The sequence below is a fragment of the Trachurus trachurus genome, assembly GCF_905171665.1.
Source record: "Trachurus trachurus genome assembly, chromosome: 14".
Taxonomy (NCBI): Eukaryota; Metazoa; Chordata; class Actinopteri; order Carangiformes; family Carangidae; genus Trachurus; species Trachurus trachurus.
In genome coordinates this window covers 9,505,850-9,577,938 of record NC_139903.1, presented here as the reverse complement: position 1 = coordinate 9,577,938, position 72,089 = coordinate 9,505,850, and the positions used below count along the sequence as shown (strand labels likewise).

The 72,089-nt window shown below is 42.0% G+C and overlaps 4 protein-coding genes across 4 annotated transcripts; 2 read left to right on the top strand and 2 right to left on the bottom strand.

Moving 5' to 3' along the window:
- Positions 1 to 10,092: 10,092 nt before the first annotated feature.
- Positions 10,093 to 20,616, top strand: pitx1 (paired-like homeodomain 1; the record flags this gene model as incomplete). The annotated part of the gene is made up of 4 exons (XM_083986616.1): positions 10,093 to 10,141; positions 15,177 to 15,356; positions 16,573 to 16,775; positions 20,068 to 20,616. Exons 1-4 carry the CDS (start codon positions 10,096 to 10,098, stop codon positions 20,614 to 20,616), a joined length of 978 nt encoding a protein of 325 aa, XP_083842742.1. The 5' UTR covers positions 10,093 to 10,095.
- Positions 20,617 to 35,044: 14,428 nt separating this feature from the next.
- Positions 35,045 to 50,840, bottom strand: LOC310997021 (pterin-4-alpha-carbinolamine dehydratase 2). The gene is made up of 4 exons (XM_083986590.1): positions 50,632 to 50,840; positions 49,001 to 49,132; positions 36,691 to 36,771; positions 35,045 to 35,265 (listed from the first exon to the last, which is right to left on the bottom strand). The coding sequence occupies exons 1-4, from the start codon at positions 50,758 to 50,760 to the stop codon at positions 35,170 to 35,172; spliced, it is 438 nt and encodes a 145-aa protein (XP_083842716.1). The 5' UTR covers positions 50,761 to 50,840; the 3' UTR covers positions 35,045 to 35,169.
- A 966-nt stretch (positions 50,841 to 51,806) lies between these two features.
- Positions 51,807 to 57,394, bottom strand: txndc15 (thioredoxin domain containing 15). Its single transcript, XM_083987440.1, has 6 exons — positions 57,160 to 57,394; positions 55,589 to 55,911; positions 54,104 to 54,250; positions 53,764 to 53,927; positions 52,621 to 52,751; positions 51,807 to 52,148 (listed from the first exon to the last, which is right to left on the bottom strand). Exons 1-6 carry the CDS (start codon positions 57,257 to 57,259, stop codon positions 51,952 to 51,954), a joined length of 1,062 nt encoding a protein of 353 aa, XP_083843566.1. The 5' UTR covers positions 57,260 to 57,394; the 3' UTR covers positions 51,807 to 51,951.
- Positions 57,395 to 58,031: 637 nt separating this feature from the next.
- On the top strand, positions 58,032 to 63,791 carry LOC310997342 (E3 ubiquitin/ISG15 ligase TRIM25-like; the record flags this gene model as incomplete). The annotated part of the gene is made up of 3 exons (XM_083987017.1): positions 58,032 to 59,478; positions 60,929 to 61,369; positions 62,502 to 63,791. Exons 1-3 carry the CDS (start codon positions 58,078 to 58,080, stop codon positions 63,789 to 63,791), a joined length of 3,132 nt encoding a protein of 1,043 aa, XP_083843143.1. The 5' UTR covers positions 58,032 to 58,077.
- Positions 63,792 to 72,089: the final 8,298 nt, after the last annotated feature.

Below are 72,089 nucleotides of genomic sequence, written 5' to 3'. Positions count from 1 at the left end.
TTGGAAATTTTGTCTTGGGCTAACCACCCCTATTAAAAACAATTGTCAAAAGCCATGAAACAACAACAAATACACAATAAGGAAATGAATATCGCTCCATCTGTGGTCCAGGTTAAGCAGGATCACAGTTATTCACTCTGACTGCCACCACAAACACCTGAGGAAACCGGTAGCACAATAATTCAGAGAAGCACAAATCAGCATAAAGCCTGTGGTCGGTAAAGCCGCGTCAGTGAATGACCCCGAACCTGCAGCGGTGCATGTGCACGAGTGCGTGTGTGCTCGTGTGCTTTTGAGGACATACAGCTGTAGAGCGTATAACTATGTGTATGTGTGTCCGTGCACTGCACCGCACACAGGGGAGTGTGTTTATAACTGTTTACACTCCCCGGGTTCAAGCCTTTGGCTCGGCCTGGTTCCACTGAGCAGGCAGGTACACACCGACAGGCGGGGAGGGAGGCCGCAGTACGTGGCAGCTTCTTAATCATCTCTCCCTGCTTTTTGTTTCTCCTCTGACAGTCCTTCGCTCTTGTGTGACGGCCCACGCCGCCGCCCCGGCCTGCTTACCTTTTCAGGGCTCCTGAAGCGAGACTACTAATGCACTTGCTGGTCTCCCCGCCGCCCCACCGGCCCGCCCTGAGCTCCAACGTCCCATGACAGCGCAGGACGCTCACTTTGTCTACCGTGTTTGTCCAAAAATTGTTTCAATATGTATTTTTGGGAACGGTAATGTTTGCATAATAAATCTTTGTGTCAGGGGAATACAAAGAGAGCTATAGGTCGAAACCTGGGCGGGTCTGATTGGACACACTCACACTCTCTCTCTCTCTCTCTCTCTCTCCTGCATTTACTCTCCACTCTACTTTCCATTCTCTCTCTCTCTCTCTCTCTGCCAGGTTGTTTTTCCAGCCTGCTGTCAGTAGGTTTATATAGACATGTATCAGGCAGAGTGCAGAGACCTTCCTCTCAGGTCTCAGTAGGTCATTTCACAAGCCTAAAGGTGCTGGTAGCAACACACAATACACTATCAGCATTTTGTTGTCATACACACCTCAAACCTGATCCAGGACCTGTGAATGTAACATTCGCGGTGGTCGGCCATTTGCCAAAAAAGTCCAATTACCAAGCAATGTGCTGACTCAGCTTCAAGTTCCTGGCCCTGGTGCCAAAAACAACTCATCTTAAAAATCACTCCTCATGTACAACTTCATTATATTTAAACAGATATCTTATTATGGGAACTCAGGGAGCGCGGGCCAAGAGGATTTTTTTTAAACAGATATTCTGGTGAGGTTGAGTCAAGAGACAAGGACGGGAGGGAAAGTAACACAAAATGGAAAATTGGACACGCTCCTTTTTTCTCTTAGCCCCCAAAAATGAGGAAGTGAAGCAGCAACAATTGACACAGACAGGAGAAACAGACAAAGTACCAGACTGTCACTGGCAGCGAAAGGTCACAGTGACCTCCAGCACCAGAGTAAATATAACTCAATTCTACTGAAATGAGCTCAAATAAATGTTCAGGACACTGAGCTTTAGTTTTTTCTCAAAAATCGTCTCTTGTCTATTGCTATGTTTTCAAACTGCAGCTCATTTGCACTGAGCATCAATGTCCACAACAAGATTGATTGAAAAACATCTGCATGAAGCAGAAATCCAAACTAAATGACAAACACACTTGTATAACTCTTTTCATCTGTAAAATCACATTAAATTTAGATTATTTATTTTTTTTAAAGCCAAGTTTCATGTGTTTAATCCAAAAAAAACTGCACAATAAGGTTTACAATTCATGTTCACTTATTGGCTCTGTGCAGCATCTCTACTAGTCCAACAAAAAAGAGTCCGGCATTTGTACCTTAATGACACAGCTCCAGAGTCCTAGTGCTGGTTAAATCAATGACTTGTAACCTGTTCCAGGGAGAATGGAGGCTCTCTGCCTTCCACCTAGCGTCTCTTGGCTGAAAACCAACCCTGTAAGATCAGAGCCTCCGACCCGGTGTCCCAGCTCTCGTCTCTGCGGCACCGCCACACAAACGTAACGCGCCCCGTAACCCGTAATCTCTTGTTTATGACAGATAAGACAACACAAATATACACATGGTAACATGGTAGATGATAAATAACGTTATCCACAGCTCCATGGATTGATTTCTCGCTGGCTTCATTGAAAACAAATTGCACATGGAGGAGAGGAGGGTTAGCAACACAGAGGAGGAGAGACCAGCTTTAACTTTCTACCTATATAGCAAAAACACACAATTATGAAAATGACAAAGTACTCTTTTAAAGTTAAAAGAAGGCTCATGGTTAAAGAAGAAAGAACAATGATAAGAGAAACAACAATATCGCACTATACGTCAGCCTTTAATCCTTCTAGACGACAGGTGTTTGCAAAGCAACAAATCATAGGAAGCATGAAAATTTGTCACAACCAATGTCGTCCACTTTGTGAAGTCAGTGGACGAATTACATCCCAGTGGATTAAAATCAGATAGAATTAATAATTTTCCAGTCATGCATAAACTCAGTGATGAACCTAGAGTTACCAGCTGAATCTGTACTGCAGCTTCCCTCATCTTCACAGTGACTTTCAACTATTCATTTCATCGTCCTCAGCTTCACTGCTTTGATTCACTCCCACTGCTCTTACAGGGTGATGCTTTTTTTTTTTTTGGCTTGAGCATGCAGCTGTTTTCAGTGAAAGAGCTCTACAACAGTACACCCACCCGCTCAGCACCAAACAGCAGACACACACACAGTCAGAGACCAGCTGTTGAACACGGCGCAGCACTTAGCGGCTAAAAAGTCAGATGGTTCCCTCAGGGGTTTTGTAGCGACCAAAAGCAGAGGATAAATATTAGTCTAAGATCTGAAGTCAGACTTTCTAATGATTGATAATGTAATTATTACTGAACGTGTAAATTACAAACTGTCTTGCAAATTCATGACAGGGTCAAATGTCACTGTGGTTTTTGCTGCCTCCAAGTGTCCTAGGATCAAATATTACAGGTTTAATCCGCCAAAAAAGATCATCAGCTGTTCTCTGTGGTGAAGTCACTCTTCTATTGTTTTGGTTTCATTGCTCACAGATCCGTTAAATGCCATCGCTTCACGAGAACCCGAGCAGCCAAACTCCTCCTGTAATCAGAGCAGCCACATGACCTGGAGGTTTTTATTGTCCCTCGCTGGTGACAGCAGCAGACGAGGGGGGGAAGAAGGGGGCGGACAGTTTCTCCTTCGATGAGCCAGAGGCTGGATTGAAATCTTGAGGGGGGGGGGGGGGGGGGGGGGGGGGGGGGGGGGGGGTAGTGATCTTAGTGGGACCACGCAGGGCAACGCTATCCCAAACACAGCAGAGTGCTATAAGCCTCCGCCATAAATCTCCAAGCTCGCCGAGCCACAGCCAAGCTTGTTCAGCGCTGTGTGCCGCTTCCAGAGGCCAGAATCCAGATGTTGGAGAGAGACAGTAAATAAAACAATCTATCAAAACTGAAGAAGGAGGGGGGGGGGGGGAGAAAAGAAGATTTTTTTGTGCAACTGATATTGGGGAGGGAAAAAAAAGAAGAGGAGAAAGAAGAGGAAGAAGAGAAACTACCTGTTTTAAGTGATCGTCAGTGAGCGAGGCTGTGTGGGATATGCAGCACTAACCAGACACACATCATGTCTAATACTCTCTCAGTGCGTGAAATCAGCACTTTAATCCTATTTGGGACAACACAGATCTTATAGCTCCATTCACTCGATGTAGCTCAAGGTGTTTCTGAATACAAAACAGGCCTGTTCCCCTGGATTAGTTTTTATCATTTGTAGATGCAGGTGGATTGAAGGGATAAACAGATATGGAAACCTCATTGTGGAATAAGTATCCGTGGCTTAAAACCTTATCGTGTTGAGCATAGCGATGGTTTATTGTTTGAGACCTTTGCCCCTGGATGTGAACCCCACACACACACACACACACACACACACGGCCTGGGACTGAGGGACACTGAGGGACTTGTTTGGATCCTGTGTCGCTGCTGCGGTTGTTGTGTCTTTCTCAGCTTTCACATGACTCAATAAACTAAACACGACTCGAGACACCAACAAAACAATTTGATATTTAAGATCTTTGAGGTTCCCTGTTCCCCAAAAAAGAAATAAAATAGAGTCCCCCTCAAGCTGCCAAAATGAACTCCTGTAGAAGTAACTTGTTGAAGGAACTCAAGTCCCAGGAAGTGGAAATCTGACACGTCTGCACAGTGTAAAAAACAAAAAAACCTTTAGCTAATTCATGCTTTGGCCTTAGAACTGGTCTCAGATGAACGTGGCGGCTCCGTGTGCAGGTTTAAAGACGTCACGTTACAGGACCGGAGGATTTCTGGGTGTTGTTGAGGGTCAAACAGTTTTTCAAGCAGTTATACCTGCTGCCGCCATTTGGAGACGCCAGCGTGCACATCAGCCCCGCTGCAGCTTTTTGGTTTTCACTGCAAAGAATTCATACGTACAGTATATAACACTCCTGTAATGAAGAATCTCAGGCCCAATGCAGCTTTTAGTTTTCTGATTTGTCTTTTATCTATTTTTTTAAAATCTCAAACACAACAGTAGAGTAGATTACTTAGGTAGCAGCCGATATGTACATTGCAATTTAAAACTATGTGGGTAAAAACATGAATTTATGGTAATATACTGTAGATTTAAATATAAACTGATGCATAGTCTTTTCCTGACTGACATATTTAGGACCTTGTTGAACTTGTTTTTTTATAGACGAGGACACTAACAAGTCGTTAGTGTAGAAGAAATGGGCAGAAGATATTTTAAAGACTTTCGGTAAATATTTAACTTGAAGCGCACAAACATGTCGTTAGGTGACTGTAAACTTCAGCTCAGGATGTGTGCGCTTCATTATCACAGCATCAAGGAGTTTCTACAGATTTATTAAGTGATGTTTTTAACGTTGCGGCTCAGTTTAATTGGTACAGTTTAAAGTTGGTATAAAGTTCAACAGTGTTGAACCTCCAACGTCAGGATCTCTGCAGGATTTATCAAAAATCCTGCAAATAGGGAAAATGTCTTGTTAAAACCCAAAATCAAAGACAATAACATTTATATTTATTACTCATTGGATTTTTTTTTTTTACTTATTAAGCCCAAGGAAGTGATGTAAAAGACATTCAGCTCCAGAGTGTGGTGGTAGCCTACTAGGCTGTTTAAAAGGAAATATGACTTGAGCCGGCTTTAAGGTTTACGCTCAGATGAAAAACTGGAAGCTGGACGTCCGACTCTCATCAGCACTTGAAGCCAAAGCGGCCGGTCGAGTTTGGATAAAGTGGGATAAAAAAAAAAATGAAAAAAAAGGGGGATGATGCCTCCTCTTGAAATGATGATCTATGCACCAGACCTGTTTACGTTGGTAATCTCTGAGCCCTGCGTAATCAAAACATCACTAATTTCACTGCTGATTGGAATCTGTGACATCTGCGCTCTCAGCACACTTCAAGGGGGGACTGCTTCAAAGAGAGAGAGAGAGAGAAAAAAAGACAACTGGAAGCATCCATTCTTCATAATAGCACCAGTGATGAGAGGGTGACTTCATCCTGGTCCGCTCACATGTTTTGAAGTGGATAGACATCCAGAGCAGTGGAAACTTCATGTAGTAAATATCACTGCATGACTTGCTGTAAGTCTAAACAGGCTGTTGTGTGTCTGTGTGTGTGTGTGTGTGTGTTGTGTGTGTCTGTCTGGGCGTCTGTGCATGCAGGGTGTTTGTCTTGCTGACATGCAGGCGGTCTCTCTGCGGCTCTGCTCCGAGTTTGAGAAACGACTGCAACGTTACAAAAAGGCTTTTCCATCCTGTCGAGCTGCCCAGCGTCAAGCTCACAAAACCCTCCTGATTGATTCTACAGAGTCTGGACGACACACGGTTCAAAAGCACTTCTCTGCTCTTCGCTCAGCGGAAACAGGCCTTACATTACTAAACGCTGCCAGCTCTGCTTTATTATGATTGTCCTGCGCTGTTGTTAGCTCGCTGGGCTGCAGGAGTGAAGAGACAGAGCAGGAAAAGTGGTTCTCTCTCTTTCCCCTATAACATGTACACGACTTCCACATGCAGCCCTCCTCCTGTCCTGACAGGGTGTGGAGCTCCTTTCCATCGGCCCGTCTTATTGTTATTATTTAGGAATAACTATTTATGCTGCAGAGGTGACCATCAGACAGGCCCTGGCCACAGACACACGCCTCCTCCACCTTCTCACACACTCACACACACACACTGCAAACGGGCTAAATAATCCCTCCATCTATTTGCACAGGAGAGATGAGGCCATGGCCTCACCTTCAGGGTACTACTTAACTCCTCGAGTCACTCGTTGAGTAATCACAGCATTCTCCTACCTGCCTGCCTACTGCCTAATTATAGTGTGTGTGTGTGTGTAAGACTCATTATTTAGCAATGCAGGCCCCACAGGTAGACAATTGCACAGGCTGATTCTGCCCATTATTACCATTTTGTGGATACAGTTGCATGCTAACGAGCTGCAGGGGTCAGTTTGGTCAAATGGAGCCACAAGCTCCAATCAGACTGGAGACCAGTTTGTTTAAAAAGCACGTTTGGACCTGGAGCTGCAGATGGACCAACATTAATATGTATTTATATGAACATTATACTAATTAAAATTGTTAATGTTAAGCTAAAGGCGGAACAAGTGATTTATAAGATCATTGTTTTTATGTTTTGGCACATTTTAGGAGAGGTAGGCTCCATTCTGAGTTCATTTAATGTCATAACAGTTGTGAGTGTAAACACCTGGGAGGAAAAATAAATAAATAAATAAAGCTTCAAAACTCTCCTGAATTTTTCTGCACGTGCAGATTAAGACCTGAGCATCACACCGCTGCATCTCACCTGTAACATGCAGGACAACTGTTGATGCTACAGTGATACAGCAGGAACCTCAGAATAACAGAAAGAAGGGAGAGAAAAAAAAAGGCTGACGTGAGGATAGGTGAGGGAGCCGAGAGGCACCATGGGAAGGACGGTCTGGTCTGATCTGGTCTGGTCTGTCCGTGTCCTGGAGGGAGGCCCGCGTGCAGCTCCCCTATAATCCCCCCTCAGCTATCCCCCTCTCAGAGCCGGGGCTTTGCTCGGTGCTGCAGCTCTTGGCCGAGTTAAAAAGGAAAAGCGTGTAAAGTGGGACAGATCTCACACTTTCTCCCGCGGCTCAGGCCAAAAGAAGGAGCCTGAAAACCCAAAGATGTGGAGCTGGACGCGTCACCAACATGGGACGAGCTGCTGCAGTTTGATCTGCTGGACGTTTCAAAATCCAGAAAGTTTTTTTGTGTCGAACTTTTATCGCGTAAAGAACGTGCACGAAAAAATAAAATAAAAACAAAAATATTAAAACTCTTTTTTTTAAATAATCCTATTCTAATTCTGTGTATTTTATTCTCTCCTCCATGGTCTGACTGCAGCTGAGCGCAGAGCTGCTCACTCCATCTCACTGTCTAAATCTACTTTAATCTCTCTTCGGCTTCTTGTGACCTGCGACGTTTCTTTTCCTCTTTTAGGCCTTTTTGTGTGTGAACGCATCAGCGCCGCGGCGCCTGCAGCTCTGAGTGGACTCATCCGTTTATTTGCTTTAGTTAAAGATTTTATAAAAGTGTTTTGTTGCGGTGGTTCTTATCGTTTTGTCTTTTATCTTTTTACTTGCAGCTGTTTGCTGAGCCGCGCGCAGTACAGACACACAAAGGCCTCAGTGTTTCCACATCAGCATCTTTTCTTTCAACAGAAGATTTTTGTACGGATTTGATTTTTTTTTTAAGAAGGAATAATAACACTAATAATAATAATGATAATATCACAGAGAGTCTGTACAGTCCAGGATTTAAGCCACGGCGCAAATTCAATATTGGCACAATGAAGCGCTTTTGATTGGCTGAACAAAACAAGCGCTTCAACCTGTGCGTAAATATTAGGACATGAACAATTAACTGTTTAAATAATCATCTGTGAACAGGAGCTGGGTCTTTAACACTTTGGCACTTTGTTTGTCCAGTCAGTTAATTTCTACAAGACAAACATCATTAAACTATCTGGAGGTGAATGTTACCTATTTATTAAACAACTGATATCACGTATAGGCTCGTGTGAAATATTGTGATTTCACAACTTCGACAGAAATACACAAAAAAATCCCGCTTGATGAAATTCATTTTTTTATTGTTGTTCGCAAACAATACATTTATAGATTTTAAAAACTGTGTTTAATCAGTCGCCGATGAGAAAGATGTTTTATTTTTCACCTCCAAGACAAACTGAGTTAATGCGCATCATAAAAAATCTTAACCAGCAACTGATTTTCTTCACAGCAGCTGCACTTCACACACACAAATATATTACCATTAGCTACCATTATTATTATCATCATCATTATTATTACTACTACTACTGTTATTATTATCACTATCATTGTTATTTCATTATCGTTATTATTAGTATCATTATTATTATTATTATTATTATTATTATTATTATTATTATTATTATTATTATAATGTATGTATTATACCCTGCATGTTGATTCGATGGGCCTGGTACTGGTGAGGATGATAATAAAATGTGTAGTTGAGGAAGAGGATGTATTATGGAGGATGAAGATGAGGATGACGTCAGGTGAGGATGATTATCATCAATGAAACAACGAGCAATTAAAATATGTGTGTGTATGATGAAGAAATGGTTGAGGATGAAGAGGAGACATGAAGGTGCAGGAGGATGAAGAGGATGACAACTGAGGGGTGGGGGGTTGGAGGGGGCTGCGGTGTCGTGACGTCACCGCGAGGCGTGCTGCAGAGCTCTGGCAAAGAAAACCAAGGCAGCGCCGCGGAGACGCGACCAAAGCGCTGATTACCGCGGACGCAGCCGACGCACAGAGTGGATTTAACTGAACACCTGCATGGGGAAACACTGAGGCTTTTTTTTCTTTCTCTTTGACTGTCTGCCTCTGCTGGGAACCGACTGGTGAGTAAAAAAAATAAACCAAAACACACACACACACACACACACACACACACACACACACAGTGGGAGTCGGGCAGGTTGGCCACCGGCGGCCACCGGGCTGTCGGCCGGTGTCACGCTAGGGGATGTTGCAGATAACGAGTCACGCGTGAGCCCCTGTTTGGCAGAGGACATCACATGTTGAAGCCGTTAAACTGCGCGTGTGTATCGGGTGATGTGTGTGTGAGAGAGGCCGAGGTGACCACAGAGAGGAGATCTGACATCTTTTGTAAATAAAGAAATATATAGATCAGGAGCTGAAACAGAGTCAGCGCCGTCCACAGTGTGTGAGCATCTGTGTGAGTCTCAGCGGACCGGTGCCTTGCATCAACCACATAAATAAATATAGATGGAGGGTAGCCTATAGAAGCGCGAGCGAGCGTGTGCGCGCACTGAAGATTTACTGAGGACATAAAAACAGCAAAGGGATTCCTGTAGATAAGAAAGGCCAGGTCAGTGTGTGTGTGTGTGTGTGTGTGTGTGTGTAGTGTCTTGTTAAAGGGAATGTCTGGGATGTTGGGTTATGGGTGCTGGGTTTAAAGGATGGGGGTGGGGTGGGGGGGCACTGAGGCCCCCAAAACATGAAGATCTGAAAAGAGAATAAATACCAAGTGAAGGATGTTCGGTTCAGACTCGATGTAGAGTTGAGATTATTTTATTATGATGATATAATCTCATTAAAACTTCGCTGCCTTGGACTTCTCATTTTATAGTGCCCTGGTATGATGATAATATAATAATTTAGTGTTATATTAGATTTTTTTTATCGCTATTCATTTTGTCAATTTCTATAAAATAAACATGTTTGATAATAAAAGTGAAGTCTCTTCTGTTCTGTGGCCACAGGGTTTTGAAACTAAAACTTTAATTTATTCAGTGGTTTAAAGGGAAAAAACGGAAGAAGAGAACAATACACTATTTGGTTAAAGAGAGGAACAGAAATTATATAAAGATTTGACACTTTAATAAATGTGATATGAAGGATTTTTCATTTTATTTCATTTACTTTCCTGATGAAACTTTTCTCTTCTGTTTTTCAGGCAACTGGAATGGAAATGAATCTGTCGAAGAATGTGATTTCTTGTGGGGACCCAGGTATGACCTGTCCTCTGCTCTGACCTCTTGACCTCTGAGTTTGATTATTGTTCGCTACAAAACTAAAGAATCTATAATGGAAAATCAAAAAAAAAAAGAAGAAAATGCTGCAGCCTTTGTCAGAGCCTTTTCGTGCGTAAATGTCACGGATGTGCGTGTCCGGACATCTGCTTTTAGACCTGTACAGCCACAGTGTGTGTGTGTGTGTGTGTGTGTGTGTGTGTGTGTGTTTGATATTGTGTTGTACGGATGATGCGCGGGGCGTTTGCAATATGCTGATGTGCGGAAATATCATTAATGAGACAGCACGAGGAAAACAAATTAAAAATGGGACTGATAGGACGTATTCAGAAAAATAAAAGAAAAAAGTTTGACATTAACTTCAGTAATCTGCTTTATTCTAATGAGGATGAAGATGATAATTTAGTGGCTATATTTTGATAAATAGATTATCAAACAGCTCCATTCGTCCAATATATTTGTAAGGATTTTTTAAGATCATAAAAATAATAATAATATTAATAATTTGAGAGCCCGGATGTGACCACAGCGCAAAAAGGACACACACGAGCCTCTGCTGGAAAATGTCCTGTGGTTTTTAAAAAGGCACAGAATCAGATGAAGATATTTAAACTCCAGTATCTTCCAGGAAATTGTGGTTTATTATGAGCGCAGCTTCATTTTAAAGGTCAGATTATGTCTGAGGGAGGTTGGAGTTTCTGAGTCGGTGGAAACTCGGGCAAGAAAATTTTTGTTTTTTTTCTTAATTATTAAAACTGCGGTGGATTCTGTGTCAAAATGTAAAGTATTGATTTTCAGTGGTATTTTGGGGGATCAAGGCTGATTTCGTGTCTATTTCTGACATTGAGGGTATAATTCCACCTCGGGTTAAGTTATCAGCCTGTGTTATTCTCTGAGCAGCAGCAGGCCTCCTAGAGGAGTGGATCTATCTGAAGGTTGTTTAATGTGCACCTATACAACCCCCCCCACACACACACCCTCCAAAACCACCACCCTCCCTCCGCCAGGTTGTTTGCTGGTTGTCAGGCTGCAGGTCAAACAGGCCTTGGACCGAGCAGAGAAACCATCACCAAGGCAATAATCAGCTCTGTCCTTCTCCAGTTACCCCCCCGGGTCCAGTTACACCTCCTCCACCTCCACCTCCACCGCCCTCCTCCTGCCTTTCAGTCCGCTCGCCAGCTTTAATTTTCTACGCTTTGTTTTTTGGCCCCGTGCTCCGCTCCTCACTTTGCTCGCCTAACAGTTAAGAGCGAAAAACACACACACACACAAATACATGCCTCGGTGTGTGTGTGTTTGGTGTGTGATTAACGGCGCTCGTTGAGTTTATTTTCACTTCTTGGAGGAAAAATATGAGTGTTTGCATTTGCCACTGGCCTTTAACCTGTCCTGCCGGATGGAAAGGCTTTTTAACTCATCCATCACACGCAAGTGCCCTCCAGAGCAGAGGAGGAGCGGGACTCGGGCAGGGATGCAGGATGGAGGAGGCTGGCTGGGTGTATTTTAAGAGTATACTGTCCTCCCCCCTCTCCCCCTCTGTTTCACCCCCCACCACTCCTCCTCAACCACCGGCTGCTCTCTCACTCCGCCATCTATCAGCCTGTTATATCTGCGGCGGGACAGAGGAAGGTAGAGTCACAGGAACTCCTCCATGGAAAATCTCCATGTGCTGTAAATCCTATAATATTCCTGTAGGGACTTAAAGGGTCAGTGGGTTTTACTGTGATCTTATTGTGACTCGATTTTTTTAAAATCTTAATATTAGGTGATCCCTTTGTTACAGGTCTGAGCTTCTGTTTTCTTTTCTTTTTTAGCTGCTGCACTATTAAAAAAAAACAATAAAAACACGTCATTTTTGCGCGCACTTCTCTTAATGGACTCGGTTCACCCATTAACTAACACTCACCCAACAATTCAGCCTTGGCAGAGCTGCATAGTAAATAGCACCTGCTGACACTACGAGGTGACCAGGTCGTCCAGGTCACTTAATTACCACACTCATCATCTGCGTACTTCCGTGTTTGGAGGTCACGCGCTGCAGCTCAATTTGTCTCCTCGCGCCAAACAGCCCCCCTAAACGCAGCAATTTTACGCACTTGGCTACAGCGTTTATTAGAAAAGTCAGTGCGCAGACACAGAGGAATCGGACGGAGGGTTTCTGCCCATGGGCATCCCTGGAGGTTATATGTGAGACTAAATGAGGGTCGACCTCGTCTGAGACACAACAGGCCACATGTCGGAGCAGGAATCTGATGTTTAAGAAAAAAAACAACCAACAACTAATATTAGTGGAAAGGTTAATCTTTTCCTTTAACTTCCAGCTCAGTAATGTGTAGAAATCTAATCCAGGCTCCGTGTATGAGCTCGTCTGTGCGTAGAGAGAGAGAGGCTGAACAAATGGGAAAAGGCAAATGCTTGTTGAGAGCTTACACAATTGTCTTTTGAAAGAAAAAAAAAGGGCCTTCGGGGGAGTTTTCCGGTCCGACGGGGATCTCATGTCATACAAAAGGCCGAAAATACTCGAGACTGGCGCCGGTGACAGTCCGAGTGTCAGACGCGGTATGAGGCTATAGCTCCGGCCTGAACGGCGACGAGTCAGAGAGGGTCAGATGGGTTTTTTCTATAGCGACTGATCAAACCTGAAGAAATATACACGAGTGGGTGTTATTTATGTTTTCCAGGTAATTTTCTGCCCCTTCCAGGAGCAGAGACACAGAGAGGAGTCTGTGCTGCTGTGGAGCAGTTCAACTTGTGTCAATTCACCTGAATAACTGAGGTTTCAACATTTTATATATCTGAGCCGTTTTATCTCAGTCACTTTCTAATTTTATCGACAAATAGCCATTTTTTTTACTTTTCTTTTAATTAAGAGTCATAATTTTGAGGAAAAGAAAAATGTGTTCATGTTAAATAGACTTTAAAAATACGCATGTATGGACTGCTCCCATATATTACAGGATAAATGAGCTAAAGAAAACAAAAAAAATATCACCGTTTTGTTCTCTGAAATAAATGTTAACCCAATTTGATTTTCCAAAATGCACCGGGTCGACGTTAAACCTTAAAGGGATAGTTCAGCTTTTTTGAAGTGGGGTTGTACGAGTTACAAATGCCCATTAAATACATTAGATGCCGTAGAAAGGTCTCTGCTCCCCCCCCACTGAGAGACACTGGCGCATCGCGCTGCACCAAGACACAGGCAGTAAACTGTTGTAAATGACGGATGATTAATTAGCAGAGACCTGTCTACTGAATCTATTCTAGTGTACTTCATGGGCATTTGTACCTCGTACAACCCCACTTCAAAAAAGCTGAATTATCCCTTTAAAGCATGTTCCTGTTGTACTGTAAGGCCTCATCTGACGCTGTCCTGGCCTCCAACCTCTTTACATCACCACGTTTCTCTTTCCAGCAGGCGCCGCTGCGTTTTGTCATCCAACACACAGATTTGTGGAGAATCTGCATCTCCAGTTCCATGATATTAGTGAAACTTTGACTTTCAGATTCACCTGTGACTCTTGCTCTGTCTTTATGGTGTCTTTATCCAGATCGTCCCCACGATTTAGATTAGGATTTAGGCCCCACAGTCTCCACTTTGGTAAAAAATCAATGGGCCTATAAAATCGTAACACTGCAGCCAAACCACCACTGACTCTCATTCATGCGTCAGGCCGATGTGTCAGCGTCAGTAGCCACATTCAGGTTATCTGTAATTAGATCATATTACCGAGCCATCCGTCATAATGTGCTTTGTGCTGCTGCTGCTGCTGCTGCTGCTGCGATGTTGGAATCCAGCTGTGCAGCCAGAGCGCGGCGAGGGGGCAGGAAAGTGGAGTTTGGGACGAGTTTTCCTAAAGTTTGGATATAAAGCAGCGGCTGTTTGGGGGGAAAATGTAGCTGCTGGTGTCAACAGCTGATTATTCACTGACGTGTTTGGTTGGAGACAGTCTGCTGTTGGCTCTGCTGCGCGAAAACACGGCCCAGGTATGAGAGAGAGGGAGAGAGACCCCTTGACGCGCGTGGATGTGGTGCTGGAGTGGCACTCGTCAGTTTACAGTGTCCTGCACAAAGACACAACAACATTATTCAAATGTCCACGCACTTTTCACACTGAGGGAAATGTTTACTCAGGCAGCTGCAGCGCGCGTCCGAGATACTATACATTGTGTGTGTGAGAGTGTGTGTGTATAAGCGCACCCAGCTGCGTTGCGCTAAACACATTCAAACATGTCTTGTATGAATAACAGGCCCATTTTACTCTGCAGTGCGCGCTCCCGACAACTGAAAGGAGGCGAGTGAACGCTGCAAAAAGTGTCCGCGTTCACCAGAGACAAACTTTAACACCTCGACTGTGTGTGTGTTTCTCATTCTCCTCTGCTCAGATCGATCTCTCTGTTGTAACGCGGTTAAAGACTCCGACTGATGCGCAGGCGACAGAAATCAAACGTCTTGTTAATTCATGGGACTTTTTCTTTCTTTTTTTTTTTGTATTTGCTGTAGCTTGACGTCAGACTAAATATCTGGGTTGGGTGGAGAGTTTTTTTTTTTTTTGCAGCGGGTGGGTGGGACCTGTTCGTTTTTGGGGAGGTTAAACCCAGCAGATGGGTGGGTCCGCTGTGTGGGTTGGAGAGCACGGAGCTTCCTCTCGATCACAGCGGGCTGAAGCTTTCCCCTGCAGCGGGTAGAAGGAGAGCGCACTGGGCCGTCACTGCTGCAACGAGAGGAGGGAGAGGGGGGCTAAGCGCGCGCGTGTGTGTTCGTGTATGTGTGTGTGTTAGTGTGTGTCTGTGCTGGGTTCTTCTTTTTTTCCCCCACCAAAGTCTTTTTTTTTGTGGACGACCAAAAAAAAACCTTGTCGTGGAGCGTCTCCCTGCATGCTTCATCCTCCCATGTCGCGGTGTGTGTCTGGCAGCGGGTGGACTTTTTCTTGTAGCGTAGCAGTTGAGGAGGAGGAAAGCTGTGTGCACCCCAGGATTCACCCCGTTTCCTCTGTGTACGCATCCTTCTATTCAAGGTGGGATGAATTTGGACAGAATCGCAGAGGCAGTGAGAGCAGCGCCGCCGCAGCCGCCGCAGCCGCCGCCGCCGCCGCCCCGCGACGTGGCCCCCGCGTTTCATTTACCGAGAACTTCAAACAGCAGTCGAGAAACTTTAGAGAACTCAAGCAGCGAGTCTTCAGACACAGAGCTGGCAGGTACAGCAGTCAAGAGTGCTGCTTTCAGCAACTCGTTTCCTTCTTCTGAGTGCAATCACACACTGTTTTGTTGGTCTCCTACAGCGGTGGAGCTTGTTCCTGCAGACTTGACGCCGCTAAAGCACAAAAGAGGAGACGATATTGCAGTATTAACTTGTTTGCCTTAGTGTTTGCTCATCCTCTCTGCAATGACGATTTATTTCCGTGTCATGCACATGAACAGAATCTATCCCAATACATGTCCTGTTAATCCTAATTTGGTATTTTTCCGCGCGTAAATACAATAAAATGTGGCAGATTGTTCAGGTTTTTTTTGTGCAGTTACACCCCGTTTTTTTGTTATTGCGCTGGCTGAGCCAAATATTTGGCAGGATCCCGAAGTCTGTCAGGGAAAAATGTGCAGAAAGCCTGGCCTGCTGTCAGTAAATGCATTAAAACCAACAAACTATAAATATTGGGTCCATCCACCAATCTAAACTGAAAGCCAGAAGGTCCGTATTAACAGTTCTCGGAAAAAAGCTTTTTGTTCTTTAGCTTTGCCACATTTTTAGAAAAAAAACAAAAGACGCTTTCTTCCCTCTCTTGGTCCACATGAGGAAGAAATAGCAAATAACGAGTCAACTTGATTTATTCATAATTTCCTTAGTTACAGTTTGGGGCGGAGGTTAAAAACAGCACTGTGGGTTGTAGCTTTAATTTGCTTTTTTGTATTTGGCAAAACATCCAAAGAGTGTATTTCTTTCTTTTCTTTTTTTGTGATTAACCTTTGCACGTGCTGACCCTTCAGTTTAATGGGGCAATCTTGTTGGGGCGCGAATACAAGATAGCAGCTGGGAGATAAGGGTGGGCAGAGCTCGTCGTAAAGAAACACATATTGACTGAAGGCAGATCTAAGTGTGTTTGAAAGAATCGATGCAAAACGCAGACATGTTAGTAAATATTTGGCTTCAAGCTGTCACTTCGGGCTTATTTTTTATGTACAACAATGTAAACAATTTATTTATAGCTTTGGCTTTGCTTATTTCTTGCTCACAGGCCTTTTTCAGTCGTTGACCTTTGCACGCTGCTGCACTTTCTCCCAGTCTGAGTCATTTAACCTTAAATGTGCAAATATTAACTCGTTGAATGCAAAATATTAGGCTACTTCTTGTTTAAATGTCAATTCAAATTATAGCTGTAGCGTGCAGTAATTCCACCGACTTTAATTGATCCACAGAAAAGGAGAGGAGTGCCGAGCACAGGAGCGATGACGGGAACGCGGACGATCCCAAAAAGAAGAAGCAGCGGCGGCAGCGGACTCACTTCACCAGCCAGCAGCTGCAGGAGCTGGAGGCCACTTTCCAGAGGAACCGCTACCCGGACATGAGCACCAGGGAGGAGATCGCCGTGTGGACGAACCTGACGGAGGCCAGAGTCCGGGTAAGAGACCAGCAGGCAGATCGCCGAGCGAGCGTGCGTAAAGCGTGCGTAATGCATGCGTAAAGACGATTTCACAAATAAACAGGAGCATTCTTGGGGTGGTTTCTTTTCAATTCTCAAGTAATTACCTGAAAAAATTTCATAGACACTTGAAACCAAATAAATAATGAAATGTTACGCCGACAAAAAATAATTAGAAGATAAACAGAATTAAAGTCAAGAATGACGCATCCAAAACACCTAATTATCAGACTTACACAGCGTGTCGAATTCAATGATAACTTTTTGCTACCACTAAAATATTTTATTGTTTAATTTACCATTGATTTGCCTAAACTGAGCTCATTTAAAAAATCTCCAGTGAGGATTTTAACACAGACTTCCTCTCCCAGCTCCCCTGTGTGATCAGTGACACAACATCCACTGTGGCTTTGAAGTCTGCTTTATAAACTGAGCTGGAACTGAATGAAAGAGTAAGAATCCAGTAAATTCCTGCAGCTCTGTCCGGTAGAAACCAGCCCAGACACACTCTGACCAAAAGACAGATATTTCCAAAAGCTGTTTGTTAACTGATCTTAACTTCTTGCAGTCATCCCTGACTGTCAGCTGCTGCGCATCCAGAACGTTAAATCCTCCATTACTAAACCAAACGCTTAAATCTCAACTCCGCGCGCGACTGTGACGCAACCAGGAGTAAAACTACAACGACACGCTTTTGTTAAAAAACACACTTCAATATTTCATGTTGGAGATTATTTTTTTGTTTTTTTTTTAGCAGAAATGCAGGCTGCCTCAAGCTGCAAGAGACACGTGGTCTTTTCATTGCCAGTGGAGCCAATAGGGGATTTTTGTTTTTGGTGACATCATCACCTTATTTCTCCCAGTGGAGGAGAGCGTGCATGTCGCCAGATCTACCTGTGGCTGTGCAGTGAAGAGGAAACTGTGTGTGATTGTATTTGTTCAGGAGAGGGGGCGGCGGGGGTGTAGTTACAACATTTACAGATTGAAAAATAAAACATGTTTGAACAATATCTTATTTCAGATTAGTAATCAGAGGATAAACCTGGATTCTTATTATAAGAAATAGAAAATGCAACTGAGAGCAGAAGCGCCTAAAGCAAATACAGACAACAACACACAGGATATTTATACGCTCAGGTGACGATTATGTTCTTTTCTCCCTAAAAAAAGAAAGTTAAAAAAATTCGTGGATGCTTGAAACACAAAACAATTGCACTTGGTTTTCATTTACAGCAACTGGCGCCTGTCGGCTGTGGCTGAGCGAAAAACCCACCGTTTCAAATTGCACAAAAATGCAACACAGCTATTTAAAGTGCAGAGGGGGGAAGAGAAAAGTGAAAAGTCTCGGAAGGAGTTTAGAGAGAGTTTTCTTTTCGTGAGCCAAGAGGGGGCGAGTTTCAAACAGAGCAGCTTTTTTAATTTTGGCGGAGCAGAAGGAAAACATTGTAAAGAGCGCGAGACGAGGCGCAGAGTGAATATTTCATATTCATATCGGAGCATTTAATGAGATGTTTTGACGTTTTTAAGTGTTTGGACTCGGTCTGTTCAGGTCGTCGGTGTTTAATGGAGCCTGACAGATAACACATTCAGACAGAGTTATGTGTTTGTGGTGCTCAGGTTGAATGTTGATGCGATGAGGTTTTTTTTACTTGTTAATATAAAACCCGACGGTGTTTTAGTGTCTCTCTCCCTCCTCCCTCTCGGCCCAGGAGCTGCAGCCTCACTCTGCCCCTGTTTCCTCCGCAGCTCTCTGTCTGTCACATCGCTCATGTCTTTTGTGGACAATTTGTCCGCAGCACCCTGTTCCCTGCGCGGCTATAAATAGCCCCGGCGGGGCCCGGCTGATGATACCACTTGTAAACTGTTTCTACTATATGAATTAAAAATGACTCGCAGAGTGCCAGCTAACGGAGCTTTTGTCAGGTTTCGATAAGAGCTGAGGAAATCCAGAGGCGCGCTACAGCACCGTGCACGGCGCGTGTTTGACTCATGGTGTAAACCTGTTGCTTTTATTTTAGGACGTCTGACCCAGATATTAATATACATATATATATATATATAAATATATACACACACACTAACGTTGTCAGACATTCATCTGCAGCACAGGAATAAATGTAAATAAATAAATAAAAAAGATTAAATAATAATTCAACTCTGCTCTGTCTCAGGTCTAAACACATGTATGTTGCTGTGTCATTTTAACACAAAGTTCGTGTTATTCATTCACATTTTGTCTCTGCATAATTTTAATTTCAATCATATTTAAATTAGTAGATATTTAGTAAAAAATCATGCAAAATATTTTTTATCCATGATGATTCTGGTGAAATGTAATTTACATGTTACAGAGCTCATCCAACACTTCGTGTAAACATGACTATTAACAAATAAATGCAGATTTTAAAACAAAACAAATCCGAATTTACACGATATTATTATGGACTGTAAAGCCTTTTACATCGATGCTGTAGCCGGTGTAAATGAAGGGTTTTTATTGGCTGAATCAGACTGTACAGTGTTGGGCTGAGGTGCAGCAGACGCTTCTTTTATTTTTAAATCAGGATTCTGTTTCAAGTAAAAGACAAACAAATGTGGAGAAAAGAGAAGTTGTAACAGCTCGCTGCAACAAATCCACGGGAAATAAATAAATACATAAATAAATATCTACCTATCGGGTACAGTCCTGTATTTGTGGTGCCTGGGTGAAAAGTTTGTATTTTCTTTTATGAAGATAATTTGAATAACTGTCTGTGCCCTTTTTTTCCCTTCTGTGTTTACAAAGTGGTGTAAACACGTCTGAGAACATTCATGAAATAAAGTTGTATTAAATGTCCTGTCAGTCCGGTTCAACCTGCATCTTAAACTTCTAGGTTTTAACTTAATGTCTTTGTCTCTTAAATTATTTTAAATAAAGATCGGATATTTAAAGAAAGAAAGGCTCCATGCAAACGAATTATAATATGATCTTTAAATGTATTTAGGTGCGTGCAAGTGTCTCTAAAAAACACTCTCTGAAGACAGCAGCAGAAAATGTGAGAACATTAAATGGATTTAATCCAAGTCAGGCTGTAGTTCAGATTTAACCATGAAGAGAACCGGAGAAATGAGCAGGTCCTCGGGTTCAAGTGGATGATAAAACCTAATAAAAAGTAAATACCGGGTCTAAGAGGGGAATTTATATATATACTATTATACTATATTGTACTTTATAATCTCCGGTGAAGTGCACGTGCTGTTGCCGCGGCTCTAACCTGTGCGTCTCCTCCAGGTCTGGTTCAAGAACCGTCGCGCCAAGTGGAGGAAGCGGGAGCGGAACCAGCAGATGGACCTGTGCAAGAACAGCTACCTGCCGCAGTTCAGCGGCCTGATGCAGCCCTACGACGACATGTACCCGGCCTACACCTACAACAACTGGACCAACAAGGGCCTCACCCCGGCGCCGCTCTCCACCAAGAACTTCACCTTCTTCAACTCCATGAGCCCGCTCACCTCGCAGTCCATGTTCTCGGCGCCCAACTCCATCTCCTCCATGACCATGGCCTCCGGGATGGGCCACTCCGCCGTGCCGGGCATGCCCACCCCGGGCCTCAACAACATCAGCAACCTGAACGGGATCGGCACGTCCGGCATCAACTCGGCCATGTCGTCGTCCGCGTGTCCGTACGGCCCCCCCGGCTCCCCGTACAGCGTCTACCGGGACACGTGCAACTCCAGCCTGGCCACCCTCAGACTCAAATCCAAGCAGCACCCGACGTTTGGATACAGCGGGCTGCAGAGCCCCGGCTCCAGCCTGAACGCCTGTCAGTACAACAGCTGACGGGCCGGAGAGCAGGAAGAGGCCGAGTCGTTATAAATAAGAAATAAAATCTATATGTGATGGACGGACACGGTGTCGGAGCGGAGCGGAGAGGCGACCTGCGGATGGAGAGGAAAAATCACAGACAACTAAACTGGATTAGTTGCAATCATTTTTCATTTTTAAAAAAAGAGAGAGAGAGAAAGAAAAGAAAGAAAGAAAACATGGATTATGCGGGTTTTATGTGTTTACCGATGAACTTGCACAGCAATTGAAATGTCCAGGTTTTGTTTTTTTTAAATGAAGACGTGTTACATTGCTGCATTGTACATATATAAATGTAAATATATACAGGCCTGACGTATGAAAACAGACGATGGGATCTTTTTCTTTTTTCTTTGTTTTTGCGCTTGCTTTGCTGTTGAAGACTTTGGCTTGGCTTTTTTTTGAGGGGGGTTCCTCGACCAAAATAAGGATTTGCAAGAAGAAGAAGAAGAAAAAAAACAAGATTAAAGTGTTGAGCCTGCACGCGCCCAGACTCAATGAGGAAAAAAAAAAAAAGAAAACCTCACCTATCATGTATATATTTTATACCGCTTCTGTGTGCTTTCTATTTACCGTCTATGCAGGGAGCCACGTGACGCCGCCTCTCCCGTTCAGTGACTTTACCTTTACGTGTTTTGTTTTTGTTTTGTTTTGTTTCCATTTTCTTTGCTGAAACAGAAAAAAACCCGCATGTTTAACTTGAGTGCAACGTTGTTTTGTACGATAATGTAAGACTTTGCAGAAGTACTAAGTTCATTAGCCTAAAAACTGTATCCAAACAAAAAAAAGAAAAGAAAAGGTGAATCCAAGTCCTCATGTGTTTATGGTAACATGTTTGTTTGAATAAACTCCAGGAAAAGAGAGGTTTATTTCAACCAAGTGTGTTTTAGACGAGTCTGTCTGTTCATTTCCACCAAAAAAAAAGAGAGGAGCGACAAGAAACAAACTTGGCACAAAGATTAGTTCAGAATAATGAAGGTTTTTCAGGATTATCCAGCACTGATCTGGACTTTTATCACCAGATTCTCTTGAATGAATTTAAAGCTTATTCCTGCATTATTATTGTTTTGAAATAAATCCACCTCGGTTTGATCCACATCGTGCAAAACTTCCAGACCTTAATATGTAAATTTCCAGGACTTAACCGGACTCATTGTCTGATTAAACTCTCTCTTAATGTTACAGGCTGTTTGTTATTAGGTGAGTTTGACCAAAAGCGGGTCAGGAAATAGTCCCTCTGTTGTGTTTTTTTTATTAATGAGTTATTATTGATTTTTCTCGGTCTCTGCGCCTCTCAGCTCGCCACAAACACAAACACACACACAACCGGTGGAGTCCTGCGCCCGCGCCTCAGTGGGACCACCACCACCTATACCCAACATGTGCTGTGCGTGGTTCGGTGCGTCTCCACCACGGACGATCAACAGCCAATAATAATCTGCATATTTTAGTTTTTTTTTTTTTAAGGCGCCAAATAAACATGTTGAATCTACAACCTGGATCTCAAGCGCCTCGGCACCGGAGCCTATCTCTTGTTCTGACACCTGCAGAAATCCCCATATCTATATTACTGACCATTAGACTGATATTAGCGCTGCACAAGCGGAGCAGCGATGATTGTGGTGTTTTCACTGATAGTGAAGGAGGCGTCACACCGGTCACAGCCTGGCACTTTGTAATAATAAGCCAGCCCCTGTGATTACTAATAACACAGCCCGGGGTAGCTGCAGGAAGGATCACGTGATTTATTCTGTTAGTTATAACGAGTCAGCAGTTCTCCACAGACTCTGCCCTGTTCTTTATTATAATGGTTTAATTCTAACTTTTTAACTTTTATTTATCTGCATCCCCAACTATTCAGAATTTAATTTATCTTCATATTTTTGGATTTGATCTCCTGGATTTCTTTTTTTTACACTAACCTGCATGGAGTCAGTCAGTCTGTGGATCATCATGGTGACACTTTGTGAAGCTCGTTATTCCCCTGCTTCGACTCCACTGACATTTGATCTTGTTACAGAGCTTCTGTGGGACTTAATGGTGAACTCACTGTAGTGACAATAATAATTTACCGTAACAGGTGGTTTGTCTGATACCAAGAGGGGATTTTACCAGTTTCCTCCCTTACTTAAAAATAATTATGATTTTAGTTGTTTTTTTAAAACATTTAAAATATATTTTTTTAACCTTACAGTGTTTGTTTTTTGTCATCGTTTTCCTTAATGATAACCCTTCAGTATTGTACCTTGACTTGTAGTTTGTCTGTGATGTGGTAAATTGATCTCCTATAATAACTTTAATATTCCTACAGTATTTTTACCCTCTGAGTATTTTTATTTGATCATTTAGGAGCTTTTTCACAACCGTCCTCCTGAAGTCTAAACTATTCTACACTTTATAATATTTTTGCTTTTGTCTGTGATACTGAAAGTGAGTTTATTTGAATAATGTTTCCTCTTGAGTCAGTGTGTGAAGCCCAGAAAGCAATTTATTTACTCTTACATTATGGTGCTTCTTCATCTGTATCTCAATCTGATTATATTAAAAAAAAATTGAGGAGATTTTTTTTAATAGCTACATTTCCAAAAAATAGCCCTGCAATATTCCTAGAATATTTCACTTTACAGCCAGATAAACTCACTTTTCGGGAACTTTGTGCTTTTTGAATGGGTTCATTTCCCACGGATCTGTCGGTGGCATTTAGAAATGTTTGAGTTTATGGACTCAGATGTCTTTTGGTGAATTAAGCTCTTTGATATCTGACCTGAAATATCTACAGTGAGGCTCACATTTAAAAGTAGCTACTATAATATTACGATAATATTTATCTTTCATTCAAATTCAAAGCGAGTTTACACAGACAGCTGCGTCTTTGTGATTTTAAAACTTTATGACAATAAGATAAAAAAGTTTTTTTTACAGTGAGCGCAGCTCTTTGTGTCACAGGTTACTGAAGCTCTTTTGTCGTTCAGCTTCATCATTCATAACAAGTCACAACAGTAACATCAGCAGCGCGCGCGGCTTCAAATTCTTTCCTTGGGCGCGCCCACGTGCACGGCGGAGGAAGAAAGTTTACTCAGGGCGGCGGGCATGCGCACTGGCTCCGCGCTTTGATTTGACGGAGGAGAACAAAGTCACTCGTGGCTCATATATATGATTCCCAACAAAAACACAGCGCGCCCACGCCGCCGTAAAAGTTACCCATAATTCTCGTTTGCTGTGAGAAGTGATAGGCTTAAATAAGACCGCGCGACTATACGTGAACGCGCAAGAACCTGGAGGGCAAAGTTCAAAACAGCGAGAGCTTTATAGCCTGTAAATATTTGAACTGGAGTTTCTCGGGAAAGGAATTCCCCACTTCCACTGCATTATTAGAGACACTATAGAATAGAATAGAAAATAGAATAGATCTGACAGCTGTGTGTGTTTTTCTTATCAAATTGGATTTGGAAATAAATAAAGTGATGGACTAATTAATAATCTGCAGATTAAATATGAAAACTGCTGCAGCCAGGTGGACACAGAGACACTCACTTCTAATAATGACAAAAACAAATTTGAATAGAATATCAGAAGGAGGAAAGAGATGCTGAACATCACATCATCATAATCTGACTGTGATCCTTCTATAATCTCATCCTGGGGAGACTGGATTATTGATGATGCTGCTTGCATATGCAAAAACTCCACCAGGGCAAAAGTGTAAAACTCTCAGACCTGTTGCATATTATTTCCTAATGCTGTGGCCACTTTTATCAAAATCAAGTTGTTCAAGAAGTTGTATTATCTTCATTTACATCCAGCCCACATGGTGTCTGTTCATTCAACATCTGACTGTAAAAACAACCTCAGGCCTGTGATGCTGCATGGTCTCCAGGTCTGTTTGTCTAATAATGAATCTATGGGAGCGTCTGCAGGCGCCATAGCAACACATACAGTATCTTTGCATTGAGGTTGTGCTGTACAGCGAGCTACTGACTGAAATTGAATAAAGAAACCAGTACAACTTGCTTCATGGTTACAAAGAAAGGCGGCTGCATCATCGTCCTTTTCAAAAAAGTTAAACCCAAACTTGGTTATGGTGACATGCGATCACATATTTCTCAATAACATAATAGGAGGATAGGGAGAAGCCATTGTACCAATGTCACGACACTTCCAACTGACTGGGATCGGATCCGGTCTCTAAACTCCGCCCATCCCATGTCTCCTAATTAACAAAACAAGCTCTACTAAACCGAGGCCCCCATTCCCTCCTCCTCCTCCTCAGCTGCGACTACAATGCTGCTCAGCTTCTGTTCGCTTTCTGCTGCTGCTCTGCACGCTGCCAGGTCCCTGGAGCAGCTTATCTGATCCTGAAACCTGGGCTACAGCTGCTGCATCCTATAAACACACCGAGTCCCTGTTTACATCCAAACCTGCAGTTTATCCAGAAGCACCGACGAGACCGTGCAATATAACAATACTGACCCTGTAGCTAATCAAACAATAGCATGCAGCAGGGGTCTATTAGGACAACATGGCGGCGGACAGTGATGTTTATCTCTCTGGATGCCAGGCAGCTGCTGCACCCCCAAAAAGAACAAGACAGCTCTTTAGCACAGCACAGGTACTCTCTGCAATCCCACATGAAGCCGTTCATTTTCACTTGGTATCAAAATCTAATTTCAAAGATCATCTTGTCTGCTTTAATTATATGACCTCCCATCAGAGGCAACGCTTACTCTTTATAGTCTCTGCAGGTCGATACTAGTATTTGGCATTTTGTTTGTAGTGTATTGCATTAAAACTTGCTATACAGTCCTTTACAGCTACACAATGTAGCCTGAAAACATAAAAACCTGCTCTTTTACAATGATAATGAGGGTTTTTTTAAAATCTCAAACTTCCAGAGAACAAGACACCCACATGCAGGAGTGAAGCAACAGGCTGAATCCTGAACTGACATTTGATTGCTTTTGGATTACTGTTGCCATGAAACTCATATTACAAACAAAAACTCAAGATGTTTGCATTTGCATGTTTTGCTTCGAGGTTTATCATATCTGTCTCTTTTCAGTTTTTGTTTTTCGGAGGCGTCTCCAAAAGGTCACGCTGGTTATGTCACCGTCTGGCTCTTTGTCCAGTGGTTGTGTGCCAGTGTCGTCATGGTGGAAGTCAACCGCAGCCTGTCATTGGTTAGAAACCTGCTACAGGTGAGCGACACAGGAGAGACCACTCATGACATGAACAGTTATCAGGAAGTGTGCGGTCAAAAGTATGTGGACTCCTGTCTGGTCCGTAGTGCTACAACTAATTAATGACATTTTTACAGAAAAGCAAAATTTCAAAACTTGTTTGGCACCAATTAAACATGACAATACCCATGTGCACATAAAAAGTGTGTTCCCGGTTTGGTGTGGAAGAAATGGACCGACCCTGACTTTCAACACCATCCAGCCTCTTGCAGGATAAACTGAAGTGCAGGTTACAATTTAGGTTAAATAGGAGAAAATCACCTGCAACCAGTTCCAGTCATAGCAGCAGATCAATGCCCATGGTTCACATGTTCAGGGGTCTATGCTTTGTGCATGAAACTTAATTATTTAGTCTGCATTGTAAATTTTCTGCACCACTCAATGAGCTTTTTAAGCCACTGTGGAAACAATAATGGCAACTTTCCTGAATGTAAATATCTTTTGCTTCTGGTGGCTCAAATAATACAAGTATGCAACAAAAAAGATGTTTTTTTTTTTTTACCTGTTCAGCTGCAGCAGCACGATATCCAGCTTCCACAGTCACAGATCTCACTGGGGGTCCGATGTCTTCTGTCATCCAATGACACGCAGGTAAATCCACATACCCTCCAACTCCCAATTTGAGTCTCTGTGAACACAAATTAATCATGAAAGGTGAAAATTTTGACGCCAGTATTTTCAAGAGAATCACAGAATAGACATCACACCAAGCTCTATTTTAAAATCAAGTTTTTTTTATCATACTAAAAGAGATGAAACCGGTTTGTTGCGGCTGTCCTTCAAGCCTTTAGCCACTGAGGAACTTAAAGCTATCTTTTTATGATGCATACAAAAAGTTAAAGGGTCCATGATCAGTTGAACAGGTTAATGTAACAGAAAGAGCCAACAAGCAGTTATAGCAAAAAGGGGGGAAAAATAATACTAGGTGAGTCTCAATCAATAAGGATAATGATAATAAAGATGAGGTGACAGTCAACAACAAATATTAGAGTTCCTTTGTGTTCAAACACACAATAAGGAGAAGAAAATAACCACACACCCCCAATGTATCAACGCAATGACGTAGGCCCTGACAAAAGAAACAATGCAAAATATATTTTGGCTGTTACACTGTTTGTTTATGTTTTAGATTATGTGTGTCCTTTTTTAGACAAATGTGAACAGAGCACAGAGGGTTAAGTTTAGTTAGTGTAGTCTCATTTGCTGTGGCTGTTGAGTGAGGTCATACAAGCTGTGTGCAGGTATCAACCCTGCTGTGCTGAGCTGTACAGTAGCTACAAGAACAAACTTGACCAAAAAAAAAAAGAACATTAAATGAAAAAACAGTGCTGAAATACAATACATACTGATTTGCAAAGAAAAAAGAAGATGCATTTGCCCCATTAAGCTCCTGTGTTAACATCTGACCAGTGTTATTTCAGCACATGTCTGAGTCTGACTTCTTTTAGCAACTGTTGCTATAAACATGAGATGTGGGACGAGAAAACTTTTTTTTACTGCAAACACAACGGTGATGGAGATTCTTCTTCACTTTCTCACAGCTCAGCTTTGTGTTGTGTGTGTGTGTGTATGTGAGTGTTAAAATGTTTGTGTTTGTTTGATTCATGATTCTGCACTCCTTAGCAGCCACTGAAATCAGTGTTAAACAAACCATGAGGTGGGGGTGTGTGCTGCTGCCTGCCCGTTTGATAGCGAGCCAAATTTAGCTGTACATAGCTGTGATATCATGACATTATCTCACCTTTGGTACTAATCCTCTTCCTGGTCCTCAGGCAAAAGAGTCCAACATGGATCCCCTTGTTATTTCTACTTCCTGGTTCTACCATGTTTGAAAAATCGAGGGGGGGTCCTGGTTTGGATTAAAAGATTTTTTTCAGAAGCTGGTGGTTATATATACATTTAAAACCTTGATTTATTGTGTTGTATCTGTGTGGACAACATTGTATAAACACCAAATATATATGTGGCTTAATTTGGTGTCTATGTGTGTGTTTATGGTAAACAACTCCCCCGCTGTTTGGCATAGTTCACCCCAATCAGGTTTTTGGAGGGAGTGAAAATGAGTGTTGGGTGTTAGAGAGTTGTGTTTGACAAATGTGAGGAGACAGGTTCATTACCTTGACAATTAAAATATATATCAGTGTCGCACACTTACTAACATGTTCCTTTATTATCATTACTCATTACTATCATTAACGTGTAAATTGTTTGGGTTAATCCTACACACACCTTTCTGCTGCTGCAGCAAGTTAGTATCAATCCAAGGGAGAAAATAGTCCCAAACAGCTGTTGTGTAAATTAATTTTGAATTTTTTGACTGAATCATGGTCAAAGAAGACTTTTTTTTTTTTTTTTTACATAACAAAAAGTTGTAAGTGGACCATCTGCGGCATGACTGGAAAGTATTTGAAAAGCAAACAGCTCACAGCAGTGACTGTGAAACTCTCGTCCTTGAACAAGACACCAGCACTTTGCTCAAAATGTTCCTGTGCAGATGGAGCAGCCAAATGTTTTCAAACGGCCCAGAAACTCCTGAAATATTTCAGTGCATTTCCACTGAAAACATCCCAGAGTTAAATATCTGTATAACTGTATTTTAATGTAATCAGCATAAAGTCAACCTCATGCTTTTTTCTTTTCTTTTCTTTTACACTTATACGCCACGCTGCAGTGACAACACTCTTTGATTTATGGAGCTGAAAATTTATTACAAAACACAGTCAAATGAGCATTTGGCCAGTAGCACATGCTGCTACAAGCCAAAGTAGGCTACAACAGCATAAATTACTATAATTATATGTGTCCTGAGAAAATGATGTGATCAACGCCAAGTCTCTATCTCTGTACCACAGTAATTCTGACAAAGTTGACACATGACAGTCATTTTGGGATTAGTGACTGTGCTGAGCTGCAGTGACTTCACAGCCCAGTGTGTGTGTGTGTGTGTGTGTGTGTCAGAGAGCTGTGGGTGGCTGAGCGAAGAATGAAGGAGGATCCTGTTTGACATAGATAATTTATTTTAAAGCAAACCAATTATCTGACGTCTTAAGTCATCAGAACTCCCCCAGTGTGCACAGTTACTGCAGGTTCACAGGCGCAGATGAGAAACTCAAATCCTGCAGCTTAACTGTTCCTCTCTTTGGATCACCCACATGCTCATGCATGGTTCACATGAAGAATTATGGGAAATGTAGGAAATCTTGCCATGTCAGAGTAGACAGGGCATGACAGAAAGGGGCCACGTTACATATGTTGGTCAAATGTGAACATGTGATTGTTGAACATGTAATAATCTCCTTCCTGCTTGGCCACAAGAATAGAAGAGTGCTGATTTATATTGTAATTGACATTTTTGATTGTGAGCTACTGTTGTTTTTGGGATACACACATTTATTTCCCGCCTTAGGATGTTGGATCTTCAAGTGTGGATCTTGTGGATAAAGGAACAATTAAAGATGATGATGGATCAACTTTCAAGCAGCTTTTACTTCACTTTAGCCTAGCCTACTTCACAACATCAACTTCCTGTCTGCCTGGTCACATGTTATTCACTCACCTGACCAATAACAGGCAGGGAGGACATAAAGCTCAGGTAAACGTGAGAAGAACTACACGTGAATATGTAGTCAATAAATATAATGTATAAACATAAATATAAAAAATAGAGGCTTGTTTATGCCATTATATGTGCAGCGGCTGTCTGCCGTCTGCCCAATTTTACGTGAATGCAGCATGAAAAATACGATTGAGTTGCTTGCAATATACAACCGCAACGCTAGATGGGAGTAATTCCTACACAATGTACCTTTAAAGTAGTAATGTAAAGTATCAGCTTGTGCTTAGACCGGCTTAGACCAGTGTCAACAGTGGGAGGAGACTTCAGCAGGTTCTGTGCTGTGTTCTTCTGTTCAATCCAAACTTTGTTTAGCTACATTAAATATGGTTTAGATTTTAGATCAAATAATCTTTTCTTTTTAGCTGAGGAGGAATAATGTAAATATCAAGACACATGATTATTATGAGGACTGGGACTGAATACAGTGATGGTCTTGGAAATGCACTCACATTGGTTTGGTCTCTCGTCCTCCCTTGGTCTCGGTCTCAACCACAACACTGGTGTTCCCTCAGTGGAAGAGAAGAAGTGATGGAAAAAGAAACCAAACATAAGTTGTTGTTTTTTTATATACAGATATTGCTTAGAATTTATAATTTGTGCTTCTCCTTCATTCGTGGGATGAATGAAAGAATAATTGATCTACTAACAGTGTTTACTCTCCCACGTTTAGACTGGTCACACCACAGAGAGCCGATCAGTTCACCTGCCTCATGTATGACTTCAGTAATTTTACAATAAATCATTTTAAAATCCACACAACTTGTCTTGTCTGTCCTTTTTTTAGATACGTATATGATTTTCACATGGTGTCGACAACTGTGAACTCCTCTGCTGATACATGACCTCACTGAGGAATCAGCATGATGACATCCATCCATTACTGAGATCCCTCACATCCCAGGAAAAATGTGTTTTCCTTTTCACCAAAATAAAAAAAAGAAGTAGCCTAGTACTGACAACTTAAATGGGAGAAGACAGCGTGAAACTGCCATTTATCACCCAAAACAGACAACAATATGTTTCTGCTCTCACAGATGAGAACAGTCAGTGATGGTCCAGCAGTAGTTGCACATGGGGAACGTACAAGCGTGGGTGCATTTGATCAAATAGTAAATGCCATACAAATGTCTCTGCTAATGTTAAGCTCCTGCTGGTTTTTGGCATCAAGTGCACGCTGTGATTACTATCAGCGGTGAGTCTGCAGCAAATCCCAAATGTGCTGCTGGAACACCGGCCTGTGCACACACACACACATGCACACACAGACTCAAGTCGAAATTCACTCCCTATGACATTGTTATCTTTATTTGGCAGTATCATGTTGCAACTACCGGCCCGCCAACCCCATCCTCACATGGGAGGAAAGCTGTGATTCACACACTCAAGAAGAAATATGGGGCCGCTATCGCACGCAGCAGCAGCAGCAGCAGCAGCTACTTGGAAAAGACCCAGAAAGCCTTTCTCCTGCTTGTGGTTTCTTCTCCCGCTAAGTGATGAAGGTCCCACACTCCATCTCTCTCTCTCTCTCTTTCTTTCTTTTCCCCTCTGTTGCTCTCAGGGGCACTGAGACATTTGTGCTGGGGAGAATTATTATTTTTCCATCTCAAGGTCTACACGAAAAAAAAGAAAAGAAAGAGGCGTCCCCACCTGCCCTGTCCCACTCATCTATTCTTGACTCTTGTCTTCTCTTTTCTCTCAGTTTGTCACTCCTCTTCAATCCCTTCAACCCCCCTCCCCACAGTCTCTGCTTCACCTCTCTTCCTCATTCCTTCCTTCCTTCCTCTGTGTGTGTGTGAAGGCTGGACTGCTGGCGGTGCAGTATTAGAAGGTGAAGCTGAAAACGGATTAAGGAGCCAGGATCCAGGGAGTTCAGTAATGGGAGGGCTGGCTGAGCTGCCTGCTGCTCCTGGCCATCAGCTGAGGCCAATTATCTGAAGGGGCCACATCTGGCCTGGTCTGGGCCCATGCAGCCTGGCCTTGTAGGAACAGCTGTCTGGTCATTTAAAAAAGTGCCCCTCCTCCTCTTCTTCATCCTGTGAAGACAGAGGTTTACCGAGCAACAAAAATTCATTCATCAACAACCATTTTGATAATTGTTTGTGTCCTGTGTCGAGGAAAATTGCCAAACATCATGAATTGTTTCCGGCTCCTCAGGTGTGAGGATTGGATGGTAAACTGATTATCAACAGGATGAGGACTTTGAACGCATCACCATCTGAAGCACCCATCATCCAGGAGAAAATTCCCAAAGGGACAATGAATTAAAGGGATATTTAGTCACTCACCATAATCCCTATAGTCATAGCAGTAGGTTCATTACCTTTAATCATCGGTGCATGATGTTTTGAGATCTGCAGGGCAGAGACGTGAGCTGCTCAGTGAACACAATGAAGGTGAACGGTACCGGTCCCCTGTCCCTCATCAAACTCATCAAATACACAATCCAACAACTCCAAAACGCTCTGGTGGACAAGTTGTGACCTGCACATTCACCACGCTAGGAAATAATCATGTAACATTACGAGACAGAGTTGTTTTTGAGGCAAATGCAGCTGGAACTACATTCCAGACATGGCTGCTTGGCAGAGGGATTTCAAAAGCGTAAGGAGTTCAGAGTATTTGCTTCATGTGTCGTGATGTTACATAATAATGAAATGTAATGAACCTACTCCTGTGACTATAGAGATTATGGCAGTGTGAATGTTGAACTATCCCTTTAACACAATACAGTGATGTGATTATTATTACAGAAGGGCAAGGGATCGAAAATTGATCACAAGACAATTGCTGATCTTTCTAATACTCTTTTAATACATTGATTTGATCGGCGTGGAGGAAACATGTGAGTAAATAACCAGGTTGCAGTTAATCCCAAATCCAAGCCACTCTAATAAGAATGAAATTTGTGTTTAATTCTTTCTCACTGAATCTACTGTAAAAGCTCCACATACAGTAGAGTATACGTGCATTAATAACACCTGGAGTGTGATACAGAGCAGAGAGCACATTTAAGTCCAGGACTCAAACACACACACCCACACAAACCTCAAAGAAGCTGCTGCAGGTGAAGGTGTTGTCATCATGATGATGGGTGTGTCCACCTGGGACAATACAAGAGCTGCACAGGGACGTCCAGAGGGAGGTGAGCTCAGAAAAAACTTGAAATGTCTCATATTGTTTTCCAGCTTTGTAAAGCGTTTGAGGGGGGGGGCTGCGTGAGTCAGTGTTGTGCAACAGACAGTTGTCTAAATTTGGTTGGAACATACATGACCATACAGATGAATCAAGCGGGGGTTGAGTGGTCACAAATCATCTTTGCTACATGATATAGTCTAATTTTGGCCATATGATTTAATGCAACCAATATGTGTGTGTGAGTGGGCTTGGATGGCCTTCACTGTAAAACAGTAAAAAAAAATAGTATAGATTGAAGTTCAGCGTTTGAACAGAACTGTGATCCAGTGAAGTCGTCCAACATCTTTACACATCAGCTTCTCAACACGACACATCCAGATGAGAGGTCATTTGAAAACCATGAGAACCTGGATATCCTGAATGTTAAACACAGACTGTGTGAGTATACTTTCATGCCATCCGTATCACATGTATTTATAAGGTTGTGGGGGGTGTGGTTCATCCAGGACAGGTCATCTAGAGACTCTAGACAAACACACACACACACACACACACACACACACACACACACACACACACACACACACACACACACACACACACACACACACACACACACACACACACACACCACAAACCCAGTGCCTACACACAGGCTCAGGGAGCAAATGCAAACAAGATAACAGTGCTAACCACTGGACGACCGTGCCGCTAATACTGTATGCATACTTTATCCAAATCAAGGATGTCAAAGAATTCAAGCAAGGATTAATTTTATGCTCATGTTTTTTCATGCACATGATCAACATGTTGGTAAAAAAGATGCATCATTGAATCAAATATGACATTTTTCTCTTTCTGGTCTCTTTTACCTTTATCATCACATTGACGAAGCCTCTTTATTTTTTTGCAGTGGCCGACCACTTTACCACAACAATTGTTGTTTCCTGCAAGCTTGCTGCTAGTGGTGGGGCTCCTACTGTATATTAGACGAGGACGGTCTAACTGACATCTCACCATATTTCCAATGCTGTGTTTTAAGTCACTGCTTCAGCTATGTTGCTCATTTCATCAGATTAAATCCCTTAAATGAAACAAAGTTGACTTAATGGAGATGTATTCTTTGAAATTAAAACAGTTCCCACGTGTCAGACATGTCTGTGACATGCTCTGGTCAAAATGCCCCAAGGATCAAACATCACAGCTCTTTCTGTTCAGAACTGCGGGTTTCAGTGCCTGTTATGTCCCTTTAAATGCAAATGAGCCACTGCTCACCAGGCCCCGCCCCTCTACAGGTACCTGTACTCACAGGTAGGGGCGGTATTATGCAAATTCGAAAACTAATGACATCATTAGCTATATGAGAACTGTGGGAACAGCTTGTAAAACCACATGGATTTCAACCTCAGGAGCCTGAAAATTACAGTTTTTTTGGGGTCAATACTCACATTTTGTGGGCTGCAAGACAAACCAAACACTCAAATATATGTTAAAGAGCCTTCAAAAAGTGATATTTCCACGTCACGTCTGCTTTAGCACCAATTGGACTGCAGTTATTTGGTTTATGAACTCCACATTCTGGCGGAAAAATACAGTTATCAACACTCTCGCCAAGAGTTAGATGAGGAGGCTGATACTATAATACCCAAACTGTGTCCAAGTGTGTTCACCTGTCAAATAAAGTAGTTTGGGGTCAGATAAAAACTCATCGACTGGGAAACCGGCTTCCGCAAAACACCCGAACTGTAGCTGACCTCCTGGTTGCCTGGCAACCTCACGATGATAACCACAGAGTCCTGCATGCTGCTGGCCAAGAAATAGTCTGTAAAAATGCAACGTTTTTACACTTTGGCTTGTGCACAGATTAACCAAGATATAAAGTGTTAATTAGTGAGCTTAAGGTAAAAAAAAAAAAAGCAATTTGGCCGCTGGCTGCAGCTTCGTTTTTCCCACACAGGCATGAGAGTGGTAAGAGAAAGAGGCTTTTTGCAAAGTCCTACTGATTTGGCTTTTATTCCTCCTCCCTTCTCTTTGCTGATCTTCTCCTGATGGCGATCCAGTCAGGAAAACACAGCAGTCCTATCTGACTCATCCCTTACCAAACCGTAAATCAGATAAATCCCCTTCCTACTGACTTTGACCCCTTCCTCATTTCGCTCCTCTCTCTGGGGCCAAAAAGACGAGAACATGTGGTGTGGTGGAGAACTGACAGGGGAAAATATCCTCTGGATCATTGGCAGGTAGAGAAACAGCTAGAGCTGCACAGCGATTACACTCCTGACTCGACGTGTGAAAATAAACACAGCTGAAAAAAAAAAAAACAAGAAACCACGCAATGACACTAAATTCTTACAGAGTTCATATGATATTTCAAGGCCTCATGATGGAGAAGAAAATGAAAACATGAAAATAGGATTCACAGATTTATTTCAGACAAAAGCAGAAGCACGACATGAGTACAAACAAACAAATACATTTCTTTGTTGGAATCAAAAGGTAAACTAGAAAAAAAAACTACAAAAGCAAAAATCGACAGAAATTTTACATAGAAACTGAAATTTTGTCAATAAACTTGGCCATTTTAATGTCCCGTTTTGAGAGTCCTCCACAGTCGTGTGTGGTCAGTGTGATCTGGACCTGTGAGGAGACATGGACCATGAAATCATGAAGCAACAAACAGGGATCATAAATGCATGATAACTGACACCAACTCTGTATTAACACACAGACATGAGATTCATATTGTCTTTCTATGCTTAATTCTGGAGGGAAAACAAATATATAAAAATACAGATACCTCCAAAATATATAGAACTACTGTATGTCAATATATCTTGATTCATATAAAGACACATATACTGTCTTCTTAATTGGCAGGAATTTATGATTTATATTTTTATCTCCTATAACCAACCAGTGGTACATCTATTACGGTATATATTGTTTTTATTCTGTTGGGCTTTTAAATTGTTATTTTCTCCAGATTTAAACACCATGTGCCACAGGATTTTACTTTTCCTTGGATGGGACATTACTTCTCACTGTTTTCTCCTTAAGTATGTTTAATTATTTTATCTGTACAGCACTTTTTAACTTTGGTAAAAAATGAAATAAAATAAAGTGACAGATAAATAAAGTTTATGATTATTCTTATTATAATTCTCATTATGATTATTATTATGTTTTTAGCTCCACCCACTAAGGTCTGACTCAGCCAATGAGGTTTCTTGCTTCCTGGACAGCTTATAAATTCATAATTTAATATTGACAGCAACAAAAACAGAAAAGTGTATGAATGAATATTAACAGAATATTAGCAGGAGCTCAGTGTGCAGCATCTATTTTGTCGGGTTGAACCTCAGTCATTGTGGGATTTATGTGTAAGTGTCTGGTGGAAAGTGCTGTGGGGCCCAGAGACCTGTAGCACCGTTGTACAGCCACTTTAATAAAGAGTGGATTAGGAGCAGCATTCCTCTCAGAGCGGCCCGCTCCACCACACAGTAACTCAGTGGCTACAGGCTAATGCTGAGAGATTTTCAGGGACTGGGTTTGTCATATCAACCATTACTTTATTTCTGAGGCAGAGAAAGTGAGAGAGAGTGTGTGTGGGTGTATGTGTTGGGGTTGCGAGGGCTTCGTGGAGGGGAGGTAGAGATATTTGCAGAGCTTTTCACAAGAAAAACGATGGGATTATTGTGTGAAGCTACTGCGTTTTTCTTTTTTTAATGTTTTTTTTTTTTGTGCTCTGACTAATGAAGTGTGTTTCGGGCTTCGAGTGGAGACCTCTCCAGAACCAGCGAGGATTGTTTGACATGAAAAAATCTGACTTGATCCGGGGGTTGATTGATCTCGCTGTGTCTGTAATTTGTTATAAACCGAGCGTAGCATTTGCAAATACGTCCAGTAACTCAGACGCGTAGCCATGATAACACTGTTTGATTCTACAAGCTGCGATTTCTGTAATCGACACCAAACAAATGCAGCGCTGCCTGTCTGTGAGCGAAAACCTCAATCACCATCACAAAGTGTGATTCTGAACCATAATGTGGACACAGGAATTACCTTATTATAAACATTGAACCATTCTGGGTGATGGTTCATCTTCTCCGCCTGCAGAGCCACACGGGACATGAAGCCAAAAGCCTGGTTAGGAAGAAACAATCAGCTGTCAATCAAACATAACTCAGGAAAGTCACTTCTCTTCTAACTAAACCTACAGTGCAGAGCATAAAAGACCATAAAAAATAGCTGTTTAAGCTTTTCCTGGTCGGGCCTGCCCTAAATGCAATACAGTTCAAGAGCATCATGAGTGATGTGTTTGAATTAATGATCAATAATATTTTATTAAAGTGAGGATTTAGTCTCATTTATTAGTATTAGTTTAAGACAGGAAGACAGAGCAAAAATGACACCACTCACACTTCATGTGTTTGATGTTGGAGGAATCATTATGTTCGAAACTGAATAACTGAAGAATAAAAACTGCTGCACTCGACACCAAAACATCAATGTCTGAACTTAATCATAATGATAACACCTGATTCCTAAGACAAAGACAAATCTTACATCCTAATTCTGATTATAAGTACAGTACACTGTCAAGTCTCTGTAAGGCTTCTATACGGTTTTAAATGCTAGAGCTAGATTGATAAAACTGCAATTCAAATCATTTAATCTGATTTGTCCAAATCCACTTGAGAGAAACTCTGGATTTTTACAAAACTAACTTTATTTAACTTAAATATGCGTTGATTTAACTTCTTCTACCTCAGTCTGAGTCGGTACAACAAGTAGCTGCAGTCACATACAGCACAAGGAGCAATGCTGCCATCTGAGGCGCAGAGAGGCACATGTAGAAAAAACCCTTCTGAACATGAATGTGTATGTGTGCATGCCTCCACGTATGGAGCAGAAAGCCTGCATACACATACACACATACACACACACACACACACACTGAAACGTACACAGTCGTCATATTTCAGTTTGGGCATGTGGCTCTCTCCAATCACAGGCCATCCAGGGAGTGATTATGGTTATTTCTAATTATCTACAAAGAGAAGAGTGAAATCCCTCGTCATGCTCACTGTGAGGAGACGGAGGGGAGAGAAAAAAAAAATCAGGTAGACCTATTTAAGAGCAATTTCCCACTGCAATCTCAATTAAGCCCCTAAATACTTCCTCCCTGCCTAATTAAATCAACTGAAACGCCATTGTTTACAGGCCGCGGCCACGGCCCCGTGCACCACCTGACATGACGAAACAGAATTACTCTCACAGAGGAAATTGCGTTTAGCCCCTTTTTAGTGCGTTGTAACCAATTTCTGAGACGTCCTGTTCGCTGCCCGTTGCAGTTGCGGCGCGTGTAACACGATCGGCAGCTTGATCAAATTGGTTATCAAGGAAACCGTCTCCTGATCAATTTAAGTAATTGGCATATTCCTGCAACTTGACCCCCACTGGCACCAATTTGGAGAGCGAGGCGGTCTGCTTTTTCTCAGCTCTCATTGGCTCTAATGGAGATGGTTAAGCAGCCTGTCATGTCAGGTGTTGTCCAAACATGTCCGCTCTCTCTCTCTGAATCCAGCTCAGACTAATCTGCTGCTGAGGAACATGAGTGACAGGTAAAAGGATTCTGTGTGAACACTTAAGGGTTCGTGCACATTGTCCCATTTCAAAACTAGTGTTGGGTTTTTTTTGTGGGTTTCAGCAGCAGGCAGCTGTTTTCAGTCAAAACCCACCGAGCACGACCCACTCAGCACCGAACAGCCGTCACACACCGGTACTAGGGCTGTCACTCACTCACTCGCCATTTTGTAGTGCTGTTTAGTGAGTATTCATATACCCTATGTAGTGGACTCATACAGTAGTAGTATCCCACAATGCAAAGTAGTGTCACTAAATAAGTAATATACGTATACCATAATGCATTGCGGTCACACATCACGGTTATGATCAGGGTCGGCATTGATCTGCATCGTTTTAATTGTGCAACGTAAATAACATAATTAACTGCGTGGCGGAGTGGTGTCCGACAGTGTTTTTTCATTTTACCAGTGGGCTCACTACACAGTTTAGTCCTCTATATAGAATTCACTATATAGTGAGTAGGGAGGAGTGAAGGAATGAGTGATTTAGGACACAGCCCAAATTTTTACATCATTTTTTTTTTTTTCCAAAATCATATTGGATTCACTTTTTTTTTCATGCAACAGTGGTTTTACCCACATTTTCTTCCAATGATAAAATAATTACTGCAGTATATCGGCTTTAAACAGCCCATTCTACTGTCATAAGGACTATATAATGTCTTCTTCTTCTTCAGTAGGGTGGCTGTAATTCAGTCAAAGTAGGGCCGGGCGATAATCGAAACCAACATTTAGAGCCTCTAATGTGTCTGGTGGTGTACATTGTGTGTTATATGTTTGACGGACTGTTCCTTTTTTTGTGTAGCATTTCCTCTCCTTTTGCTTCATGTTTTCAACTTTTTCTCTTAGCTCTCACTCTATAGCACCGTGTAGCACACCTGTTTGGTGAGCAGCGATGACATGGATCCTGTTGTTCTGGCTCTTCACCGGTATTGCAGTATATATAAAAATAAAAATCATATCATAACAAAAATTAAGACCGGTTTTCGGTACAAACCGGTCTACAGCACAGCCACAACCAGTACTGACCGGCCGCCGGTGAACGGAGGAGCTCGAGATTTCTGTCATGAGTTGGTGGAGATGAAATCAGAAACAACAGACACAGAAATTTGGATTTATATTCATACACACACACACACACACACACTCACACACACATCAGAGTAAATAAACCACCGTATACTGGTCTGCAGCTCCTGGATGTGTAAATAAACAACTGTTGACTATATCAGCATGATGACATCGACGATGATGATGATTACATGTCACTTCAGTGTTCACAACTTGTTTCCACTGCCCCCAGGTGGCGAAAAATTCAGACATTTAATAGGAATAAATATTTAACTCCTTGGCAACATCACAGGATTTTTGGTTAGACGTCCAAACGTTGTGCGCTGATTATGGGCTGGGGGGCTCACGACTATAAGGAAACAGTGCCTTCATATATGAATCACCGGAGCCGGACGAGCTCCCGGCCTTGATGAGCATGTGTGAAGAAGAATGGGTGTACTTCACTTCCCTCTTTAATGCAGGGAGGATCCCTTTTAACACCGCAGGCCTGCCAAGTGGATCGCACCACTCTGCAGCGAAATGATCACAATAACACAGTTGTAGATTCCCTGACATTATGATGGGTCTTTTAACTGCAAACATCTGCAGTCACATCTGCCTGATGTATTTCCACACGTTTCCCAAAACTTGGCAGAGGACGGATCTCACAGTCTGGACCGATAATTGGTCACTTCACTTCAGTTTTAATTCAAGAAGTATATTTTTTCTTCCAAAGCCAGCTCATGGTACGATGAAGCTCGGCAGTGATTCAGAACAAATGCTGCATTAGCGTCCAAATATGAGCACTTTTTTTTTCATATTTTTTTATGTATATTTAAAGTTGAACTGGCCGACTCATTATCGAAAAACTTCAAAGTGCTGCAGAATACGCATAAATTAAACGTCACAATCGAACCACAGAGCAAACTCTAACATGGAGGAGAGGGAAATGTGAAACAGAAGATGACAAGTTCAGTCTGCGTGCAACACGAACCCTGAGAAAACACTCTTCGTGTCTCGAGAAGATAAAACCGAGGCGGGGGGGGGAAAGAGCACGGACAGCGGTAATCTCCCACTACAAATGAATTGGAGTTGAATGTCCAAAAAACACCTGAAATCCTGAAAAGGTCCTGAAACATGGTGGCCTACATCGGCCTCCTCCCTCGGGGGCAGTAAGCAGAGTAGCAGGACACAATGCCGGCAAAGTGGCGGTGCTACGCCTGTCTGTCACCGGCAGGTCATCTCGACGCCCTCCACTTGGGCCGAAGAAGAAAACAAAACCCGAAGCTCAACTCCCAGCTGGGGTCTTATGTCGACAGAGGTCAAGGACTCTCCTGCTCAAAGTGCTTTGTTTACCGTGTTTGCTTTGCGCGGGCCACACTTCTCCAGTCAACAGGTCGGCCATCCATCCAGTCGGCCGGCCCCTATCCGTCCCTTCAGCCAGGCAGCCGGCCCGACAAGCTGTAGCTGTCAGACTCAAATAATTTGACATGACATTATGCAGGCCCCCCATCTCAAATAATCAGAAACACCCCAAGGTAGGTAGACCCCCACTGTGCCCCCTTTCTTTCCCCCCCCTCCACGCACCCGCTTTCTGAGGAGTCATTTTGGTGCTATTACGGCGTGATTGTCATACAACACTGGATGAGACAATTTGACGTGGGAGCAGAGTGGTGTTCTCTCTCTCGTTGCGGCCGTGGGCTGGAACACAGGACTCGGTTTCAAACACATGTGTCTGTTATTTACAGATCGGTTTTCCACTGCCGCGCGGTCCAGGGGCTTAGAAACGCCTGCTCTGCCTTGCCAGGACTAAGTGCATGCAGATTGTGCCTACTCTTACTAGCCTCTGACTGACACACACACACACACACACAGACACATGCACACTGATGTTATGTACGAATGCACATACGCAAAACCTCCTCGGCGTGCACACAAAGTATGTGCAGACACACACACACACAGGCTGCTCTCCTCCATTACACACCACCATGGCTACCCGATGATTACCCTGCAAGCCCCATCATCACCCGCGTCAGCGTCAGTCCCCTGGAAAACCTTCGGCCGTCCGCAGTGAAAGGCAAGAACGCTGTGAATTGCACAGTGGTGCTGGTGATGATGATGGTGATGATGATGACGACGACCACACCTCTCATGTCTCATTTCTCTTCATTCCCAAACAGCAAGCTTCACAAGCCTTCATCTGCCTGCTAAGTTGACATGTAACTTTAGGCAAAAAAAATATGGAGTCATTATGAAGCGCGGCTGCCAACGTGCACAAAGCTCAGCTGTGCATGTGTAACATCAGAGGTATTAATCTTCTCACATTAGCCTCCTTTAAGATGAGAAACACGGCAAAGAGCTTCAATCTGATACTCTGTCAAAAAAGGCGATACATGCCGCAAACACTCACATTAAATGGCAGATATCGTGTGCGGCGAATGTTCGCGCACGTCAGCTCCTATTTATGTACATGTGAGTGTCATGTAGTGCTGGAGCGCGGCGTTAAGGCCAACTTATGCAAACCCCCTCATTAAGTGCAGGGGTTAGCAGCCGGAGCTTAAAAAGACAGCGGGCTCGTCAGCAGGCAGCAGACAGCTCACCCAGCGACTGATAGCCAGATCATCCAACCAACCAACCGCCACCTCCGCTCGGGCGCCACACCTCGTGGCTTCCCTCCAGCTATTTTCACAGGATGAGATGAGTGCGGGATGCCTCCAGTTTCCCCAGGATAAGCTCCATTTTGGAGACGGAGGTGGGAACTGAACACCGCCGAGCCGTTTAACCGGCCTCCCACTCTGAGTAAGAGATACGGCCAGTGTGCGTACGCGAGCGTTGAGATTATAAGGTTTTTAAAATTAGATTCAGATGACAGTTTTTCTGACAGTTATTTCATATTTTTCAACATTCGTCTGTGTTTTATTTTTGACCTGGTGGAGAAGCTGCTGAGACGGTTTATTCACGACACCACAACTGTCCGCTGACTAAATCTTTGAGGGTTAGCAGCTCCTTAAAAAACAAGTTGACTCACCACACCCACTGCAACGGTACTGCACAGTCTGGTGAAGACAACATACAACAACATGACACAGTAGTTTTAGAAATTAATAACTTTATCCTAACTCTTTAGTGTCCTCACCCCCCCTACTCCACTTCTCGTCCCCTTAGATCCTCCTCAGACAAATCTCTGCTTCCCGTTTCCACATGCAAAGTTAAAAACCAGAGGTGACGGAGCGTTTTCAGTTGCTGGTCCAAAACTGTGGAATAATTTGCCACATTCAGTTTGTTCTTCACCCTCCATTTATATCTTCAAAACACGGCTAAAAGCCCGTCTCTTTTCCATAGCGTTTGATTCGGCATAGTACAAATACTCCATCATCCTCTGATTTTTATTTCTATTGTGTTTTTAAATGTTCTTTCTCTGTTTTTTTTTTATATTCTTTTGCCATTGTTGTTCTTGTTTTGCACATAACTGTAAAGCACTTTGGTCAACATCTGTTGTTTCTGAATGTGCTCTTAAAAATAAAGCTGAGTTGACTTGACTTTCTATTCATTTTGTAATATGAGCAAAACACAGAGATGATAACGGATCATCGTGTTTCTCAGTATCTGACAAACGACAAATAGCTAGAAGAACTTATAACACAGATAAGAGCACAACAAGTTGATATCAAGACGGTGCCAGATGTCAGGAAGGTAATGCATGTACAAGGTTACGTGTGTATGTGTGTGTGTGTTTAACAGGGAGAGGGGGTTGGCTCTGAGAGTTTGGTTTACCCAGGGGCTCAGTTGTAGTTGTAGGACAACTTATTCAACACAAGCAGAGTAAGGCCTATAACGAGAGGCAGCGGCTTGACGGCGATTTGTTGGGGAATGGAGGGGAGGGAGTGAGGGAGCCCCAGTCTGAATATAAAAAAAGACAGGGGGGGATCATCAGCCCCCGGAGCGAAGGGAGCAGAGGGAGCTGTCTGAACGCTGCAGCGCTCCCCCCTGAGATCACAGCAGCTGCTTCGGCCTCAAAATTGGAACTTAAGTCCAGAAGCTGTGTAGACGCAGCAGCTTTTTCCGGTGCCTGTAATGTGGTTATTGTCTGTGGTGAACCGCAAGTTTGGTGTGCTGTTTGTCACGAGTTTTGTGTCTTTTTTTTTTTTTTTTTTTTGCAGGACTATGATGTTTGTAAATGTTGTGAATTTCAATTCAAATGCGACTTTGATTTATGGCTCAACTCGTGTCAGCGAACATTTTTTGACACCAAATAGCTTTTCAATCTGACCCCGAAACAGTTTCTTAAGTAGCTGTGGTGGTTTTAACTGCTTCATATTGAGAATGAATGTGTCAAACACACCACGTTGTCCTTTAAATGTCTGGAGTCATGGCTTCTGAACGTTTTATACTGAATTTAAATACATGGTTCACTGTAATAAATGACACGTACAACAGTCACTGAAAGGTCAAGAGCTCGTACCAAGTAGAAATCTCTAAATGTATAATGTGAATATTTACTTACTTAATCAAATGTGTCATCTATAAACCAAACTTATTTCAGCAGGACACGCAGAGAAACACTATTTAACACTTTTTTATTTTAGTGAGTATATTGGTAATGGGGATAATGAGCTGCGTTGCACATGATGAAGTGTCTTAATTGGCTTTAAGACTCAATTTCGATTATTGATATTGTGATTTTCCCTTATCCAAGACGAGGCCTTGAAGTCAAAGTGTTTGCTTTGCGAGTACAAAAGTCATGTCACTGGTGGAAAATGAAATCATCAACAGGTCTTTTTTTTTTCGCTCCTGAATACAGTTTGTAAGTGTGATTGTATTTGTGGTGGAAGGAGGAATGTCACTGTTGTCAATCTTAGCTAACGTCACCCAGCGGTTGAGCCTGCACAGCTCACCTCTCCTATACAAACTGCATCTTAAGGCCAAAACCGTTTCACTTGTGTCGCATGTCGAATGTTTCCACTCCGTCCACCGAAATGTAAAGCAGATGGTCATCTGTAAACACGCATAACATAAAGCTAGATGCATAAACAATATCAGTGCCTTTGCGACTTAAAAAACATGCACAGTCCCAACCAAAATTTACAGTATTAAAGACACACACACACACATACACACACAGATGTTTCCACATGTGATTGCAGGGATTCTCACTGACCAAAGCGACTCCAGAAAGAGGATTTCGCCTCTCAAACCTGATTAAATTCGCCGGACTTGACGAGGAAAATAACTCACATTTACTTCTCAGACTGCTTCCACTAACAGCGCACAAACGTACCCACACGCCGCAGATAAATTACTGCGCCGGTTACAACAGCATCATAACACTTTCCACTTGCTGTAATCAAAGAAAAATAAACTCAAAAGAGCAAGTCCAGCTGTCATGTTCCTTTTAACATCATTTGCAGCTTTGAGTGGCTCTGCGCCTCAAGTATGCGGCTCCACTTCAGCACACTGTCACAGTGGATTTACACAGTCTTGGGTACGGCTCTAGCGCCCCCTAGAGACCGCAAGAGGAAGTGTGTCAAAAAAGCACAAGAAAAAAAGGGGGGGGATTTGTTATTCTCATTATAAACTCTCAGGGATCTGATTTCCTCAAGCCCATCACTCGCAGATAAGTGGTGAATGGAAATCAGCCAGCATGTCGCTCCTCATCTCCATTCTCCTCTGGTAAAAGCCCTTTAAGAACAGCCATGAAAAACCAAGCGAGAGAGTTTGTGCAAATGCATCAGAGAGTTGGGAGGAGGAGGAGGAGGAGGAGGAGGAGGAGGAGGGGGTGGATGGCTGGAGAGAGAATAAAAGACAGTGAAAAAGAAAGACAGAGACAGACGCAGAGAGTTGCCAACATGTAAAATTGGAACAACATGAGCTCATTCCCCAATAACATGGGGCACAGAGTGGGAATGAGAGACAGAGACAAAGACAGAGAGACGGAGGTGGAGATGGAGAGGAGGGTGGCAGGAAAAAGACAGAAAGCAAAGCAGCACATCCAGCAGAAGGAATGATGGGCTTGTTAGTGGTTTTGCGAACCAGATGAAACATTTTAACCAATTTGATTGTTTGTGAAAGAAATCATTCTGATCGAAACCTCAATTGCTGCCAACTGGCCGCCTGGCGTGTCTCAGCGTAATGCAGGCTGACGTGCCGGGGGTAAGAGGAGAGGCTTTAGAGCCCGGAGGAGCAGATGGGGGAGGTCAGCGCTCGCTCCTCGACTTCAAACGCGGGGAAGTGTAAAAACAGACTATTTTAGGAGCTAAAACAACTAACGACAGGATTAGAGGAAGTCCGCTAAGTGGCCTTGAGATGTTGCAGTTTACTTCACCGCTGCTGCCCCCCCCTCCCCTCTCCTCCTTCCCTGATACAGAGCTGAGGTAAAGTAGCAGGCTGTCTTTACCAGCACGCTGCCAAAAACTGATTCTACCTCCAAGAAGGAGTCGGAGCTGGTGTCGACCGCCACAGAGGTCGCGATATCTGTGACACTGCGCTGAGCTCTGGATCGGCTGATGTGATAAATCCCACTCATCTGGCACAACAAGCATATTAAATTAAATCAAATTAAATTAAATTAAGCGTTTTTGGAGTTTACAGTAGCCCACGTCTTCAAGAGTGTAGCTAACTCAGAAGAGCCTGAAGTATCGACTCAACAACTCAACAACAAACACTTACACATACAAAAGTGTGAGAACAACCATCTGGGATAAAATACTGCAATGTCTATATCTATATCTATATCATCTATAAACACACCTTGTTATTGTGCACTTATTCAAATAATACACAGGTTCATATGTTCATGTTTTTATTTCAAACATGTGCAGGTAGAGCCGTCACGATCAGGAAATTTTAGTTGATGATTAATTACCATATAAATAATTGCAATTAATGATTTAATTGCCTTTTTCTGATCATTTTACGCCACTATTAGAGTATAAGTTTAAACATAGTTTAATAATACACACACACACACATTGTTGGAACATGAAAATAAAAACTGCATTTCTGTTTGCCTTTGGGTTTTGAAACTGAATCCATGGACGCTCATCGAAATGTGGTTGTCAAATATTAGAAACTAAGCGCCTCAGGATGAATAGTTTGTGGCTCCACTTATGTGCAATTAAACCATAGAAGAAGAAGGAGGAGGAGGAGGCGCAACATGATGATGTCATTAAAAGAGGACCAGCTCTTTTATACAGATGAATGGAAACCATTTTAACGATTATGAAAAATGATTGCGATCAGCAATCAGGTGACTGTGATGGTGAGTAGGGGGGGGGGGGGGGGGGGGGGCGTGCCACTGCCATTTATAAACACACCATGTAAATTGACACCAATGGCAATATCAACAGTGTCTGTCAATTGCACTATAATCAAGACAAAAATGTGGAAACGAAAAAATATTAAGAATTGTCTAATCAACCAAAGTTTCGTGACCAGATTATTTAATTTGATTTATTATTAAACATATTGAGTTTTCTAACCCTTCACACAGAATGCAGAATGTTGCACACAGTGTCATACAGTATCCTAAAAGCATGAAACTCCAATTTTCTTATTATAAATCACTATTGTTTGGGTTCGACTGTGTTTTCTGATTGGGGCAAAAAGTTGTTACTCAGTGTGGACTAAATACTGATGCACAGAGATGTTTGGGATGTTTTGTGAAAGGGCAGAATTTTTATATCACAGTCTGAGAAACAGGTGATTCGGTCAGTTTAAAACACGATTGTATCGTTTGTCTTGCTTTCTTTTTTAAACAGTACATTTGTCAGAATATATGGACACAACGAAAAAATGTGTCACATAAATCTAATTTGTTTTTGTTTTTTAAGTATATTTTTGGGCTTTTTGCCTTTATTTGACAGTACACAGTAGAGATAGACAGGAAAGGGGAGGCAGAGAGAGGGGGAATGACACGCAGGAAAGGGCTGTCCGACGCGGGACTCGAACTGGGGCCGCCTGCGGTGAGGACTGTAGCCTCTACATGGGGCGGCCGCTCTAACCACTGCACCACGCACCGCCCCACATAAATCTAATATTAAAAAATGTGTGCAGAGTATGTCCATAATCAGGTGTTTTGGTGTGTAAATCATTTGAATATTTCATCTATTACTCATTATTAGCCACCTGTGTTGTTATAGTTTGTCGTGTTAACCAATCGAATAATATGACAGGAAAATAAAGTAGTAATTAATTCATAAACATATTGATACTGCTCAATGTTTAAGTGATTTAGATATTATATTATATTCTGTTTGTAGTGATTTACATGAGCTCAACTTTGAATTAAAAACATTTTAATTTTATGTTTCATTGCATCATTGCAACATGAAGCTTCACGTGTGTCCCTGTGTTTTTATGCTGTGTTTTAGTTGAAGTCTGACTATGCATGTCCTATTGATCATGACAATCACAACCTTTTCAATAGTCGATGAAATGTTTCTTTACAGGTAAAAAAAAGAAAAAAAGAAACAGTCGTAAACAGCAGAGATGAACCCGCCCCCCTGCGACACCTGCAACCAATCAGCGTATAAACACATGAATTTGTGCGTTTCCGATGGTTGGCAGGACTAGCTGTGCGTCTGGTGGTCTGCGTCCAGACCCCCCAACCAACCCACCTCCCCCCGCCTGCCTGGGTACAACAGCCCCCCGACGACCACAGCGGATCAGAGACGCAGACCGATTTCACCAGCTACAAAAACTGAAGGAGAAATTAAATGTTTCATCGCAGACTTTACCAGCCAGTCTGGAAAAACAAACTACAAAACTCTGAAGCAGATGTCAGCTGTCTGTCTGTCCACGTGTGTGTGTGTGTGTGTTTCTTCTGTCAAGAAAAACTGATACACACTCGGACCAGCTGCACAGATTTTGTGATCCCAGAGAAAAGTTGGAACTGTTACTGTCAATCATTTCAAGAACTACGTGTTATGTAACAGAAATGAGACACACGCCCGCACCTTACCTGAACACACCACACAGTGAGTCTGAACCTACAGCTAAACCAAACCAGGTGGCAAAATAACCTCATTTTACAGACATGTCTACGACTCAGTGGTGTGTAGCTTGTTGCTCTATAGAAGGTAAGGAGATTAAAGGGATAGTTCACCCTAGAATGATATTTCGCTCATTATCTACTCACCCTCATGTTGACTAAGGGCTGGAAGAATTTTTAGAGTCCACCGTCCCTTCTCTGAGTTACAGGGGGTCTTGGCGTAGCAGTGCATTTCAATGCAACGGTTGCAAAGGGACACCAGAGCTGTGATTCGCAGTAACCGCACTGACGCCGGCGCAAATCACGCGAGATTTGGACGGACCAGGAAGAGGAGCTTCGAGAAGCTTCCGCTACAAACAAGCTTAAAATATAGACTTATTTAATTTTTTTTCGGGACAATTACGCAATTTGGGGCTTCAGCACAAGACGGACATTACATACGAGCATCATGGAGGTATTTGGATGTTTTTTTGTGTGTGTTTTTTTACGAAGAGCTCTGGTGTCCCTTTGCAACCGTTGCATTGAAATGCACTGCTACGCCAAGACCCCCTGTAACTCAGATAAGGGACGGTGGACTCTGAAAATTCTTCCAGCCCTTAGTCAACATGAGGGTGAGTAGATAATGAGCGAAATATCATTCTAGGGTGAACTATCCCTTTAATATAAATGAATCCACACACACCTGATTAAAGGTTTTGAAGTGAAGCTCTTTGAAGATGGCGTCTCGGTCCTCCACCTCGATCCAGCCGCTGGCCCTGAGCTCCATCACCTGCTCCTCCCGGGCTGCAGGCGAGAGCCAGTGGGAGTCCGACGACTGGAGACAGACAACCACACACATGGAGTGAAGAGTGAATTCATTTGTGTATTAATCACATTGATGTGCATGGATGGTGTGTGCATTTGTATTAAATGCTGTGTTTGTTCCAGGTGTGAAACACAGCTGAAAATTTAACTAGCAAAACCACCTGATCATCAGTGGGTTCCTGGCAGTTTTAGAGATTTTTCAAAAGCCAAGGTGTTGTTTTGTTTTTTCATAAGTTTAAGTGTTGTGTGTATTCACAAAGAGTTTTAACTATTTATTTCAATATCTTGATAATTGTAGTGTTGTTTGTTTTATACTATATACAGGTGCATCACAGGTGCAAGTATTGAGTATAGATGGACATACTTTTCAGAAGGCCAACATTTCCATATCAAAAATGCTTTTTTAAATTGGTCTTTTGTGGTGTTAACATTTTTTGAGATATTGAATTTTAGGTCTTCATTAAATGTGAAGCCATAAATATTACAATTAAATTATATTAAATAAATAAAGATATGAAATGTTTCATTTTGTGAGTAACAGATCTATATAATGCATTAGTTTCACTTTTTGAACTGAATTGCTGACATAAATAAACTTTTCAATGATATTCTAATTTATTGAGATGCATCTGCATGTAATTGTATGTGTGGGAGCCCAGCAAGAATAGCCATTATTGCTATAATGAAGTAATGGCTAATGGGGATCCTAATAAACAAATAAATGCACCACATTCAGATGTGCTTTTACTGACATTACAGTGACACAATATGGTTTAACTTTCCTGGTGCTGTTATCACTGCGTCCACAAGGTGGCAGCCCAGCACCAGAAATTAGTACAAACAGACACTAACCTGATTATAAAGTAAACAGGTTGTGGCCACACACAAATTCGTTTTTACCTGCATATGAAATTCTGATTTGTCCACTTTAAAGTCTCATACCAATCCTAATAATCAATTTAACACCTACAACTTCCTGTCAAGTGTATTTGAACTGATATAACTCACTTTTATCAGCCCAAACGTCAGACTTTTTCATATTGAACTGTGGCAGGATTAAAAAGCCAAATATAACAAAATAAAGGTGTGAACGTTTAGTAGCAGCTAGTGCGCTGAAATAAAAATGTCTGCTTTGTTCCAATCTGTCGAGTCTTATTCATTAAAATGATTGGCTAATGACTAATGAAAAGTGACGATGCAACTGAGATTAGATGTCTAGATTTCTGCAGAACACGTGCATCAGAGCGCAGTGACTTTATGGTTAAAGGTTAAAGTGGTTAAAGTGTGTGGTGGTTATTTAAGTGCAATTTAGTTGTTGACGTTTTACTCCATGCGACACCGGAAGCAGCAGGTTACACACTCGAGTGCCCACCGGGTTTGCACTGCACTGTATCACTAGACACACCTGTAGTAATAATAATAACAACCCTTGCCTCGTGTGCAGTCAGTGAAGAGATAAGATGCTTAGAAATGCTTAACGCTACGACACCGACTGCAGCCTTCACTCACCATTTTGGAGGAGTTGTTCCGGGAGTGCGCAGGCGGCAGCAGCTGCAGAGAGAGAGCCGTGAGCCGGTGGCACAGATGGCTGCTGGGCCCCGAGCCGCCCGGCCGCAGGCTAAACATTAACCCGAACATAAGCACTGCTTTGTCCGCTGCTGCTGCTGCTCTGTCACCTCCTCTGCTCTCTCTGCATGTCCTCTCAACTCTTCACCATAGCTGTTCCCTTCACTGCCTGATTAAAATCCTAATAACAACAACACATGGGAATCTCTGGTTAAGGGTGTCGTGTCACACATATGGCCCGCGGGCCCAAAGCGGCCCACCAGATGAATTTGTCAAAGAAATTTGCATGTATGCTTCTCAAGAAATTTCAGGTTGTTCATAATTATATAGATATAGGCAACAAAGGTCGGTTCATTCGCCCAAAAACAAAATTTTAGAGTTCTCATTTTTATGTTTTTATTCTACTAGTCCAGCCCACTTCAATGACATTGGCACCCAGTTTTTTATCAGTGTTGGTTGGGCACGTTACTTTTAAAATAGTTACTTTCTCCAAAACGTAACTGAGTTAGTAAGTTAGTTACTACATTATAATACCAGGAAAAGTAACAGTTGCGTATTCTTTTTCACAACATGCTCAAATATACATGGACTCGCCCCCTAACCCCCGTTTATCTGTAACTAACCAACTCACTGCTTCAATGGAAGAGGCGGAGTGATACAGCTTGTCATGGAGCCTGTCTGTGCGGAGGAATACTGAGTGAGTTGGTTAGTTCCAAATAAAGTGTATTTAACTTAGTAGGCTACACTTAAATGGGTGTTTTATTATTCTGTCACGGGACTTGTTTGTTGAGTCAAGTAACGGCACATTTTATTGTACGGTAATGGCATTATAACAGGGGAAATAGTAACTTTTTAAATTACTTGTTACTGGAAAAAGTAGTCACCGCTAGTAACGCTGTTATTCCCATCACTGACGGTTATACATAGACTGCAGCAAACCACACCGTCTAGTTGTTATTAGTGCAAATATAATTCCTAAAGAGCATAATGTGAATATTTCTACTGAAGACTGTTAATGTTGACATAAAAAGGTGGATGTTATTGTGTTAACTTTGATCCTCCTACCTCAGCTTTTTAAAGTTTGCACTTCACAAGCTGGAAATGTAAAAACACCAGAGTAACATTACACTCTTTATTATAAATCACAGTGGCTCAAATAATTAATATCATCCATCAAACACTTCAAATATTCAAGCAAGTTAGCAACTGTTATCAAATAATGTTTACATCCAGTGGTTTGTGGTGTGTGTGTGTGGTGTGTTTTCAGTCCTGATGCTCATGCTCTTGTCCGGGTATGAGCCAGCGGATGCTGTCCGTCCGCAGGATGGCGTACGTGGTGAAACCTGTGATGAAGAGGATGGAGAAGACCAGCAGCCAGTCGATGCTCCTCAGGGGGACGCTGGGGAGCGGGCCCAGGCGGTCGGCGTCGGTCACATTTCTGTCCGGTCCAGCTTCAAACCCTGAAACACATCAAGTGTGTGAGCAGAGTTGGAACCAACTTAGAAGTGTGGCAGTATGTTGGGAGGCTGTCTGGGCTGCGTCTACGGATGGGTATCGATACTAGGGATCAGGGTCCAAAACTAACACTTAAGTCTCGGTCCGAAGTCCGAACCCGCTCGTCCAATTGAGTTGGTCGGACCTGACCGCTGAGAACTCAAATGTAGGAGCCCATACAGATCCATGCACATCTGGGAGCTGAGAGGAACAGACAAGCAGCCCACTCCCAGAGAGCAGAAAGACAGGGGGCGGGGGGGATTACAGGACTTTACCCCCCCCCACACACACTCTTTGAGAGCAGACAGGAAAGACAGAGAGAAAATATAAATACCGACAGCAGCAGCGTTTGTCAAGGAGCTTATTGATATTTCAGTACCGACCAGTCAGGAACTGGTACCAACTGTCAATACCCATCCCTAGCTGTGTCTACTCCACCTGTCTGGTTAGCGATGAAGGAGGTGAGCGTCTCCAGCGTCCGGTCCGTGTGGTTGAAGCGAGCCATGGGTTTGGCCCCCTGAAACAGAAGGATGTTGGGCACCGCCACAGTCCCAAACCTTGTGGAGAGGCTGGAGGAAAACACAGAGCCGGTCAAGACACAAGACGGACAAATAATGTTTCAAAATGTATTACAAGAGCCACTGATCTGATCTCATTGCGTAAAACCTCTTTCCAAAAGCTGCTGACTGAACTTTATCATGTTTCTCTATACAGGGTTCTTACGGATCCTTAAAAGTCTTAAAAGGCATTGAATTCATTAATCTAAAAACAAGGCCTTAATTGGCATTAAAATGTCTTAAATCAATTTTTCAAAAGTCTTAAAAATGTTAACATATGGTAAGTGGTATTTTATGGTTGTAATTAGTCTCAAATCTCAAAATAATTGGTAACATTCCGACATAGAGAAGTTAGTGGCGGCCGTCAATGCAAAATTTCACCGCCACCAACTCCCGAGTCAGTGTTGTTGTTTTTTTCCGGAATTTTTATGCATTTATTTTGAAAGGACAGCTGGAAAGAGACACAATCCAATGTTCATGTAGCAGTCACTTTACCTTGGATCGCATAGGAAAGTGGGTAAAATTGTCCCTAACCCTATGTAATTGATGTGGTGTTTTTTTTTCTTTTTTCTGCATTTGTGTTTATTATGAAGTCGGTCTTAAATTTCATTTCAAGTGGCTTTAAAAAAGTCTTAAAAAGTCTTAAATTTAACTTGGCTTAAGCTGTAGGAACCCTGCTATAGATGTAGATGTGAGACCCAACAAGAGGAAAACTATAAACACCTCTGAGAATAATGCAATCTAAGGTGTTGTAAGCTTTCAAAATGCTTTTTTGTCCAACAAATCTGACAGAAAAAAAGCATAAAAACAAAACACCTGTTTTCAATTTTGAAATGCATCTTTTAAGGATCCTTTATCTCATCAATTAGTTTACTAGTTGCTATAAAAACACGAGTTAAGCTAATGTTACCTGAGGCACAGACAACAGACGGTCATTAAGATAAAAATATAAATTAAGTCATCAATTCCCCTTTACATGGGCTTTCACAGGGGGAGAGATGGATGTATTTTAAAAACAATTCACCTGCTGTGTTGGGAGGCATCAAGAGCCAAGAAGTGCATGCTGGGAAAAACCCGGGGCAGGGCGTTGAAGTGCGGAGCCAGACTGGCTGAGAACTGGCACCAGGCGGTGAAGAACAGCACCACAGAGCACTCGGTGCTGTTGGCGTTCAGGAACTCCATCAGGTCCTGAGAGAGACCAGGAGATTGAGAGATGAGTAAAGTTTAGTTTAGTTTAATTAATTCTAATATCATGCTATCGATATCATGAATGTATGTTTGGTCAAACGATGTCTCAAAAATAAGAAATTGAAGGATCACTGTGCAGATGTGCAGCATCAGTCGCGCTCCTCAGCTGTGAATACCTGCGAGGCGTTGAGCACATGCACGGCGAAACTGTCCACTCCTGTGACGTTCCTCTTATCGCAGTTCACCTTGTACGTCTTGGCGGTTTCCGTGGCGTTCTGCTCCTCGGTTGCCGGGACGCCCCCAAGCACTATGTCAATAGTGACCTGAAGGAAACCACCGAAGAAGGAGAAGTCAGCTGCTGCCTAGTGAACTCTTCACGGTGTTTATTTTACCTCAACTTACCTGCAGATCTGATGCTGAGAATGATATGAAAATATGAAATCAAAACAAAGCTCAAAGGGAAACAACTGACCAACATCATATTTTACTCATTTTGCTTTTCACAAAAACTACTTGTACAAAATGACTTGTAATTCCTAACAAACCCAATGTTACAGAATGGCGGCTAGGATTTTAAAAGACATGATCCTATACCTGCTAAAGAGGGTCTAATCAAAGATGCTGTGTCAGTGTAAGTCCCAGCATTGGTCAAGCCTCACCTGTACTGAAGGGTCAACAGAGTACCTCTGTTTGCCTCTGTGTCTAATGTGCAGCAGCAACAAATATTCTCTGATCATTTTTACTAATCAATTCACAAATATCATCATTCTTCCCCTTTAATAATACCAACTGGTGTTGTATTTCATATCATTGGAAAGCCTGACTAGTCACCTTTACAACGGGGTACAACCTGTAAGGATCGTATATCTGTGGAATGAGCAAGACAGCTAAACTTATGCATAGCGCGGGATTTTTCGGGGGTTACCCACAAGTTTAGCTGTGTTGCTCATTCCACAGATGTACGATCCTTACAGGTTGTACCTCGTTGTAAAGTTGACTGATCAGGCTTTCCAACGTATATATATATATATATATATATATATATATATATATATATATATATATATATATATATATATATATATATATATATATATTATATATAATATAAAGTACAACACAGTTGGTATTATTAAAGGGGAGTAATTATTGACTGAATACCGTTTCTGTCTAAGGTCTAGCATCAAAATGTTGCTGCCATTAAATCTTCCTTGCAGGTTTAACAGTGTGCAGGAGTCTATATACTGTATATACTGTATATATTTTTTGGGATCTACTCCTCCCTCTCTTACATACCTGTCCAAAAAAAATTGATGTGCAGAGTATTTTCCTCAACTAATCAATTCACTCAATTTGATGCACACATTTCCAAACTATTCCACAAAGGGCTATGTGGCTGCAGGTTTTTGTTCCAACCAATCAAGAACAACACAGTTTGACCAATCAACTCTCTGAAGACTAAGATCAGTTGATTAAATTAGTCAAGTCTGGTGTGCTGCTGCCTGGTTGGAAAGAAAACCTGCAGCCACACGGCCCTTTGTGGAATAGTTTGGACATGCTTGGATTAGAGGGAGAGACAGGAAACACCACACAACATCAGCCAAAGACACACTGTGGTAGCATTTTAGAGGAGGGTGGTGACGGTGCTTCGAGTCACCAACCTGCTGTGACATTTCCGTGCTCGTCTCCTCCAGGGACACCACTCCTGCAGCACCCAGGACAGGTGAACCGCACTGGGCGCTGTTCTCGTCACAGGGGGGGGTGAAGCCGGACTGAAAGTCTTTCACATTTTTAGGGAAGAGGGACTCGATATCAGAGGGATCGATGGGAGTCTCGGTGCCCATCACGGCATCCGCGATCTCCGCCGTCTTGTACTGCCGCTTAGGCAGAGATTCAACATCCTCTGATTCCACAAACTTGGGGCTGTTCTCCAAGTCGGAAACTGCATCATCTGACAGAATGAGCTCCAGCGATTCATCACTCTCTGGGGGGAGTAAAAAAAATCACAATTCAGGCTGATTGACAAAATCTCTCATTTCAAACAGCAGCACTCATTTATACTGTATGTCATAATGTAACCTCCAATGAAATGTGTATCTTATTTTATCAGGGTTAAAACTTCAGGAATAATTTCAACTTCAAAATGTATGCGGTAAGATTATGGAATGGATTTTAAGTGGAAACAAAGCAGTGTCCACGTTTAAAACTGATAAAAAAGAAATACAAAGATTTAATCTTTATGAAATATAGGAATGAAGTAGCCTAAATATTGGTAGTTACAAGGTGGTAGCCTATAGGGTATCACTGTTCTTATGGAGACGTGTACTGTACATTTATATATGTTTACACCATAGACTGTAAAAAAAAAAAAACAGGATTTACACAGGATAATTGTGAGGAAGCAGATTATTATATCATGTACTTACTTATATGGAAAAGGGGTGGGAGGGACGATCTTTTACTTTTACTTACTCCTTTTCGAGTATGCAACTTATTTATTTGTTTGCATATTGATTGAATATAGTCTGCCATGTTTTTATGGCACGTCCTTTGTTTATTTTATACATTTATGTTAGGTGCTTGGATATTCAAAATAAACACACACTTCACTTCATCATCGGGCTGGAAGAGCTCAATCAGTCATCTACATTAATTTGCCAGTTACTGATGCAAGTAGCCTATCATTTCATCACCAATTAATCTGATGATTGTTTGTTTGATGACTTGCTTAGTTTTTCTTGATTAAATCTGAGATTCAAGGAGATTTGTGCCACTTGTAAAGAAAATACAACATCAGCAGCCCAGCAGTTCACATTTACACAGGACAAACTAACTTTAGTCACGTTTTGATAAGCCAGAAAAGAAAAGGGATGCATGATCAAAACTCGGTGCTAACTAATCAAATCTAATTGTTATCTCTCTCTTTTCCTAGCATTTTAGATGTAATTTTAATGTTATTTCCCGTGAGTTAATTGTCAGTTTACCAACCAAAATCCAACGATAATCTGTGAGCTAAACCTAGGCTATTAGCTGTGTACAATATCTATAATATCAACTACGGAGTAATGAACACAGTATGATAACAATATATATTTAATTAGCGTAAAAACCGAAGTTAAAATGTGAAGCTTGTTGTAATAAACTGAAATAATCACGTAAATATGAACTATGAACTGTTATAGTTAGCTGTGTTTTGTTAGCACCGTGTTAACGTTAGCTGTCAGTCTCTTACCTTGTGCCGTCACGGACAAACACTTCAAAACACCTGAGTGATGCGACAACACAGAAAATAAAACACACGAGGTGTAAAACATCCTCAATATCCCCGCCATGTTTTTAAATCTATACAAATTACGGTTATCACGACATGTTGTTAATACACGGGCTCATGATGTTGTTCGGCTCATAGGAACCAATGTAGTTCAGAGCTGCGGCGGTCGGTCGGAGGAAAATAGATGCTACACAACGCTGCTTCCGGTCATCGAAATAAATAGGAGAGACTGGATGTGGACCACAGTCTATGATCTGGACAAACTTTTTATGTTGCAATTAACAAACAATCAATGGTCATTTAGTTCCGTAATTAGAGACGTGTGTGTTATTTACATGGAAATCCGTAACTATTACGTAACTAACTAAACCTTGCAAATCTTAACAGCCTATTTTTATCTTTAGCCTACAGAACTTTGTAATTTGCTACAAATAAAGTTAATTCTACTTCCTTTTATGATCTCTGCCACGTTTAGATTAAAAACTAAACGAAACAATAGCCTATAAATTAGTAGTAGTAGTTAAAAAGTGTTAAAGTGTTAAAGTGTTAGAAACCTGTTGACATTCACCAAAGCCTATGACAAATGGTTAGTTAATAGCCTAGCCTATATAAACTTTGGATTGTTGACCACACAAACACACACAATCTTGAACCACTCCTCTTTCTGAATAAGCCACAGCCTAATCCCCCTCCTCCTTCTGCTCTGTCCAGTCTGTTCTTCGTTCCCTCCCCTCTGACAGACTCCCCTCTTTGCAATAATGCAAAAAAAAAAAAACCCTGTAGTGACGTGTCAGAGCTGGTGTGGCTTAGACAGAGGCTTTTCTGGGTAAACGAGAGTGAAACTTATCGACATTCACAACATTCAGCCCCGAAGAAGAGATGGCGCAGCAAATGTTTCAGCTGGATCAAGACAAACTGAGCTGTTCGATCTGTCTGGATCTTCTAAAGGAGCCGGTGACTATTCCCTGTGGACACAGCTACTGTATGAGCTGTATTAAAAACTACTGGGGGGAAGATGATCAGAAGAACACATGCAGCTGCCCTCAGTGCAGACAGAGCTTCACACCGAGGCCAGCCCTGATGAAAAACACCATGTTTGCAGAGTTAGTGGAGGAGCTGAAGAACGTAGGACTGAAAGCTGCTTCAACTAATCACTCCTACGCTGGACCTGGAGACGTGGCCTGTGACTTCTGCACTGGGAGGAAGCTGAAAGCCTTCAAGTCCTGTCTGGTGTGTATGGCCTCTTACTGTGAGCAGCACCTTCAGCCTCACTACGACGTAGCCCCACTGAAGAAACACACGCTGGTCGAAGCGTCTTCAAAACCTCTGGAGAACATCTGCCCTCGCCATAATGAGGTGATGAAGATTTTCTGTCGCACTGATCAGCAGTGTATCTGTTATCTCTGCTCCATGGATGAACACAAAGGCCACGACACAGTCTCAGCTGTAGCAGAAAGGGCTGAGAAACATATGGAGCTCGGGGTGAATCGTCAAAAGATTCAACGACGACTTCAAGCCATAAAAAAAGATGTGGAGGTGCTTCAACAGGAGGTGGAGACCATCAATCTCTCTGCTGATGAAGCTGTTAGTAACAGTGAGAAGATCTTCACCGACTTGATCCAACTCATTGAGAAAAGAAGGTCTGAGGTGAAGCAGCTGATCAGATCTCAACAAGAAACTGAAGTGAGTCGAGTCAAAGAGCTGGAGGAGAAGCTGCAGCAGGAGATCACTGAGCTGAGGAGGAAAGACTCTGGTTTGGCAAAGCTGTCGAACACAGAGGATCCCTTCAATTTTCTAAACAACTACCCCTCTCTGTCACATCTGGGTGAAGCAACAGATTTACCCACCGTCAAGCGACCAAATTTTGAGGAAGTGACTGCAGCAGTTTCAGAGACCAGAGACCAACTGTTGGCTGTATTGAATGAGAAGCAGAAAAGGGTCTCTTTGAAAAATACTGCAGTTTATGAACTGATGCAACCCCAAACCAGAGCTGACTCGATGCCACATAGAGAACCCCAAACCAGAGCTGACTGGATGCCACATCGAGAACCCCAAACCAGAGCTGACTCGATGCCACATCGAGAACCCCAAACCAGAGCTGACTCGATGCCACATCGAGAACCCCAAACCAGAGCTGACTCGATGCAACATCGGCAACCCCAAACCAGAGCTGACTTTTTGGCATATGCTTGTTATGTCACACTGGATCCACTCACTGCAAATATGTTTTTGTCATTGACCAAGAGGAACAGAAAGGCAACACTGAAGAGTGAACCACAGGTGTGTTGGGTTCACCCAGAGCAATTCCTTAAATGGTGGCAGGTCCTGAGTACAGAGGGTCTGACAGGACGTTGTTACTGGGAGGTGAAGTGGAGTGGTGAAATCTTGATAGCAGTTTCCTACATAAACATAAACCGAGCAGGCACCAGGAGGGATTGTGGGTTTGGAAATAATGAAATATCCTGGGCATTAGACTGCTGCAGTGGTGGATACAAGTTCATACATAACAATAATGCTACCTCCATCTCAGGCCCTCAGTCCTCCAGAATAGGAGTGTACCTGGATCACAGGGCAGGTACTCTGTCTTTCTACAGCGTCACTAAAACCATGACTCTCCTCCACAGAGTCAAGACCAGGTTCACTCAGCCTCTACATCCTGGACTCTGGTTTCCAGGTTCTGTCGGAGACACAGCTGAGTTGTGTGACCTCAATTAGACGGCAGTTATCACACAGTGAGAGTCTGAGCTCTTTGTGTTGAATTTGTGGAGCCTTTTAGAGGTTAAACATTGTGTTGATGTTTTTTGTGTGGATTTATGTTATTTTTTATTCATGTAACAGATGTTTAATTAAAAATGTTAAAGGGTTTCTTTGCTTCTGCTACACATACTCTGAAGGCTGTTCTACCTGTTCTGTTTAAATTTGACCTTTATTTTGAAAATATATATTTACATTTAATAGACCATGTCATATTCTGTACATAAGAAATGAAGCACACTTAAAAAATGACGAACAACAAACTTATACCATATCAATGTATGTAATTATATTTGTATTAAAGAACAACACCTTTAATGACTTGGATGACTCTTTGGAAGTTGAATTTGACTTTTATTTGCTTGTTTGTTTGCTTTGTAGTTAATCATATGTCTATTGATGTAATTGATATAACATTTTCTTAACATATTTGATCAATGTTGATTCCCTATTGCTTAGAGAGTAATATGAGTGGTATGTAGGCCTACAATATATTGAAACTATAAATCCGATGTAATGTGAACACAAAACGGATCAGAATTTCTTTAGTGAGGAACAGATGTTGTCTTTGTCCTGTCTCTCCTCTTGTTGATGATTTGATTTGTTTCCTGTTTGCTGCTCCTCACCTGTTTTATTTACTTCACTGACTGACGTCACATGTCTGAGCTCAGGCTTCATTAAAGACTTTTATTTTGAAATTTCACTTGGTTTCCTGTCTGATATCTGAGTTTGAGTCAATCACCAGCTGCTTTATGACAGTTACACAGGCTCCATGTGTAGAGACTATATTCTGACTCACTGCTCCTCTTCCTGACACAAACCAGCCTGACGACCTCTCCCTCCTCCTCCTGCTATCAGAGTTCAGCCTGTTCACTGTTCCCTCCCCTCTCACAGACCCACCTCTTTACACAGGGGTGGGAACAAGTGACGTGTCAGAGCTGGTGTGGCTCCGAGAACAGCTTTTCTCTGGAAACAGGAAGTGAAACTTATTGACTTTGACGACGGTTGTAGAGGAGAGATGGCACAGCAAATGATTCAGCTGGATCGAGAAAAACTGAGCTGTTCGATCTGTCTGGATCTTCTAAAGGAGCCGGTGACTATTCCCTGTGGACACAGCTACTGTATGAGCTGTATTAAAAACTACTGGGGTGAAGATGATCAGAAGAACACATGCAGCTGCCCTCAGTGCAGACAGAGCTTCACACCGAGGCCAGCCCTGATGAAAAACACCATGTTAGCAGAATTTGTGGAGGAACTGAAGAACGTAGGACTGAAAGCTGCTTCAACTAATCACTCCTACGCTGGACCTGGAGACGTGGCCTGTGACTTCTGCACTGGGAGGAAGCTGAAAGCCTTCAAGTCCTGTCTGGTGTGTATGGCCTCTTACTGGGTCTCATTCATGAAACGTGAGCAGCACGGATTTGTGTGTAAACCCTGAGCAGCGCAAATTTACGTGGATTTCCGCATTCATAAATCTTTTAGTAGTGCTGATTTTTTCGTAGCTACTCACAAAATCTACACCTGCTCCGGACTGTGTGTTGCGCTTGTGTAAATGTAGGAATGCACAGAAATACTGCTTGTCACTGTTGAAAATTACAATTTTAATCCGTATTACTCTCATGTTCAAAATATGCCGACGCCTTTGAAACACGTAATTTAAACATGACAAACAATTAGAAATATTTGGAGAGAGAGACGTTTTAGGGATCGGACACGCACAAACGCGTCAAGGGTCCATCTAATGATGAAAATAATCTGATATAAAACCGGAAAAAAAACTTTTTTGTGTTGCAACACGTTCGGTGGGTGCACACTTCACCCTGCGCAGCAGCGCAGTCGGCACCGGTTTGGATGGAGCTGTGACAGACAGCTAGTGCTTCTGTAACAATATAACCTGCCTACAGCTGAGGCTGTGAAGAGACTCCTCCTCCCGTCGCTGCTGTTTTTTTTTCATGTTTGATATCGAACATTTTCATATATCATCATATCGAATATTTCTGGCTTTACTTCTTAAACGGTTCTTTAATAAACCTTATATTTATTATTATTATTATTATTATTATTATTATTATTATTATTATTATTATTATTATTATTAATTCACTAAATCTGTTTCTTCCCTCCAGCCTTTGATTACCTGTCCCAGTCACACCACTACTAACAGAAGAGAATTAAATATTTTTTCTGGACTCCACTTCACCCAAAATGACTTCGATCCGCAATCTCTCTTTTTTTCTCTCTCTCCCTCTTTCCTCGTTTGCGTCATGGCCGCAGGTGAGCAGGAGGCACCTACCTCCTAATATGGTGGTCAGGATCCTCCTTATATGGCTATTCATGTATGGAGATCTATGCTAATTGCTGATCACCAGGGGCGTGTTGTTAGTTTACGATGGGCTGGGATTCATCATCTTACACACGTGTTTACGATCAAATCTGAGTTTCCCGCACCGTTCATGAATCCGGAGTAGAGTTTTAGTAACGTGAGCTTTTATGTGCAAATCTACACACAGATTTACTCACGTTTCATGAATGAGACCCACTGTGAGCAGCACCTTCAGCCTCACTACGACGTAGCTCCACTGAAGAAACACACGCTGGTCCAAGCGTCTTCAAAACTTCTGGAGAACATCTGCCCTCGCCATAATGAGGTGATGAAGATTTTCTGCCGCACTGATCAGCAGTGTATCTGTTATCTCTGCTCCATGGATGAACACAAAGGCCACGACACAGTCTCAGCTGTAGCAGAAAGGGCTGAGAAACTGAAGAAGCTCGGGGTGAATCGTCAAAAGATCCAACGACGACTTCAAGCCATAAAAAAAGATGTGGAGGTGCTTCAACAGGAGGTGGAGACCATCAATCTCTCTGCTGATGAAGCTGTTAGTAACAGTGAGAAGATCTTCACCGACTTGATCCAACTCATTGAGAAAAGAAGGTCTGAGGTGAAGCAGCAGATCAGATCTCAACAGGAAACTGAAGTGAGTCGAGTCAAAGAGCTGGAGGAGAAGCTGCAGCAGGAGATCACTGAGCTGAGGAAGAAAGACTCTGGTCTGGAGCAGCTGTCAATCACAGAGGACCACCTCCATTTTCTAAACAACTACCCCTCTCTGTCACCTGGTGAAGCAACAGATTTATTCAGCATCACTCAATCTCAGATGTATTTTAAGGAAGTGACGATAGCAGTGTCAGAGGCCAGAGATAAACTGCAGGCTGTTCTCAATGAGGAGGGGTCAAAGGTCTCAGTGAAAATTTCTAGAGTGGAAGTTTTACAGCTGCAGAGAGAACCTCAGACCAGAGATGAGTTCTTGAGATATTCAAAACAAATCATTTTGGATTCAAACACAGCACACACACGTTTGTCATTGAGTGACAGGGACAGAAAAGTAACTTACATGAGTGAGGACCAGCCATATCCAAGTCATCCAGACAGATTCACTGGATGTTACCAGGTCCTGAGTACAGAGGGTCTGACAGGACGTTGTTACTGGGAGGTGAAGTGGAGTGGTCCCGTTTCTATAGCCGTTGCCTACAAGAACATCAAGAGAACAGTGAATTCAATTGAATGTGCATTTGGATACAATGACAAATCCTGGTCATTACACTGCTCCAATGGTAGTCATTTTTTCAGACATAACAATAATGATACCTCCATCTCAGGCCCTAAGTCCTCCAGAATAGGAGTGTACCTGGATCACAGGGCAGGTACTCTGTCGTTCTACGGCGTCACTGAAACCATGACTCTCCTCCACAAAGTCCAGACCACGTTCACTCATCCTCTACATCCTGGACTCCGGTTTTTGGGTTATGCTGGAGACACAGCTGAGTTGTGTGAGCTCAAGTAAACAGGAGTGTTGAGTGTGATTCATCCATGATGCTGCAGTCGACTGTATGTGTAGGTTTGTCTGTACTGATACAGACAGTGATGGTTTTTCTTGGGTTTTCTCTCGTTTTGTTTTTTTCAACAACACAATGAAATTGTGAACTGAAAAAACTGTCACTGACTAAACTGACTATCATTATGAATGTAACTTTGATGATTTCATGTTTACTCTGCTGTTGTATGGACCACAGACTGTGCTGCTGTTGCAATGATGTTATCAAAATCACTTCACTCTTACGTATGGAGAAATAAAAGAAAATACATAATAATTTATAGATTATCCAAGATGTCAATGAAACGTAGGATAATGATGAAAATAAAGACAAAACGATATATTTATCGAAAATGGACCCATTAACAAGTGTGGGTTACATAGATTCATCCACATTACATAATATGAGACTCTAGAAGAATAGAAAAAAACTCCTCGGTGTCCGTTTAAATAAACGTTAGACAAAGTGATGACTTCTTTCAGAGTTATTACACAACTTTTCAACGTTCCACAACAATCATGCAGGAATAAAATGTGAATTATACAAAGCTTTACAGGCGGTCGGTCGCCAATCACACTTTAGGAAGAACTGAGCTTCACATCTCCAAAACACTCAGAATGAGAGGTTTTTTTTTTTTTTTTTAATCATCATTTACAGACAACAGACCATACAGTATGTTGATTTAACGCTGAAGATGGTGAGACAAAAATAAAACATTTATATCTCAGCCTCATGTAAAAACTTTAAATCCTAAAATCCTACTGTTACAACGGCTACAAATGACAGAAATGTCAAAAACGTAACCACTTTATGACGACTTTAAGAAATCCACCTTCTATAAACCTCCTTTAATCCCTCATGTTTTCTGTTTTAGCCACATACTGAACACAATGTTTCAGATCAGAAACTCAAAGCTTGATGAGATGAGTTGATGAGATACACAATCAGTGCTGCAGGTGTTATCTCTACAGTAACTCTAGTCTAAATAATCCCTGTAACAGACATATTTAACATTAACAACTGGCTAATTGAATATTTGCTGCTGCTGCACTGGATCGATCAATATGACAATCAGCATTCAGCACCAACTGATTGATAAAGTGAACTGAACATGTTGACATGAGGGCAGAAATACAGAGAAGCAGGAACCAGATCATACAAAACTCCAGAGCTTTTCTGCATTTCTTGTTATTTATCTAGGCTATTAACAGTTCAACAAGTTTGAGACCTTAAAAAGGATATTTGCAGATTTCTAACTGTGGAGCAGCTACAAAAAACAAAACTGGTGATGTGATGACAGTAGAAACAGAAAAATTCAACCATTTAAAATTTCCTCAGTGAAGGTGGACTATTTCTTCACCCTCAGATTTCGAATTTTCCAGAAATGTGTTATCCAAAATATTGAGCATTCATCCAGGTAAAATGCTAAATTACATGAATGCACAAAAACTCTAACAAAAAATGAAGGCAAATGATGAAAACTTTAAGATAGATAGATAGATAGATAGATAGATAGATAGATAGATAGATAGATAGATAGATAGATAGATATAGACTTCGGCACTAGCGCAGAAATTCGTCTAACATTATTGGATCAAAAACTTACACTGCTTTAAGCATGTTGGGAAATAATCAATACCGCATCAATATGTGGGCTACCTAAAACCTTCAAGTGCTCTACCATTGGCTACTACAGTAAAAATCATGAAGAGAAATGTAGCCCTTGCTAAAACAGTTCATTTATTTTGATAATATATAAATAGATTCTATAAAAAACATAAAAAAAATGTTCAGTACGTATTAAAGTGTTTAAAATTCATAAATATGGTTGAAATACAAAACAATTCAAAAATGTAAAAGAAGTTACAATAGGCCTATAGGTTAGGCTATGTAATTTCATTTCATATAAAGGAAAGAGAATAGCCTACGTCATGTTACGTAGGCTATGTTCATAAATGTAGTGCTTATGATATGAAGTGTATAGGAGTCCTGTGTTATTTAGGCTTCACTATTGTCACTCACTTTCATCAATGTGATTAACGTAACAGGTGAAAAGCTCCCCTGGCTCGGCCAATCACGTAGCATAAGCATTATCACAGCCGAGTCAATGTTGGGAGTGGACTTATCTTTATCATTTAAAACAGCAAACATTCGTGACACAACAATTAATGGCCACTGTATGTTAATATTTATCTGTAAAAGGGTCCACGATGATGCTATTAACGTGGGTGATCTATAAATGTCCTTAAATTATTGAAAATACCGCACTTACTCATTCACCAACACTGCAGAGATGCCAGCTCTTGGGCGCATTTGCAATACCCATATCCCGCCATCAGGGGGCGTTTCCATTTGACCAATGCGAGAGACAGTCTGAGCCGCTTCCCCCCGGCACCGCGGACCAGAACCAGGACCAGGACCAGGACCAGGACCAGGACCAGAACCAGAACCAGAACCAGCAGACCAGCGCTCGGGGCTCGGCTCAGAGTCTGGACGATGTTGTCCTTCTACAGGAACTCCTCCTGTTGAATGACGCTGCTGCACTGCAAAAACTCAAAATCTTTCCAAGAATATTTGTCCTTTTTCTTGTCAAAATGTCTCATATCTAGTCAAAACTAATCTCGTTCCACTTAAAATAAGACTCAACACCTAAAAATTAACTTGTTTTTAGATCATTTTCACTTTGTAAATGATAGTAAATTGTTTGAGCTGCCATCTCAGCCTTTCTGTGTCTTGTCTGCTGATTTCCCCTTTTTTCTCACTCAAGTGCCTTGTATTACTGCCATCTAGTGGTCAGTTTTCTTGTCAAGGGAGCGGGGTATAAAAGGGAGGAGGCCACTGTCCCTGTAAGCTCTTCCTGTGGGTGTGTGCGCTCACCTGTGCGCATCACCACCATCCTCCCTTTGTTCTCCCCTGGCTGGCTCAGCGTTTGTGCTGCTGGCTTTGTTTGGACCATGTTCTTCGCTCTTTGAGTGAGTTTTCTTTGTTGAATTATTTGTAATCTTTGTGTTGGTGCAGGTTCCCTTATAGTTTGGTCTTGTTTTGTTATTAGGAGACAGACAGTAGAGACGGCACCTTCCATCCTCTATTAGCCCCTTGGTTTGTGGAACAAGGTGTGTATCTGAATTTTGGGCTATTACTTTATTTTTGATGTCTTGTTTTATTTTTTGTTTTGGGGTGATGCCGTTCACATTATATTTTAATTCCTTAAAGCAGAAGTGAGTGGTCCGGTCGTTTTCGCTAATGCTGCGTTCCAGGCAGGCTTTTGAAATCGTAAATTACAGCTTCAAGTCACAACTTACGACTTTGTAGCGTTTCAGGCAACCCACTCGTGTTTTTCCGACCTGTTTTACCGGTGAAAGTCACTATAACGGCCACTCGTAACTTCCGACCCGTGAACTCGTACCAGATCGAACTGGTACCACTTCACGGTCGGAAAAATACGAGTTTCCTTGAACGCACCATAACAGTCCTCGTCCCTACGTCGCCACATTCACGGCGTTCCTTGGCTGCACACACAGCCCTGCATGCCGTTCTCTCTCCTCATTGGATAAAAACTGTAGGATACGATAAATGTTTTCTCTTCGGCTCAGAGCAGAGCAGAGGGACTGAGAGACCCGTGTTTCAGTCCAAACACTCTATATAAGTGATTGCTGTCGGAAGATATAACTATTTAAGACTTATATTAACACAAATATTTCACTTACTTCTGCTTTAAATAAGGTTTTAGTAATATTGTAATGGGTTAATAAAATTTAGTTTTGTTTGTTTGCTTTTTTTTTATAGTAATAAATTGGGTGCTTTTTGAATCTGTGTTGGGGAAATTGTATGTGAAGTGTAATGTGTTTAACTTTTTCTTCTTGTGTTTTTTTTTGTATATTCCCACATAGTTTTCACGGTGCTACACCAAGGCAATAAACTCATGCACCCGTACGGAACTCTCCGCCTCCTTTCTTTGGGAACCAAGGGCCGCTACACACTTGTTTCAAACTAATTTTCACTTGAAAAGCAAGTTTTTTGTTCTTGTAATAAGGAAGAAAAACTTGCTCCACTATCAGATTTTTCTACTTATTTCAAGTAAAAAGTGTCTAAAAACAAGCTACCTTTTATGTGATGTTTCTTATTTTAAGTATAATGAGATTTGTTTTGACTAGAAATGACATTTTGACTAGAAATAAGACAAATATTCTTGGTAAGATATTTGAGTTTTTGCAGTGTGAGAGGAACTCGTAGAAACAAAACAACGTTGAGCCTCATGCAGGAAAACTGTTCAACAGATCGTTTACCTGAGCAACACGTGATGTAAATCTATAGAGAGCCGAAGCGGAAGCAGGAAGTAGTAACGTCGCCATGGGACCTCAACTCGGAATAAGTCTCCATGTAAGTGAACGGGAGTCAAAGTTTTATTTCGTGATCCGATTGAATGGTGCCATGAGAAAAAAATATGTCCTCTACCTGTTTAAAACATCACGTTTCATGAAGAGAAATCAGCAGTTTATCGTAAAACGGCAACGGAAAAATGTATTTTGTGTGAAGAAATGCTGCGTCGATTGGTGACATATTTTTGTGGAGAGCGCCTTCACACAAAATACATTTTTCCGTTGCCGTTTTACGATAAACTGCTGATTTCTCGGCATGAAACGCAATGTTTTAAACAGGTAGAGCTCATATTTTTTTCTCATGGCACAATTCAATCGGATCACAAAATAAAACTTTGACTCCCGTTCACTTACATGGAGACCTTTTCTGAATTGAGGAGCCATGGCGACCGTTACTTCCTGCTTCTCTATAGTCTATAGATTCCACCTGTTGCACATCTGTCAGACTGGATCTTCAGCATCAGCTACATAATTAAAAACGGCCATATAAGGGCGAAAAGGAGTTAAATAATCACATTAGAGGACAAGGAAACATTAGAAACTGTGAAGAGTGCATCTGTCGGTAACAGCTCGTTAGTTTTGTCTGTTCTGCTTCTTCTTCCTGCCTGAGGCTCAGCGTCGCAGCTCTGTGGAGTTTTAGTGTTTAAAAAATATTAAAATAAGAATTTAACCAGACTTTGTTCTCAGTTTTCTTTTCTTTTTTTTTGCTGTTTGATTTTCAGTTGTCTGTGAGATGTTGAGTTAAATTATCCACCAGGTGGCACTGTTCACCTGCATGTTGACCAAACCTCAGCTTGTGAACTGCAGTGGTTTATCTTTACCTATAAGAGGGAATTATTGATTCATATTCATTATCTATTAACCTGCTGATTATTTCCTCTGTTAAATGTTTAGTTTTTATTTCTGACAGTTGAACCGGTGCCGTTCAGATGTTGTTTCCCTGCAGCCGCCTCAGACCGACAGTGTTTTCAGTTTATTGTGACTTCACAGAGAAAAACAGCTTCAGTGCAAATGAGAAACTGGAACAAGAAGAAGTCTGTTTTTTTTTTTTTGAAGTTGCAGAGGATTGATTTACTGAGGATCAGATTTGTCACCAGAGTTAACTTTGCTAATACTTTTTAAAGATTTGGTTTCTTCCTGTTTCCACAAACTTCATGAACCGATGCCAGAGAGATGTGTGAGTGCATTTAGTTTCAGAAACGTCTTCACTGTCGGTGCTTCAGCAGGAGAACGTCGTCCAGTCAGATCTGAGCTTCTCCTGGTTTGATCCTCGTCAGTGGATGAGTCTCAAACATCAACAGCTCCAGGTTAGAGATGAAAGATCAAATCAGATTTTCCATTATTTGTTCCAATATGTGGAAAATGTAAAGAATTGCAGCAGCAAATATCAATGATATATTGAAAAACAGTAGAGAAGGAATAAGAAACAATATTTGTAATAAAGTATGGAAAAAATAAAGAGACCACTACTCCAAGATGTTCTTAGCAGGGGTGCAAACTTGTCACCTTTCGGCGAAATTCGCCGTTTTGGATCCCAAATGGGTCATTTGTGTGATTCGTGTGGCAACGCACCTGTCTCTTTAAGGCGCGTGCACCTTATCTGGATGAAAACAGGTGGAGGCAGCAGTACAAGCAGGCACTACAGCAACAACCGTACAACCTACAAGATAAAAGAAACCCTGTAAAAATATTAACATTTGACTATAGTTTATTCAGATTTTAAAGGTATAATATGTAGGAATTAGCGGTACGGTTGCATTATCGGAACGTATTCTTGATGTTGCATTCACCTGAAATCGGGCAGACGTCAGACAGACAACAGACTCTGCATGTAACAGGATAAACAAGCATCTATGTAAACAAGTGGTCCGCCAGCACGAGGCAAAACAATACAGGCGTGACAATATGTTGTCATGGTGATGTGGTATTGTTTACCTGACCCACGTTTTACCGTCTTTCTCTCGTTGAGTAAAATGACATCCGGTTGGTTTGCCGACGGCCGTCTGCCTGACTGCACCTGAATGCAACACCAGTGCCTCCGTCCTTCCTCACACTACAAAGTGGTGACAGTTTTAACAGGCCGAGCCCACAGCTCCGCTGAGTTTCCGTGGTTACCTACGGTCACGCTGCCACTGAACGTAAAAAATGGCGATGCAACATGGCCGCCTCGGTTCGGTGCGTCGCCCACTTATGTATTTCTAACGACTTGTAACAACTCATTCTAAGGTACGAGAAAGCTTTCATTTGTATGCGGCTGTGATTCGACTTCAGTGAAATACGTATTTATGAAAGAAATATTAGATTTTTGCTAATAAAAAGCCAAATAAGTTACATACTGGGGCTTTAAGAAAATAAAAATATGTGATCTGTTACAGGATCCAATACGCTCAGAAAAAAAAGGTCAATATAGAACGACTTTTTTGAATGACATGACAGTCATGATAAAAAACTGCAGTTTGTTACAGATGTTTTTGATCCAATAGTGATGTTCACACTGTCAGCGTCTCCAGCTGTTGACTGTGTCCTGGATCTTTTTTATCAGATGTCTCAGTTATTTATTTACACTGAATACTTTTTGTGTCACCGTCGTTGAAGGCGTCCACATCGACTGTACTGGCCGCGCGAGTTGTGAAAACGTCAGTTCAGTCAGTAATGAGAGATGTGTCACTTTAAAGTAACATCCTCTAATGATGACAACAATGCAGCTTTCACATTTGTCACATGTCATCCAAGCAGCCTGACTGACTGTTCAGAAACATCCCTGCTGTGTAATCCTAAAAGGAACAAACACTTCATGTACTGATGCAGCTGCACAATATGGGAACATGAACAAATTAACCTTGAGTCTCAGTCAGAGCTCTCTCGACCGTGGGTGACAAAGACAAAGAAATTAAAAGTGAATCATTGTCCAGTTCACTTTTCTAAACTGATTTACATGCACAGTATGCAGTATATACAGCTGATTTCTGTACTGAAGAAGCAGCTGCCCTGTAGTGTGTATTAAGGGATTTTCTGCTCTAACTTTAAGAGACACAGTTGCTGATTTTACCAGAAACTCAATATGAAATCATATAAAATTTAATAAAAACACTATCAAAAATATGTATCCCGTGAATTTTCACTCTGATTTAGGATTTTGTCTGCAGCTAAAAATAATCCGATGAAGTCAAACAGCTCTCATGAAGGAGACAAAGATGTGTTCAGCTGTGTGAGCAGGTGCAGCACTCAGGTGCAGGTGTTCACAGCAGCTAATGGCGAGAGCCACTTGTGATCGTTTCATCGTGCGGCGCCGGCATCGCTGCTGAATAAAGCACCAAAATGTTTGTGTGTTTACGTCGTCTACCCCGTGTGATGCAGTCAGTAACAACTGATAACTCATATTTGCACCAGAACAACGAGTCTCCAGTCCGTTAGTCCATTAGACACGTCAGTGTATCAGTTTCACTCACGAATCCTCCCGTCACGTTGCATTGAGCCTGGCATCCTGGCATCACAGAGACTGGAACAGACTGATCGTACAGACGTTCAGCAGAGAGCCGGATTATTCTACAGCTGGTTGGTTGAGGACTTTTCAAAACATTTTCTATCAGGAAAGCTTTCCACAATGCAATCAGTAAAATCACCAAAATTAAGTCCATATTCTATTTCATTTACAAGCACTAAGTAATACTATCATTTATTTAAGATGTTTAATGTACATAGCCATCTCATCTCATCTTGCCATGTCATAACAGTCACTCAACAGTCCAACAGCTGATTCTGCATCTGTCCCTGCTACAACACGGCAAAATTATAAAAGAATAAGCCAACACAACCATCTCCTGAGTCTTTCCACTGTGTGCACAATGACTCATTGCTACAGCGGTGTAGTCTCCCAGAATATTATCT

Excerpts from the sequence above, each read along its gene's own strand:
- LOC310997021 (XM_083986590.1), bottom strand. The coding sequence starts at position 50,760 with ATGTTCGGGTTAATGTTTAGCCTGCGGCCGGGCGGCTCGGGGCCCAGC. Across the intron at positions 49,133-50,631 it reads GGAACAACTCCTCCAAAATG|TCGTCGGACTCCCACTGGCT; the intron begins GTGAGTGAAGGC and ends GTCTGTCTCCAG. Across the intron at positions 35,266-36,690 it reads GGTTCAATGTTTATAATAAG|GTCCAGATCACACTGACCAC; the intron begins GTAATTCCTGTG and ends GTCTCCTCACAG.
- txndc15 (XM_083987440.1), bottom strand. The coding sequence starts at position 57,259 with ATGGCGGGGATATTGAGGATGTTTTACACCTCGTGTGTTTTATTTTCT. Across the intron at positions 55,912-57,159 it reads TTTGTCCGTGACGGCACAAG|AGAGTGATGAATCGCTGGAG; the intron begins GTAAGAGACTGA and ends TACTCCCCCCAG. Across the intron at positions 53,928-54,103 it reads ATGTGCTCAACGCCTCGCAG|GACCTGATGGAGTTCCTGAA; the intron begins GTATTCACAGCT and ends GGTCTCTCTCAG.